The 72089-nt window shown below is 42.2% G+C and overlaps 2 protein-coding genes across 3 annotated transcripts; one reads left to right on the plus strand and one right to left on the minus strand.

Moving 5' to 3' along the window:
* Positions 1-5886: 5886 nt before the first annotated feature.
* On the minus strand, positions 5887-38708 carry PAXIP1 (PAX interacting protein 1). Of its 2 annotated transcripts, none has more exons than XM_032099018.1 (21): positions 38258-38708; positions 33235-33369; positions 31330-31373; positions 28713-28776; positions 28262-28375; positions 25724-26368; positions 22242-22827; positions 21334-21428; positions 20282-20377; positions 19773-19910; positions 18304-18425; positions 17569-17753; positions 17390-17433; positions 14898-14965; positions 14417-14519; positions 11456-11624; positions 9808-9908; positions 8518-8652; positions 8359-8434; positions 7143-7203; positions 5887-6672 (listed from the first exon to the last, which is right to left on the minus strand). In XM_032099018.1, exons 1-21 carry the CDS (start codon positions 38345-38347, stop codon positions 6657-6659), a joined length of 3087 nt encoding a protein of 1028 aa, XP_031954909.1. In that variant the 5' UTR covers positions 38348-38708; the 3' UTR covers positions 5887-6656. The 2 variants fall into 2 exon arrangements, with proteins under 2 accessions (XP_031954909.1, XP_031954900.1); XM_032099009.1 differs by having other exon boundaries at positions 22242-22953.
* Positions 38709-57856: 19148 nt separating this feature from the next.
* On the plus strand, positions 57857-61981 carry HTR5A (5-hydroxytryptamine receptor 5A). Its single transcript, XM_032099032.1, has 2 exons — positions 57857-58625; positions 59576-61981. The coding sequence occupies exons 1-2, from the start codon at positions 57888-57890 to the stop codon at positions 59906-59908; spliced, it is 1071 nt and encodes a 356-aa protein (XP_031954923.1). The 5' UTR covers positions 57857-57887; the 3' UTR covers positions 59909-61981.
* The last annotated feature ends 10108 nt before the right edge of the window (positions 61982-72089 follow it).

The following is a 72089-nucleotide window of genomic DNA, read 5'->3' on the forward strand; positions in this document are numbered from 1 at the left end:
GAGGTGGTAAGTTAGCACTTATGCCTAGTGTGGTGTTTGAGGAAAAAATAAACTTCAAAAGGTTCTCTCCTTGTTTTTTCAGAGTTTGGATAAACTGCAAGACTTCTGCAGTGTTTCAGCAGTTACAAAGTGTTGCTGCTGCAAAACTGGAAATGAGAATTCCCATTTCAGTTTCCCCACAGTGAGCACGTTTGATTATAGTGGTTTTGTTTCTGTTTTGTTTTCTCAATTAGTTTTATATCAGTTACTTTATTATTTGATACTTTAATAATTCATTTTGCCTTCCTAGTCAAAAAGCCCCAAGCTAGTTTCATTAAAATCGAGTTTCTTGCAATATACTTCAATTTAAATGGAACAATTTACTAATTTGTCAGCTCCCAGAGGCTCCTAGACTTACAAAATCCCCCCGACACACCCCATTTTTTGGGCAGAGTACATTTTCTTTCATTGTCCAGAGGCACTAACATGAAGTTTCCACTCTTGCTTGCTATTATCCCTGCATCTCTTTCAAAGCAAGCAAGGCCATGCCTCCCTGGGACTCTCAGCTGTTCCAAGTGCAGGCTGAGGACCAGAGACTGAGTTCTTGGGAGCCATCTCAGCCCACCCCCTCACATCTCCTGTATTCCCTGCCCTTGCTATTGAGCTCAACATTTCATTTAGCTCTTAGAACTTTCTTGGTTCTCAGAAAGCCCCTGTGTCTCACATCCATGTGAGAATGGGGTTTATAATGGCTCTGTAAATAGTTCATCACTCAACATGATCTGCAGAGAGAGGCACAGCAGCTCCAGCCCCCGAGCAGGGTTTGTTCTCTTGCTGTATTGCTGACGAGTGACTGATGTTTCCAGGGCTTCACACAGCCCCCAGCTCGCCCTGTGCTGCAAGGGATGATGTCAGCTAATCAGATGATGTCACCAGATAAAATAGAGGAGTTTCCAATCACAAAACCTTTCCTCCAGGTGCACACATAACTCAGAGCTTGGCCACTTTGATCATCTCTTCTAGGAAGATATTCTCTCTTCTTGTAAAGCAGTTTACAAACATTCTTTTCTTCTACCTACCAGGATGAAGAGAGATATTTCTTTAATAACTGGACTTTACTATATCATCTGTCCCATGGAAGTAGAAATGAAATTCACAATACAAAACTTCTTGGGATGGTAAGAGAGGAAATGAAGCTGTATCAGTCACTGTGGATCAAGAGGAAAAGGCTCCATAAAACCAACATGTTGAGATATTCATTGCAAAGAAACTCTGGAGAATCTGCTTTTGAGCAAACTGCTCCATTTCCACTCCAGAACTGTGCCATGACCCCATGTTCACGTGAGAAACAGCCAAGTTGAAGAGCACAGACGGAAATGAGAACTGCTGCTCAAGCTGCAGATAGCAGCCTGGAGGAGTTAGAGGCCAAGGACACAAAATATATTGCTTTTAATGCCCTAAGCAGCACTTTTGATATGCTGGATAGCTTTTATACCGTGCTGGCTGCTCTGTCAGAAAGATGGTGGCTTTGGGGAGGCCAGGTAAAAAAGTCTACAGCCCAACAGCAGCTAGAGAGTCTGGAGAGTTAAATTAATGGCTAGTGCAGCCTTCTCTAGGCACAGAGGAAAAAGGAGCCAGGGGTAAAAGCAGAGTAGGAAGCACTGGACTGACAACATGCTCACTGCGTGAGAAGCAAGGTGCTGCTTTTGGCAGGGAGGTGTCTCACTCCATCCAGGTAGAGTTACGTGGGTTTGTTGTGTTTGAAACTCTCCTGGAAAGGCGACTTAAATACAACTTGGACCACAGCTCCTCTGAGTTCTGCCCTTAGGTGATGTGAGCTGTAACTGTCCAGCCCCTCAGCTAAAGGATGCTGGAAGAGGAAGGACATGCCTGTGTTTTGATCCCTCCCTTTTTCTTCCAGTGCGTTTCAGTCCCATCTGCAGAGTCTCTCCACAAACCTGCACCTGTCTGCAGGACCTGTGTGGCTCCAGCCACACCCAGGTTTGAACGCGGCCGAGTCACCACTGAAGGGCTCTGTGGATGCACTTTCCCAGGTGAGCAGCAGAACGCCACTGCAGACAGAACCAAGCTGGTTTATGTCACATCTGTCACGGCCTCGGAGCTCCCAGCCCAGACAGAGCTCGGTAACTTTTTAACCCCTCCTGACTCATCTGCAATTCAGATTTCTCCGGGCTGGCCTGTTGGCTCCAGTCTGCCTCTCTCCATGCTGGGCTGCAAGCCGCAATTGTCACATGAAAAATCACACTCTTCTCTCCCTCTCTCCTTTGAAAATATTTCATTGCTTTAACTGAACATAAGAAAACTCTGAGCTGCTTTAAAGTACATACTTTTTTTCAGAGGGCTCCTCTGGGGAAGGCTGCCTGACTGCCTGCTCTTATCACTGAGCTCCTCTTCCTTCCCTCTGCTCCAGCCTGGCCTCTGGAAGGCTGGTGGGCTCCAGTTCTTTTGGGCCCCAAGGGTTAATCCAGCCTTCACAAATACAGTTCAAATACTTACTTTTTCAGACAAAGACATTTCTCTATCTTCTCTCACAAAGTCCCTTTGTACTGCAGGAAGGGACTGTATTACATAGTAATTGTCAATAAAAAGCTGTGAATTTATCGAGTTTAAGTATCAAATCCTAAAAGGCGTGCAAATGGTGAGGATGTGTATTTGCTTATTGAAGTTATTTGCAGTATCTGTAAGGAGACAATTCCTGTCACCAGAAAGGACTGTGCAATTGCCCACAACACTACAAGTTAAATGGAATTAAGTGAGGAGGATTTGTCCTATAAAGACACAAAAAGCAGGGAAGGAAACTTGTTTCATCTCTGATATAACTGCTTCACTTAAAGTCCTTTGGTTGACATACTAATAAAATATGGCCTCTTGAGCTTAAAATACTTTTTTTTCCCCCCTTGTTGGTGTTGCTTGCTACAAGGACAAACCCACTCAAAGCTGTCTGATCTGGGGTGCTCCCTGTTATTGATGCTTCCTCCCTGGCAAACACGGCCTGGTCTCTGACAAAACACTGCTCAAGGATCAGAGAAACTTACCCTCTTGGTAAGGGTGGGACTATTTTCCCCAGCATCCCTCACTTTTCACACGTGTTTGCATTCATACTACGCAGGTTAAAATTCCCACTGAAGAGCTCATCTCCTGAGGGCTCAGTCCTCCAGGGAAAGCTCCCATATCCCGCTGAGGAAGCTTCTCAAGCATGCCTGTCCCTTGGGAGGAGTCTCTTGTGCTTCAAGAAAAGCAGGTAAGAGCCAGACTCTGCTGGGTGGCATGTGAGGATGAAACGAGCATCACCAGCCACTCGTGGAACAATCAATTTTCTGAATAAGTACAAAGATGATTTATTTATTTTCTTGAGGGTACCAAAATACAGAAACAAAATGCCCAGAGGTTGTGGCATCTCCATCCTTTGAGATACTGAACATTTAACCTCCAGAGGTCTACTCCAGATGTATTTCTGCAAATCCGCTCCACAATTCTACTTGATGACTCACAGCAAAGAAGGCTGCACAGTAACAAGTGGAGACCATGTCTGTTTGACTTCCAACATATCCCTAACCGATGGAATGTCTTTGCTATTACACGTTCTTCATTTACCTTTAAATAACTACTTTATCAGAATGGGTTTTCTACAAAACACAAGTTTGTATTATGGACCTTTTGCTTCTGCAAGCAACTAAGTGACAACATGCAAAGGTACTTTTTTTTTTTTCCCCCTGAATACAGAGGACAGGATCAAATGAACACTTGAGTATTACAACTTTCCACTAAGGAAAAAGCATGTTCATAACAGCAGTGCTGTATCAGAATACTCCATCAAACCCTTTCTCTATCACTGATCACATGCACAGTAACATCTGTGCAAGCCAGTTGGCTCTGGACAGCTCCTGTGGTTCTTGAAAGACTACTTCTTGGCAGGTTGTGTTTTTCACTCTAATTGAAAGGTTAATCAAATAAGTCATACTTGTATGTTCGCTAAATAAACACACAGTCTTCACTGATGATGAAACAGATGCATTACCACTCATGTTTCCCATGGGGTTCATTTGTTCCATGATCACATTTGGTTTTCTTCAAGCTTCTCTATGCAGTATCTGACAGCATTTTGGATAGTTTTCGTAAGGAAATTTACCTTGCAGATGCTATTGCATTCGTATCTTAACTCTTAACAGTTTCTGGTAAAGGTATTACATATCCTCAACATTGCTTCATCGTGGAAAATGTGGAGGAAGCCAATACTACAAAAAGGCTGAGAACTCTCAGTGAGCACAAATGCATTACGGAGCAGAGCAGTCTATGCTGCTGAGGCTGAGACTGCCAACACATCCAAACCCGGTTTCCCTCTGCCTCTCCCTCAGCGAGGCTCTCATCTTGCACCAAGCTGTTGTAGCAGCTCTCTCTAGCTTCTAGGACCCAGTCCTGCAAGGTCATGTGCCTTGAGTCTGATTCTGTGCACAACTGAGCTGACCCCTGACACATGCGTGTCTCTCTGAAAGCAGCATTTACATTTGATAGGACAACACATCATTGATAAGGCAGGCAGAACTCTTGGCGAATGCACAACAGGTACAAAATATGCATTCAAGTAAAGTTTTGTGTACCACAACATTGCCACGCATCCAAAAGCTGCAACAGCTGATATTTGTTTTAAAGGAAAAGGCACTCAAGAATCTTCCTGCAACTTGGTAATGAGAACAATGAAAAAAATCTCAAACCATACAAAGATTAACACAGATTTAGATCATTTCAATATTACATTCTTAAGTGGGGAAAAAAGGTGCATTTATTTCTCCATTAAAAACTGTATTCACACAGTATATTATGACATTCTTTACGCTGGGATTACCTTTATTTATCTTCTGTGTTCTAAAAGGTTTAGATAACTAAACTACTTTGTTGAACTGTTAGAGATGTGTCTCTGCAGGGCTCTTTAAGCCAGGTTTCAGAGATGTTCTGTCCCTCCACTGACAGTAAAGGGAGACCAGACTTGTCAGGTCTCCGTGTCTGAACAATTTAAGTCATTTGCACAACAACTCATCAACCAACAATTAACTTCCACTCCAGTCCCTCCTTCGTTTTTACTATTTTTAAAAGTTAAAGCATAAAATCATGTCATCAATTTCCAGCCTTAGGTCTCCACATTACAGACCTCCTTAATGTGTCTTGTAAAAGGAAACTGCACTTTGGAGAGCTGAACATCACACCAAGAATAAACACAGACCTCTGACATAAGTAAATGGCATTTGTGAAGAAGTATCATTTCCTCCCATTCTGTACCACACCTCTTTAACCTTTCACTCACTACAAACCATGGTGACCAAAGTGCAACATTCTCATTTATCCCATTTTGCCACCTTACCAGAAGTCCCGCTGGTAGAAATTTTACCATTCCTGTGATCCTCACATAGCCTCCTACTGCTCCCAAAAGAAAAGCCAAACACAGGAGCAGGTCAGGACATGGATACAGCTGAGGAACCAGAGCCAGCAATAAAAGGCAACAGGCGCACGCTGACCTCTGAGGGACCTCACTCATCTTGACATTTCCTACCAGTGGCTTCTTACAGCAGCAATTTGTCATTCACTTAAGCACTTTGTTCAACTGAGGCATTGGGAGAAAGGCAACAGAATCAGTAAACCCAAGCACCAGCAGGATTTACACTTTAAGCCACAGCACAAAAGAGATTTGGAATCAGACATTTCCCTGATAGGGGAGTACTGATACTCACTTGTCTGTATAGCATCAGAGCTGAATTGTCTTGCTGATCAGAAAAAAAAATGCTTTTAGGATCAGTTTTTTTATCTACTGAAATCTAAACTGATAAAAATGGTCAAATCAGATTATTAGAACTGTGTGTGTTGCAGGAAATACAACTGAATATAGATTCGGGAGACTCTTTTTATAGTATTTATTTAGTAAAACTCACTATACAAACAAAAAGTTATCACAACAGTGTAATATGCAGGGTTATAGTTTCTCCTTCCTTCAAGCTGCTTCTCAGCTTCAGTAAAAACACATATATACATTTACAATGATTTCCCTTTGAAGCACTGGGATTCATATATTAAAACATACCTGGTAAAATAAGCTTAAAATAATTTCACATTGCTTGAAAAAGATTTGAGTAATTTACTCTTACCAGAGTGCCATTGTTGCACAGTATTCAAAAAAATGAACGACCACTAAAATATAGAGTAAAACATTTAAAAGTACATTTATTTCAAATGTGGGCAAAATATCAATATAAAAGAAAATAGAGTATAAGAAATAAAAATAAAGTACAAAACATTTTCATCTTCAACATCCATAATTTAATAGATAGCAAGCCCTTTTATTTTTACATCCAAATTACACTTTTGGCTGAAGTACCATAATTTATTTTAAAACGCTTAAAAATGGGCTCATCATGATACCTAAAGTGGGCTCTTTTAAAATGGTAGTATAATACAAAACATAGTAAATTATGTTTCAGCATAATAAAATTACACATCCTAAAAAAGATGCAGTTTATTTTTGCTTTCCTGCTTTAAACTGCTCATCATCCCTAGGAAAACAGCTGGAAAACAGCGTCCACAGGAAGTTCTAGTTGCTTTGTACAATGGCTGAAGAGCTAGATATAGTGCTCCAAGGATTCCGGAGCAGTAAGGCATTTTACTATCCATCAAGTAAATTTATATGTAAGCTTGTTAAGAAAGAACAACTGTAAGAAATGACAGCTTCTATAAAAAACATGCATAAAGACATAGAGGCCTTGCTGGTCCCTCCACTGCATTTATCCAACAGGCTCTATAATCTTCAGTAAAAAGCTATTTTCCTCATCTGAAAGTAACTTGTGCCAAATATTTTCCTTAGTGACAAGGTTTTTTTTCCATTATCTAATAGGCTACTATTTATTAATTTATTTAATATTCACTAATATTTACTATTCCTTTGTGACCACCCTGCCTCCCTCCTCCCCTGAAGTATTTCCCATCAAAAAGTAATTCCATGTTGAATTTAAGCTAGGTTTTTGGGTGTTCAACTACCCTCCTATCAAGTAAACATTACATAACCTAAAAAACTACAATTAATTAGTTCCTAACTAAGAAAAACTTTTAGTAAACCATACTCCCCCTAAGCAGCAGAATGTCTTTACACAAAAGGATATGATTCATAATCCAGTGTTTGAGTAAGTACTCCAGTCAGGACAAACTCAGCATTGTGGACATCTGGAAATATCAAAATTCATACAGTTCACACCCTACACAGAAATTCTGCCTCATTCTGCAGGTGTCAGGAGGGGCTGTTCTGGACCTTTGTGGCCTTCATGCAAGGATGTGCAGGGGTGTCACCCCACCACTACCAGGGCCCTACAATCAGCCCTTACACCTGACACTGCACAGACCACACTTGTCCATTCCTACTCCTGTTAATAATTAGCACCTATTGGGGCGTTACACTAAAGTAAAAATACCTAAAGTGAAAAACCCCAACTCACTTGATGAATACTGAGATGGTGCCCTGGTTTCAATATGGATACAGTTCATTTCTTAGTAGCTGGTACAGGGCTGTGTTTTGCATTTAGGATGAGGATAATGTTGATAGCACACTGATGCTTTAGTTGTTGTTAAGCAGTGCTTACCCTAAGTCAAGGACTTCTCAGCTTCCCGTGCTCTGCCATCAAACAAGTGCACAAGGAGCCAGGAAGGGGCATGGCCAGGACAGCTGACCCCAACTGGCCAGAGCGATATTCCACACCACAGAACACCATGCCCAGTATATCAACAGAGAGCAACTGGCTGGGAGCCACTGCTCACTGCTCAGGGATGGGCTGGGCACTGGCCAGGGGGTAGTGAGCAATTGTGTTATACATCATTTGTATCTCTTGGGTTTTACTCCTCTCTCTTTCATTACTATTATTACAATTTTCATTATTAAGCATGTTGTTGCTACTGTCATTAGTATTAACAGTATATTATCTTATTTCAGTTATTAAAGTCTTCTATCTCAACCCATGAGGTTTACTTTTTTTCTAATTCTCTTCCCCTCCAGTGTTGTGGTGGCAGGAGCCAGGGTGTGGTATTGAGCTGCCTTTTGGGCTTAAATCACAGAACACAGGAACTTTGCCTAAACAGGACTAAAACCCCAAGGTCCAGCCTAACCTTCCAAAAATTTATGATGACCTGCCTATAAAATAACTATTAAAAATGTCCAGCAAGCAGCTGTTTCAAATTTCTCCGTGGTTTGCAGGATAGTCCATGTGTCCCTCTATTATCTGAAAGCTTCAAATGATCTCTGTATTTGTATAATAATAATTGTAAAATAAGAAAAAAAAATCAAAATAACAGCTATACTGTTGAAATGACAATAAAGGTTACACGTACCTATGCCTCGTGCGAAATATTCTCGACATAAATGAAGGTCATTTTCACAGGAAATCAAGATTATCTCTGGCAAACTCTAAAGGAAAGAAACTAATGGTAAGCTCAGAAGAACATGGTAAGGTATTATCAATAAATTTTAGAAAGCAACACTCAACACACTTTATTCTGCTTATGCTCCATGAGTTTTCGAAAAGAAGGTTGTTTAGATAATACTTTTCCTCCTGCGCACTCCACAATAGCTTTCATGGTGGAAAGACTGGGACAAATTCCAGGTGTAATGTAAAAATATTTTCCCTAAAAAGAGAAAAGGAAGAAGAAGAAAAAACATTATTTTGTTAACTGATTTCTGCAACACATGAAGTTTTAATGTCATGTGACACTTCTTTTATACAACAGGGCAGGCTTTGTAAGCTGGGGTTGGGTTTATGGACACAGATTCATCAGTTGATGAGTTGTCCTTAATTACTGCTGATGTTTCCCCCGGAGGGGGCAAATCCACAATTCTGATAAATTTGAACAGTTCAGGTGTGCCTATTTCCACAGCTGTAAAATAACAACTGCAGCTTGGTAAAACACGTAAGCTCCTTGCTTCTTTGAGCACAGCGACATCTCAAGTGTTACAAAAGAACTTTCATCTTTTAATTAACAGCCAATTTATTACTTCCTGACAAAAATTATTCTACTACTTGACTGAGATAGGTGATCGGATCACAAAGTAGATTATCTCTGTTAATCAGCTAGGAATAGAAAACCAGAAAACACCTTGCTATTTGGTCTGCAAAATGGAGAGCAAAATGTAGCATTTAGACATAACAGAAGACATAGATTCTTATTCATTACGGGTTGAAAAAATACCTGTTTTAGGTGGTTTACCTCAATAAACAGTCTGTAATTCAGTTAGGCTGAAGAATCTTTAGCAACTCACATCTCCAGATACCTCTCTGCACTGTAATGTAATTTTAACCAGAGGCACGAAAACATCTTGCACCATCCTAGCAAACAGCCTGGTGGAAAGTGCAGTCTCCAAGGAGAATCATACTACAACTCCCTGAGGCTGAAGCAAACTCACTCTCAGACTCCCATTTTTATGGGCAAGTGCTCTGACTATGAGGCTGGTGCAAAAAAGAAAAGAGAAAAGAAAGAAAAGAAAGTCCCCTCTGTAAGTGGCTTTTTACAAGTAACAAAGGTGTTCTAAATTTTGGCAGGGAATAAATATATTAAATGTGTTTTGTTAACATCTACAGGATCCAGTCATTCAGAGGGCTTACATCCACCCCCAGTGATGCTTAAGCAGGAAATAGCCATAAAGTCAGAAAGAAAATTTATAACAAATGTTTCGTGTTATATACCAGTCTCCTCTACTGCTTTCAGCTATAACCTGTGGTCCCAATGCTGAAAAAATCAGGTTGAAAAACTCCAAGTGTTTAAATGCTCTGTTAAACTGCATACCTTGAACAGTGGAGCTACTTGTGCTCTCTTTAGAGACTCCTCTAAACTAAAGCAGAAAAGCACCTCAGCTTCAGCATCTCTGAGCACAAAGTTCTGCTCATCTGAAAAAGAAAGACTGATGATGTGGCACACAAAACACAAACATCCACAGGACCCAGGGTGGAATCTGAGCAGAACATCTTGGTGGTAGAGTGGCTCTGAATTGCAAACATCTACTATAATTTAACAAGATTACAATACCCCCTTCCATTAGGCTTCTTACAGTGATGACCCCAAATTACTTGCAGAATTAAACTGTGTTTTACAACTTGCATACCTAGCAACATCACTGTTCTATCAAGTCCCTTTTTCTAACTTATTGGAGAAACTTGCAAATTTTTATTTGATTCTCTGCAAACAAAGGAGCAGAATGATCAAGAAGGAGGATTAAGTTTAAAGTAAAATTATTATGACCACTTAAGGGAGCCCAGAAAATGTCTTCAAGTCCTCACACCATCTTAACAGAAAGAACTTTCCATCTGTTTCACTTGTCCTGTTACTCAGCCAATTTTTCATTTTTTATTAGGGATGGAATTTCAGTCTTTACCTTTCCACAAAAGCTATGTCAAACACATTTCTAAATCCAATACCCCTAAGTCTAAAGACCAAAACAAAAAAATTATACAGAGAAAAAGCTGGTCTTTCCAAGGACAATTCTGACAACTTGCAAGAGAAAAGAGTAAATACTCTTCCAAAAGGCAAAAGAAACAATTGAGACAATTTTTGTAAACAATTGCCATATTTTCCAACATTGTAGCAGGTACAAAACTGGAGCCAGCCCATTAGCTACAAATCAACCTAATTTCAGTAAGTGAACACTTCCAGTACTAGATCACAACAGTCATCCTTAGTGCCCCAACTTTCTTCATCTTCTAAGAGTTTTCAAATGAATCAATTTCTCAGTTCACTGATGCTGAAGTAAACAAATTGCCTTCTTAGGATTTATAAAAATGTTTGCTGGTTTATTAGTTAATTATCCATAGATTCAAGTTTTTATGGTGGTTAGCCAGCGATGTTATACATTTTCTTCTTACAAATAAATTCTATAAAAAGCACAAAATAATAATAAACCAAATAATCACCCTTTCAGAAAGGGTGAATTAAAAAATAATGCAGCCACAGGTAAAAATCTACAAAATGGCTACAGAAGAAAAAAATACAATACTTAACAACATCCAGTCATTTAATCACCCTAAAGCAAACTTTTAAAGCATGCTTTTCTTTCATTTAAGGGGAAGAAACTGTATTAAAACAAATGAAAACTAAATGAAACAAAATGTTCTGCTGAAAGAGAACTTGATTTTAAAAAAAAAACCCCACATAATTCTTGTGACAGCTTTGCTTAACCATACTAACACAACCTTCTAACTCAAGTGGAATACAAACTAGCTGCTAATATCATTATTTAAAAACTTAGCAAATTATTCTTTACGAGGTGTGAACAACGATAGACTTGCTGTAGAACTAAAATTTCTGCTTTCAAAAGCTGAACTCTTTAGAAAATTGGTAAGAAACACTGAAAACAGAAGACAAAACAACAAAGTATATTTAAATATGCTTGTCAATGAACATTTATTTTACCATAGGAATTGATACTAATTTAACTTACCAACAAATTTCTGGCATTTGAAACACTCTTCTAACCACTCTGGAGTTACTATGTGCTTGACTACAGAAATTGCTGTCAGGAACTTGACAGTTCGGGTCACTTTACTGGCAATTAGATGGGTACATTTCTGGGCAGAGTCTGCTACTTCACCTCCAAGGATATACAGTTTCTGGAAGTTGGACAAAACACAAATCACAATGGAATAGTTGTTAAAAAAAGGAGGAAAAAAAGAAACTAACTATCATAACATCACCATCAAATAAAACTAAGCTACTAATGAAATAATAAATATAGATTTCTGTATTACAGTCATTCCTTTACTAAGGATTAATTCTGACAGAATTTACAACCAGTGAAAATCCAAGTATTTCCAGACATAAATATCACCTGGCAAGATTGAAAAGTATTCCCTGCTTCTGCAGTTTTTTGATTTTGGGTTGTGCTTTTTTTAAGCAAGGAACTAACTGTAAGATACAAATTACATTTTTTTTTCAGTGAAATGGGATATTAAATTTTAATTAAGCAATAATAAGAGTATATAATAATTTTGGTCTTTTCTAGGGAAGGTGCAGTACACACTGTAGCTACAGCAAACTTGATTTTGCTAGGCTTTTCTTTAAAGAGAAAAGTATCTCATGAAAAACACATACTCCACATGCATTTTTGATGATACTGAGCAACTATTCCCTTCTCCTTGGTTTAAACTAGCTCCTCACAGTTGCTATCTTATCAATTAAACCACTCATTATCTGAAGGAATGAATAACACAATGAATTAGCTGGTGAGGCAGATCAGATTACCACAGGTGCTAAAGAGTGCTCCCCTCAAAAAAATTTCTAGAATGAAAAAATACTTGGACAGCTTTAGTAACTATGCACCCTGGACTTCTGATTAAGACAAACATTTTGCACAAATAAATAAAACCCACACCAATATCTATAAGCGTGAATATTTAACAGACTAGGGTGATTTTATGACATGAATCCTTGGGAGTCTCTAAGCAAGAAAGCCTAAGGGGTGGGTTAGAAGGCCTAAGAGGAATCGGCAGCCCTGTGCACTCTACTGCTCTGATAATGATGAACACGTAGGACACACATGGACAGTGTTTATAGCTCTTCTTTACCATGCTCTGATGGTTTGCATCAAGATGACCCATGAAAGTATTATTCAATGACACTGAACCTCTCCACTATTTACTTCCTTCCTGGTATGTGTAAACACCCTGTGAACAGTACATTGTACCCCTCTGCAAGGCAAAGGCTGCTGTTTCTATGTTCACCTCAAACACTTCCACCTGTGAGGGCAGATCACGCAAGATTTCCACTCTGATGTGGAAGAAACGCTTTCGGCATAGAGGTACAAAGATCACCCCTCCATCTCAAGAAGACGAGAAGTATCCAGCCCCAGTTAGGTATCCAAACTCTGCAGTTTTGACAGCATCAGTGCTGACAGGTTTCCATTCAACTTCACAAGCTTTGAGGCTGAAGTTGAATGTTTTTTTACTTGTGAGCCACAGCTGTTACCAAGACAGATTCTCTATATAATTAACCAGGTACCAACGTGACAGAAGATGAGAAGTTCACACTGGACCTTTATGGGATACACTGAAAAACATTTTATGTACCAAAATATTTAATATCAAGCTTCAAATGCATACACGGCAAGGGAAAAAAAAACCTCTGAAGTTGAACCATTTTAAAAACAAGTATAGGTGTAATAAAGAAAATATTATGTATTTTTGAGCACACCGAAGTGCGTATTTGTAAGAAATGTAGTGAACTCAAATTAGACCTTATTTACTTCTCATTATCCGAATGTCATAAATTATTTATAGTTAAGTTTTAGTACAGCTTTATCAGGGAACAGAACAAAACCTCCATAGGAACTTATCTCACACCTGCCATAAGCTTTGTCATCAGCTTTCTTTGAAGCATTTGGCACTACAGATAGCAACTCCAATAGAAGAATCTTGGGTCTTATCCAGTACAACCATCACTATTTTTCTCACCTAAACTTGGTCATGAAATTTGCTGATTTAAAAACAAATGGGGAAAGGGCTTTCTTGCTTTTTAAAGCAGTCCTACAGAAAGAAAAAGCAAGGAGCACAGTATTATGAAGTAGTTAACTAAAGGAGAACAGCTACCAAATAAAACTCATTTCACATAAACCTACTCTAATGTCATGGCCAGTATGCATGTGTAGGAACCCAGAGTGCTGAGAATATCCCTCTGCCTGTTTTGAAGGGATTTTACCCCCCTGAACAACACTGTTTTGACCTCCAACCTTGGAAAAAACTACCAGCTATCAGACAAGAATTAGAAAATACAATGGTGTGAATCAGGTGATAGACTACTATGTAAGATTGTCACAGGGTGAAAAATTTAGAGGTTTTGGGCTTCTCTTCGTAGTACATAGATAAGAGCAAAAAACATCAAAATGGAGGATTGTTGTTGTTCTCCAAACCTTCTTCTTCTTCTTCTACTACTCCATATTCTGCAGTAAAAGTAATTTGGGATGACTGGACAAAAAATTCCGCAGTTCCTGGCCGTGTTATTGAATAATTGGTAGGAAAGTGAAAACAATGTACGTTTTTAGTAACCATTGGTTAAATTATCTTTAAAAGGCTGTGTAAATCTTGATAATAGGACTTTTCTCCTGCATCCTCTGCTCTGTGTTACGCCCGGGTCACGCTGGTGACTCTGTTTCTCTGGTAAGACTTAATAAACAACTATCTGGCAGCAGTGAAACTCCAGGGAAGTCTCAGTTTGTCTCTTGAACTCCTGGCAAGTACTTCAAAACACTCTCCCATCAGGAGAGATTTGATTTACAGCACGGTTCAGTGTCAATATGGGTTTTTATATCTTGGATATATGCTAATCAAGTCTTAGCAAAAATTCAGTATCAATAAAAAAGTTGTCAGATGTTTGAATGCAGTTCACAAGAGATAAGCCTGAAAGTCACCTTAATGTACTGTTGCACTTGCATAGGTTCAAATCCTGTGAAGAGCACCATTGGTGTCAGCTCAGGGGTGAGTTTTTTAGTAGGTGGTGGCAGGTCTTCAATCCTACAAAATACAGGAAATACAGCAGAATGTGATGTTTGGGCTCAAGGCTGTGTAATTTAATTTAGACATACACACTTTTGCAAGTTTTACCAATGGAATGACCCAGATGAACAAGAATTAGGCAGAACTCTGAAGAAAAAAATCACCATGCTGAGAACATGACATATTCTCTTCTTTCTGCACTCTCCCAACTCTCTTACTACTTCACTCTTGTAGTTACTGTTTTATTCCTGCCAGCTGTGTAACTGGCAACACCCAAAACCCACTGACAGCTATTGCAGTGAGCAGGGCACAGGATGGTGCAGGCTGACGGGCAGCTGACACTTCTGAGGAACAGTCAGTTAAGGACTATGGGCACTGACTGCTCGCTGCTCTTACCTTGCTCTTTTGGAAGACGGCTGAAGACTGGATTCATTTTGCTTTGGTTTCAAAGGCAACCTCACACCCTGAAATCAGACCAGTTACATGTTTAGATCTGAATCAAGCAGGGAAACCAACTTCTAACCTGAATTAAACACAAATGAAAATGACATGCTGCTGAAGACATGGGGCACCTACTGCTTACACAACAAACCCAAGGGCAAAGCTGAGCATCAGCCAAAGCTTCTCCACAAACTTATATTAAGTGTTCACCAAATAAAATACTGTGGGACATTTTTTCCTTTATCCACTGATAATTATCAATGGAAAAGTCAATGAATTAAATGAGAAAGAAACTGAAAAGTCTGTTCATTTGTTAAGTACATGAAGACTACAATATTCTTCCTGGTGCTAAGCATCATGGAATGGTAATGTCCCAGAAAATACTGTTTTAAACTCAAGTTCCTTAACTACATAAACAGAAGCTGGATAGATAGTGCCACCTCCCCAGTACCAGATCAGCCTCTAGAGCATGTGCCCAGGGGTGGTTAAATGTAGCTTTTAGGCTCTCCTTGGTCTGAGTAACCTGAAACCACAGCTCTCAGGTTCAGGAGTGTGTAACATCTATTCCTTTTTAACCTTCAAATCGACACCTGAAATTCAATGAAGAATGCCAGAGGCACATGAAAGACAGGCAGCATTGTTCCAGCCTTGCTGTGAGAATGTTCCTTTGGGAGGAATAAGCCACAGGGGTCTGTTCCCTGCTCTCAGGAACAGGCATTTTTATGCTAGACAGCCCATAGTATGAGCAGCTGGAAAGAAAAGTGCACGCATTCACATTTTGATGGACATTTCAACTATGAAAAGGCAAGGAGTAGATGGCATCAAGAGCATCTGACAAGACAGCTGTCCTCAGAAGAGGACCCCGAATCCCAAGACATACTTGTGAAGGCAGTGAAGCACCTTGTCTTCCCTGACACTTCCACGTGCCCAGCATTTTCTATTACCAAACCACATTCCTGTGTAGGCACCCAGAGGGCAGCTGGACCAGATTGTCTCCAGAAGCCCCTTTCAGTGTAAGTTACAAAATTCCCACTTCACATGTGCAAGAAGGGTCCCCATAAAAATACAGAAGGGAAGGTACTAAATTATCCATCTGACCACTGGGGTCTCCATTTGCTACACAAGACAAAACATGGACAAAAACCCGGTGTGACTGACCCACACAAAGAAGGCATGTGTCCATTTTTATGATCAGCTCAACTGCAGTGTGGATGCAAACGGCAGTGGTAACAGACCCAAAACTGAGTTAGTTAAAAGCTATTTTAAATACTAATATTGCATATACTGAATCTTCTCAAAGAGTTTTTTATTTTTCAACAGCAGATATTTTCCTTCTTCAGGAAAATATGAAGACCACACATTTTTCAAAGCATTTAGTTTTCTAAATGTTTCTAAAATGTTTCTAAAAGTTTCCTACAGGCCCACAAAACAATACCACAGGGATCTGTAAGAAGAATGTTTCAAACTTATGGTTAGGAATAAAGTAGTGCTTATTTCTAAAGCTGAGGAGTATTCAAGCAACAGTGCCCTGAATCCCCATCTAAAACATTAGTACAAATTAAGTTTTGTGAGTTACTAAGCACCTCTTTTCTGAACAGTTTACAAAGTGACTGAGATGCAACTGATCCAGAACACAAGAGGTGTGGCAAGAAGTTTTTCTATAATATAAAATGTTATCTGAGAGTCACCTGTAGTACAAATGAACTGGAAGTTCATCAACCTAAACTGGGATTTACCTACATCAAGATATACTGTGAAAAATTATCAAGTATAAATCTGAAATGGGAAGAAAATTTACAATACAAAAAACATGAGATAGGTGTAAGAGCTGACATGGAAACTGCAGCTTATTCTGAACATGTGGAAAACTATGTCATGCTTTGCATGGTTCACAGAAACTCTGCATGACAAAAATTTACTTCTCTTGTATTTTTTCAAGGTACAATTTTTCATTGTTCATTTCTGCTGATATTTCAGGGTTATCAACTACACTTTTTAATGCATGGTATATTTTTAAATCCTAAAATACATGGCACATATGCCTATGGTTTGAGTTCTTAGTATATATCAGAGAAACAATATAAAGAAATTCCACCCTTAATTTACACTATGTATCCTACTTAAAATTCAGTCAATATTATTACTGATTTTGCGTGTTCTGTCTTAAAAACCCTTATGTGGTCTCATCTACAGAGTATGAGGTACTGACTTAAAAAGTACTAAGCCCTTTGTAAAGGTCTGATGTTGAAATTGAAGAGTGAAACACCTAACCCAAGGTGTGTCAACAGCAACTTCATTCCACTAAAATTCCTTAATTCTGCAAAAGATTCTTTCTCAGATTCCTCAAAATAAAATAGAACATTAGCAGAAAGTACAACCAGGAGCTTCAGCAAAGGCAAGGAGTGATCTTACCAAAATAGCTGTATCTATACAGTAATTCAACATACCATTAGAAGTTCTGGTGACACCTTTAACGGGACTCTCCAAGCATCTAGGGAATGGAGGAGAACAGAACAAAAATGACACCATTGCCAAGTTGTTTATACCTGAGGAGACACGCTCCTACTGATTAAACAGGCACACAAAAATGCTGCAGAACAGAAGACTTTGTGAGCGAAACTCTTACCCAGCAGGTTTAGCACGAGGTGCTGGCTGGGGGAGAGCGGGTCCTGGAGGTTGAACACCGTGTAGCGGCTGTGCTGGATCTGCCGCAGCGCCTCGAAGTTGCCCAGCAGGATGTCACAGAGCCACTGCGCGTTCACACACGGGATCCGCCACTCCTTGGCTTTCTCGTACTTCAACCCGCTGGCCCTTGGTGGGCAGAGAAGAATAAAAATAATATGTATTGCAAAGAAATCAGTAAACTAGCGATTTCTGATAATAAACCTAGAATACCACTATTTCTTTACTGGTGTATTACTTGTTTAAACTCTGACAGAGGAGATACTCTGAAAAATGCTTTTGTTCTACGTGTCAGAATCAGTCAGTCAGAGAAGAATTTCTGCTGCAAACAGAATCTTTAGACCTGGATTTAAATTCTCCCTTCTCCAACATTTTAGAACAACTACTTAAAAAAAGGTATTTTATTTATGGATGATCTAAGAGTCACCATCACTTAAGACAAAATAGCAACATTGGAAATTACTTTTCTTTTGCCTGTCTTCAGAAGGCCAAATTTACCATGTAATATGCACTGTAATTTAGTTCAATAAAAAGTATCATTAAGTTTATTGCTACGGAAGTGCAGAATTTAATTAAAATTAAAACTTTTATAATGAACCATACGTAGCACCTCACATTCAGAGGCACTACCTGCCAAGAGGCTGCTGAGAAAGCAAGGACTATGGAGTAAAGCACTTACTCTTTACAGATGAGAACTGTATTGCTGCGACACAGATAGCCCGTGTATTTGGCACCTGCTAGGTAGGCCATGAGCTTGAGGTCATCTCTGTCACTATCAACAAATCCTGTCACAGAGATTATCTGCAGACAGAAAGACACAGTTATAAAAAACTGAACATTGACAGCACTTACAAAACACCCCCATGGAAAATATTTTTCCATGACTAACTTTTTACATTACAATGAAATGCACAGCATGGTGTATAAGCATTTAATTAAAGCATGGCTTGTAGGATACAAACAGTACAATTTAAAAGTGATTTGTTTATACATAAAAATTTCAGGTTTCTAGCAGTAGCTCTGACTCAGGAAGAATCATTTTCATTCTTCTGGTAATATTTCATTCTTCTTTTTCTTATTTACAGAGACCACAGTTTTATTATGAAAGCTCAGAGCTAATTTGCTTCTCTCAGATCTCCCCTCTTCCTTCTGCTGCTATTTATATAGAAGCACAAAAAAAAATGCTTACACTTACTTGCTCTACTCTAAGTATCTGAAAACTGTGTTCTACTCTGCCATGAAGCCAAATAAACTGCGCCAGCTGATCACAGGTGGTGAACTGTAATTCTACATCTCCCATTATTATCTTTAATCTTGACAGGTTTTCATTTTTGCCATTCTCTCCTTTTCTTTAGGAAAAGGCAACAGTAATTTTGTTTGAAAGTGTTTATTACATTACATATTACATTTACTACTAACCACTGAGTTCACATGCATGCTGTTACACTCTGATTTTCCCAAATCTGTACTTCTTTTTCTGTCAGTCAGGATAGGCTATTAGCAAGGCCGTCATCCCATATGTCTGAATCCAGCACAAAGAAATCCAATGCCAAGACATACTTTGGCATCTCGGTTTATACAGCATAGTGCATTCCAAGATGCCTTTGAAAAAACTAAGATTTTTCAACCCAATAAAATTCCACTTCCACACAGCTCCTCATTGCACAGGCAACGGAACTGTGACCTCCTATCCTCTGATTAGTAGCACAGGCTTCTTTTTGAGGTATTTGCTAAGCACTGACTTAGAAAAACCCTCAAAAATCCTCTCAGAATATTGGGTTATGGTAAAGGAAGCACATACTGTTAGATGCGCTGTTGCTCTGCAACATAAAACTGTGCAGCCTGGATTGCTGATCCCTTGCTACGTGTAAGTCGTGCAATCTTTGCCCCCTCAGTGTCTGAGAGAGTAACTCACAAAGGCAGGTGTTACTCCTCACTACTCTGAACTCAGGAACACTTGCAAAGCACTGAGAAACACCTAGCAGCAGCACCAGATCAACACAGCACCTTAACAGAAGCTTTTCTTCCAAGGCAAAAGAAACGTGTTTTGCTCTGAGTAAGCATTTTCTAGCTCTGTTTTAATACTGCTCATGTAAAGAAGCAAGCAGTGAAGCAAGCATTCTTTCAAAGTAAGCTTTTTCTTCTTACATGCTGAGAGCATGGCTTTCCTCCTGGTGGAAATGCCACTGGAAAATGAAGGGCTCGATGAGGTGGGACCATTTTCTTCTTCTTCAAGATTGCATTCAGCCAATGTGCTGTAATACATCTCTTCCTTTCTCTTAAAGCCTAGGAATACAGGCACAAACAGCTTTTAAAACCCAAAATACATGTTCATGTTATTTTATTTATATATTAATTCTATTATTTTAATTTTTTCTTTTTTTTTTACTTTTTCTACAAATCAAAGCTTAGATTTTAATTGTTTTTCTCTACTTTTTAGACTCTTCCTTCTCATAGCATCTTCCTTAGTGCTTTCTGGAACAAGTCTACTACACACACTACGAAAGTTCACACCCCAAAAAAACCACAAATCATAAAAAATCACATAATAAGAAACTTTGTATTTTCTATCTAAGCATGAAGTGCACAATGCAAAGCCCTGCCTTTCCACTGATAAAATGAAAGCATGTACCAGTACAGGTTCCCAGCTGGCTTACCTGAGCATACATGTTACTGACTTGGCTTTCACAGAGAAGGTGAGTACATCTGCTTGTGAGGGTAGGGTCCACTGTCCCACCATGTGCTTGGATGACCTGGCAAGAGAGCAAACCCAGAACTTCTAGTATGTAACAATTTTTACACTACATTAAGAAACAAAAAAATCTGAAATGAAAGTCCACCCTTTAGGACACTGCCACCATTAGCATCGCTTCACTGAAGAGTTACCCCCCAAAACCAGGTTTGTTATCTAGCTTAAGAACAATTTTGAAAACAAAAACCGAAATTAAATATGGAGCTTTTCATTGAACAAAAAGTCTATTCTTTAGAATAAATGGGAAAAAACCAAAATAAAGATATAGAAATAAAAATAACCCTTCTCATGTTTTTTATTTCTTGTAGTATAACTATTAAACAATTTTTCATGAACTATTCAATTCTATCTCAGCAATAAACACAAGTGCTGTTAAAAATGTCAACAGCTTACTTGATTATGCAAAATTGTAGGGAAAATTCAACTATAAAATCCATCAGAAGTTTCTGAAGAACATCAAAGTCCTCTTATTTAGGAAAGGATACAATCAGATTTCTCTGAAAAATAGAAGTTGGCAAAAAAATAGAAACACTCTATTCTTCAATCTTATTCACTCAGGTGGATACCTCACAGGCTACTAAATGCCAAAATTATATGCAAAAAAGAATGCTTTTATACAATCAAGTTAAAGATAGACAGCGATGCTTTATTACATTTGCTGTACTACAGCTGCCTGATTAAAAGCATAAATAACTGGGAAATAGTTAAGGCTGCAACTTATTTAGCTCATGTTCTGACTGAACATTTAATTCAACCAGGCTGCACAACTTAAGTATTTTTATTACTTTTTCTGGTCAGCAGCAGTTGAATAATTTTTTTTAGGTTGTAACAGTAGAATCACACAAAAGGATGCCCATAGAAAAGTGAACAGTGCTGAAGTACTTCCAATGTTTTCTTTTAGAATGTAGGGACTATGAAATTATGTTACAGTTTTTTAGAAATACAGCAGAATCTTACCCGTTTCCAGGTCGCTAAGAGCTGCTTGTCAGACATCTGTTCTGGGTAATCAGCAATTGCAAAGACACAGCCCAGTAGGAAATACTCTTCTGGAACTGAAATAGTTTGGCACATAAAGAACAAACAAATACTTAAATGTCTGAAGAGTTCATCTCAGAACACACTTGCTACACTGACTTCTTCCTATTACCAGGTTATAAACTTCCTAAATGTACTTCCTTGGAAAAAGTAGGATCCAAAATTTCAAAGCTGAAAGCCTTTAAGGCACAGCTCAGCCCAGAGTTTGATTTTGTTATGGGCAGTTTTTTTTCCTGGATGAAGAGGGGCTAAAGGGACAAAAAGAAGGGTCACCAAAAGGAACACATAATACAACTTCCTCTTCTACAAAGATCAGCTATGAATAGCCAAAACTAGTACAGACACAATTCAAAGCAAGGTGTGACAACTTTCTGATATCTTCATTAATTTACTAGTATTTCCAAAGTTGTAGCTGTCCTTCCTGTTCTTACACTCTTTGAAAGCTTCCTCCTCCCCCTCTTCCAAAGAAAAAAAATTTAAAACAATTATGCTATGTATTTACTGTATTTATGTATTAGGTTAAATATTTACTATTTAAAACAACTATGCTATGTATTTACACTGTCCTGAATGTATAGGTTGTGTACTTGTGGTATCAAGTGTGTATTTGAAAAGAGAATGTTCTCAGCACTCTCATGTTTTTCAGATTGCTGGATCATCCTTAGTTATTATTTAAGCATTTGCCTTAAAAATCAGTAAAACCAGTTCTGAGCCAGGAGTGGTATTTCTTACAATCCCATCCTGTAAACATACCATTACTTTTTGATATTCTACCCCATGTCATGCCATTAGCTACTTTTCTCCCGGATCAGAAGGGAATAATTACTAACTCTCCACTGCTGGATCATGCCCAAAAAGCGGCTGCTGCTGCAGTTGCTGCTGTTGCTGCTGGTGGTGTTGTGGCTGCTGGGCTGCAACTGGAAGCTGTAGTGCTTGAGGTGTCTGAGTTAAGTGCTGCGCTGCCTGATTCTGCATTTGCTGTTGCTGATGCTGTTGGTGCAGTCGCTGTAAGTGCTGCTGCTGATGTTGCAGCTGCTGCTGTTGCAGCTGTTGCTGTTGCAGCTGTTGCTGTTGCAGGTTCTGCTGCTGCAGCTGTTGCAGCTGCTGCTGTTGCTGCTGCAGCTGTTGCAGCTGCTGTTGCAATACATGCTGCTGCTGGAACTGGAGCGGCTGCGGAGGGCGGTGCAGCTGCTGCTGCGCATGGAGTGGCTGCTGCGGGAACTGGAGCTGCTGCTGGGAGAACTGGTGCTGCTGATGGACTTGCTGCTGCTGCTGCTGCTGGGGAAACTGGTGAGGCTGCTGCTGTTGGAAAGACTGCTGGGAGATCTGGGGTTGTTGCTGCTGGAGCTGCATAAGTTGCTGAGGTTGAAGGTGTAAAAGAGGATGGTGCTGTTGCTGCTGTGCTTGATGTGACTGCTGCAATAAATGTGTCTCTGGTGTTAGTTTCACTTGACTAAACAGCACCACATTTGGATGTCCCTGTTGGCTATGATTTACTTGTTGTTCTAAACTTTTTGTAGGTGCTGAAAGTGATTGTAATATCTAGAAAACAAAGATTATTTTTGTGACCTTTTGGTTGTAATTTAGTTTTAAAAAAATTTAAAGAACTACTGGGAAAATACAATTCCTAGAAGTAAAGAACCCTATGCCTAAATACCTTGTGAGCTAAACAAAAATCTTTAACTGCTTAATAGCAAAATGAAAAGACAGGACTTACACAAAGATGTGTGGAGCTGCATGTGGCTCCTAATAAACGGCAATGCACATTGTAGTAGAATTTAAGATTAAAGCCCATCCCTGTATTATTAATAATTTCTCCAACAGCATTATGACTATTAACACTATATTAATAATTACATCGATCAACTGCAATATTAATTTTAAAATCCCATTGGCCCACTAAATTCAGAGCTTAGTTCTATAGACTTATTTTCACTTAAAAATTGCTAATGATGCCTTCATTAATTAGTGCTGTTTGAAACACGGGAATCTTGTTCTCTTTTGAATCAATTCAGGAATATATAGCTTGTTTTTTAATCTCAATTCCAAAAAACAAAGAAAAACATTGATCTGCTGAGCACTAAGGGTTTTTTGGGAAAAAAAACCAAAACAACCTAACCTCCCTACTTAAGAATACTAGATTTTAGGTTTATATAGAGTGCTGAAGTAATCCGGAATTTAATTTCATTTTTAGAAGTGTAACTCACTGTTAGAAAAATCATTTTACACTAAGCAGACACAAGTTAGGAAGTGAATTTTTAAGCATCAGAAAAGGGAAAATTAGGCAAAGTTCTAATAGATTAGGACGAGTTCTACATATTTATGAAAATATTTTAATATAAACTACGTATTAGAAATGAGGAGCAATAGGAAATTCTAGACTTGCCATTCATAAAGCCTTTTAAACATGAAATCAGCTTTGATGAATCCTGAAAAGCTTGTTTCCTTCAAAAGCGTCACCTTCAACGATGTGCATGTGTGAGAGAGGAACCAAAGCCCACCACTAGAGCACAAAGCCAATTAACTGTATCCTCTCAACCAGACATCCATCAACTCTCCATCAGAGGTGGCTCAAGTGTTTTCACAATGCACATCAAAACATCTCAGGTGTCATCTAAATAATTCTGATGTGGTTGGTATCGCACACGTGCAACCACGATTATCAATGCACCACGATTATCCATCACTCATGTCTCAGCAGCACCACAGTAGAAACACTCAACAACTAAAAATAACACACACAAAAATGTTTCTGGGGTTCGGTATGAGGAGCTACTCTCCACAACAAGTACCAAAAGCCAAAACTACAGAAGCTTCAGGACACGTATTTCAAAATAAAGGGATAAAACTTTTTAAAGTATTCTACGGCTATATTCAGAAAGTAACAATGTATCTGCAAACACCTGATGATGACAGATCTTGCCACTCAGCAGAAATCTGAGGTTCAAACTAGACACTAACTTGCCAACAACGCTCACCAAGACTTGCACTCATCATTCCGGGCACAAAGTAAAAGAGAAGTTATAGAGAGAAAAGTAGTACTGGTATTCCTCCCTCTAGGAAGCAGATTCACAATTCTAAGATGCAAAGCCTTTCTGCCCATGCTGGAGCTGGCACAGCAGCCTGAGACAGTACCTGGTACAGCCCTCGGACACCACAGCCCAGCCCCTACTCCAGCAGACTTTGGGTGAACAGAGACAAGCCAAAGCACACGACCACCAAGTGCCCTGTAGCTCTGCAAATACTACTGACAGAGAAATACTTCCACAGGGACACCACTGATGTGTATTTGACAGCACAGTGACTGGGCTAGAGACCATGTGGTGGCCAACTTACCCATGCTGGCCAACCGAGCAAAAGGTTGGCAGTTCTGCTCAGGCCTTGCCCAGAAGTCTCAGCCCTCAAACACTGAGAAGGCACTGAGAAGAGGAATCTAAGACTCAGATTTAAAATAAAGCCTGTATTTCCATTCCATATTTAGATGTCACATGAATAGCACAGAACCAACATTTTTGAGTGGCACCACATTCTGTGTTTAAGTACTGGCTGGAAGTCTCTATACTATTCAGGTACCTTCCAAAGTTTTACCACCAGATGAACATCCAAAGAAAGGCACCAGTGCAATTATTCACATAAAAGATATGTCTAACATTTACCAGTTAGGTTCTCATGCTCCCTTGCCACAAACATCTAAGAATTTCAATGCTGCAGATGCAGCATGCTCACTTGCTTTTTATCTTCTTGTAGAAAAACACTCAACACAAGAGCTGCAATTATTTCAACTACACAAGTGGCATAAGAAAGTGTAAGTTTGGACTTCTCCATAATAATGTGTATACTATATAACAGCCTAGTGATGCCCAGCAGAACAATGCAGTATAGAACTGAACCTACTGTGGGAACAATCAATTTCACAGTTTTATGTGTTTATAGCATAAATAATTCCTTGCACTGTCTGAGAAGCTTGAAGGATAGGAAATCAGGTTCCCTGAACTAGCAAAATAATTCTAAATTAATGCTTTTTTTCCCTCTCTTACCAAGAAGTCCTTACTGAAAATCTAAACCATGCTATAGTTATACATAGCTTTACTCTTCTAAACATTTTTTCTAAATGCATTCTTACTTCTGTGAACCTGCTAGAAATTAAGTTACTTATTACGGGGAAAATATGAATTTGGCCACAATTCTAAGTAACAAGGGGACATTTTAACTTTGGGTATTTTAAGAACAGTAAAAGGAAACTGAAGTTCTTGGACACAATAGTTCTTAAGAAAAAGTCCAATAGCTTATAAATTAAAAATCCAACACTTACATGTGCTACATTTGATGGTCTATTAATCTGCTGAATATCAGCACTATTAGTAATATTCCTTAACGTCCGCACGGTTGGACTCCACGTGGCCATCACTTCCTGGCGGTCAGAACTTTGGGCACCTTGTACTGAAGCCATGAGGTTGCCTCTCATATCAGGAGGCAAAATGTTACCTGGCACTGGTGGGACATTGGCACACAAATTAATCAACCCGGAGTCTTTCCCTTGAGGCAACCTACGCTTTGCTGCAGATGCCTGTGGGACTTCAGCTGGTGTCCAATTCAAATTCCTTTCTTGCTTTTCTGGAGAGGAATCGGAAGAATCATCGAACATCAGTTCCCCTTTTGCCTTATCAGCAGTAGTAGATTTTGGTGAAAAAGCTTGATCACCCAAAGGAGATCCTTCTCGAGAAGATGCTGGGCTTGATAATTTTTCATCAGTACTAGCCTCATTTTGTGAATCTTGTTCTTCATTTTCTGCTTCTTCCTCCTCTTCCTCTTCCTCCTCTTCTTCCTCCTCGTATATAATTAAACGAGGATGATAAGGAGTCTCTTCTTTTTTACTCTTATCAGCTATAGAATCCAGTACCCAGTCTGGGGTCACAATTTTAATGCTGTCCCGTTTATAAGCACATTCATATTTTTCCTGGGGGGGGAAAAAAATTATTTAAAGACAAAAAAATTGCAAATAAGCTCTTTGAGATCAAGACTAGAGCATGGAGAAGAAGATCAAAAGAGGCTGTCCAATACCGGAGTGATCTTGCCCAGATCCAACAGGACACACTCCACACTACTGTGCAGAACCACAAGTTCCAAGATTAAAACAAAAAACCCCAGATTCTCCACATTTACAATATTAAGGACTCAGAGACACAACTGCAGAAGACAAATGTCTTCACTTGCAAAATTCTTCTCTAACCCAATCACCAAGATTGCAATCCAGCAGCGAGGAACATCACAGTCAGTACTAAAATTCAGGTGATTTTAGGTGGACATTAAGGCAAGTCTAAATACAGTTTATGTTTTGTCCCCTATTAAAAAAAAAAAGTAAAAAAACCCAGCCCCACTATGGAAAAGCATTTGGGGAAAAAGTCAGAATTTCATAATAAAGCAGAGACAAATTTTTAAAAGGTGATCACTGAAAAAAAAGCATTTCAGCAGGAATACAGCTTAAATCTGAAAGCTTCACCATTTCCTTTACTAATAAATAGATTAGACACAGAATCTATTAGAATCTAAATAGTGTTCTATTTGTTGGAATATCCTCTTTGATGGAAACCCCTCACATACATCAAAACAGTACAGAAAAAAAACTTTCTTTCAAAAATTTGAAACTTATTTCAGTATCTAATATTTAAAAGTGATTGAGCTGGTATTTTCTTTTATGTCAAACAACATAAATTAACAACAAGCACATTCAGAGTGATTCTCTGGAGTTATTTCCTACAATGAAACTGTCATTCATACATAATAAAAGATTGGAGATGAAACCAAGTTTATTTGCCAACACGAGCTTTTATTCTTTCTTTCTGGTGAGAATTATTAACAATCTTGTTTTATCATCCTGTGTCTAGTCAGAGCAATCAAGTAAGGTTTCCTAGTGACAGAATTGTTCTCGTTACAAACTGCTGCAGGTTCCCCTGTAGTGTATCAGAGCAGCAGGACTGGAAGCAAAAAGTAATCATCCCATAAAATTGTTCCCATTCAATGACTACGTGCATTAAAAAATTTGTACCCTACAGACAGGAAATGCTAATACCTTGTTAAGTTTCTTGACTGGCAAGCTAAAGACAATATCCTTTGTTCTAAAAAGCTTATTATTTAAGCTTTTAAGTAAGTTATTAAAGTTATGATTCTTAATGTATTTCATTGCCTCTTACAAACAAAATTTTAGGTAATAAAGCTTTATCCAAGCATTATATTTTATTGCGATGAAAGGGACAACTAGAATGGTGCTTGACACCCTTCTAAATAGCCCACAGAAGAAAGATCAAGCACTTAATAAAAAGAAAAAGTCAAAATCAACACGCACACATATTCACCAAAAAGAACCCAGCCCTACAAAGTTTCCTATATTTTAAAGAAGGAAAAGCATTCATCTCCCATAGTCACACCTTCTCTTCTCCCAATGCCAGCCCATGTTTTATTCTTCCATTTTTCAATTTGGTCCTTCATTTTTCTTCATTGATTCTGTGTCTGTGGATTTATAAATCACAATCACTAATGACTGTGACATATAAAAATTGGGCTAAGACAAACAAGAAAAATAATAGAATTCTTTATTCAAACAGGAATTCAAATACCAGCGTGAAACTGGACATCTTTTGAATTAATCAGGCTTAAAGCCATGCAGAAAATAACTACAAACTTGTCAAAGTCACCCCAAGACAAAACTGAATAGCTGCAATGCGTAATTTTGCTGAATTTAGTTGTTAATGAACAGTCTTAAGAATTCTAACTTCAGGGAGATGGAAAATTTTTGACTGTTTGAAGCCAAATGAGAACTACAAGAAGAATTGTATATGTAAAAAACTCTTACCCCCTTTGGCTCAGGCACAATCAAATGAGTACACTTCTTATTGAGGCTCAGCTGGCAATTCCCTCCATAAAAAGTAATCAAAGCCCACAGCGTACTTCGGTCTTCAGATGAAACCTAAAAGGAAGGTAGAAAAGCCTTTTAGTTCTGGGCACCCAGCTGTCTACAGCTGGAAGAATGTTAGTAATCCACAACATACCATTTACAAGGCTGGCTAATGTATTACCTATCACTTTTAAATACCAAATTAGCATGAAAGAGAGAAAAAAGGATGACAAAGACACACAACAAGAAAAACCACTGAAGAGTAATTTTTAACCTGCACAGAGACAGAGAAAACAAAGAGAAAAAAAAGTCATAGTACAACAGAAAAACTGGTATCTCTCCTTAAAAAAGCAAAGCATCACACATGTAATGCACATTGGAGTAGACTGAAATATGGTTCACTTCTTACCTGAGAGAGACAAGCAGTGACTCCAAAGAAGATCTGACATGATTCTGGAGAAAAGCCATTTACACTGGAAAGTAGGTGTCAAGGATGCAAAATAATTAGATGAAAGTTTCCTGAGTGACATTAGAAGGAAATTAAACAGTCTGTGTAGTACTTCTCAGATAATACCAAGTATTTGACCATTCAAACACTTTAATCTTTGAAAGCACATTTGCTGTTTGCAATTGAAGTTGTATGCGGCAAGAAAAAACCTGATGTTCAACTGAATCAGGACACCTGTAACATTATGATCAATTTTGGTAACACTCTAAACCAGAACTGACCTGAGAAAGACAGACAGACCATTGGACTTCAGCAACTTCCCTCCCTTTTCCACACTTTCATATGCTCTTATGCTTAAGATCCCTGCCCATTTGTCAGAAAAAAAACGACTACAGAGACAGGTGTACATTGTGTCACAAGTAGACAGAGATTTTTTAAATGAAACAAAATTATTTTCCCCGTGATGTTGACAGATACATCAGCAACACTCAAGTTCTGAGGCCCAGAAGAGACAGCACACAGCAAGCTGATGACGAAGCCCAGAGCAATTTAAAACTTAAGAATAAATAACTGCCATTACCCAGAATACCTCAAGGAGTTCAAGCCTGATGAACATCCTAAATTGTTCTCCATTTCATCCAAGGCAGAAATTCAGTACTGGATCTTTCGTAAGGGTACATGTGTCTACTCCCTGCCTGAGTACCTACTGCGAGCACATAAAGCACAAACAGTCGGTATTTAACTTTTAAGAGGTTGATCAGTTTACCTGGAGCTTGCACTCTCTAAAGAACAGGAGTGAAACAGACTCTCTTAAAACAGTTACAAGTAGCATAACAATAAAACAAAAGAGGGAATACAGCAAAACTCACTTTTTTTCCTGCCAGCAACAAAACTCCAGAAGTGCTCTTTTATCTGTACAAGACCATGGAAAAATACACCCTCCTCATTCTTGCTTTTGCTATGAAAGAAATTGCCAGCCCCCTTTGCGGCATTATAGCCAAGGTTTTCACACATGAAATTCTTTTTCCTTCTTCACTAAGTCTGCTTGCAGCTTCATTTTTCTGCTACTTCCCTTCCACTGCAGGTTAGTCAGACTTTGCAAACATCAGTGGCAAGGCACAGGAGAACACTCTGCCTTCCTAAGTTCTTCCCTGGTGAAAACAACTTCCACTAAGAAACAGACAAAATTACTGTGCTTTTACATTGTATTAAATCTTTCTATATTAAACTTTACCTTTAGCAACTGAGAGGCAAATGCCCATCAAATAAGCACCAGAATTGGTAAGGCAACATAAAATCCTTAAGGCTCTTATTAGATCCATATGTCTAACTGACACAAGATGTTTCTAGGACTTGGTTCTTCAGAAATTCAATGACCACTTCGAGTATTACCAAATTAAAACATAAACAAAAGACAAAAATGCACAGTCTCAAACTTCTGCCTAAACTGTGTCCAAAAGCTATCAACTGGAAAAACTAAGCTATTCCTATTAACAACTGTATTTTTTTCATTATGGCAGTACCTAAATCCCTAACGAAAGGCCAGATGTCACTGCACTAGAAGTCATAAAGAGACTGAAACAAGATAAAACAAAGTTAAGACTTAACAACCCATTTTAGTGAGCACAATAAGACTCAGAGTAAAACCTAAACCCACCATGCTCTAAGGACATGAAGTGCTAGAAACTCAAAAGTCCAAGGACATATTTATTGCTGACAGGTGTACAAAACTTCCTTCTTCCATGCAACTGAAGAACAAGACCCTACTGAGACCTGGTCTTTTCATTTGCCCATTCCAATGTTCCCACAATAAAGACTTCCTGAGCAATAGCCATTGAGGGCTACATTCCCACATTTATTGCTACAATTTAGTTATGGACTGCATCATTCTGCTGTTTCATGTTTATTTCTCTTCTGGGTATCCAATAACGTCAGCTCTTAAGAGCACCCTTTTAAAAAACCCTGGTTGCAGATGGAAGACAAATTTTTTAATAGTGCAACTTCTTCATGTGAAAGAACGTCAATAATGAAATGCTAGGTTACTTAAACCTGAAAATGTAGATAATTCCAAGGGTTTTTCTTGTGAACACTCCTCATGGACACAAAAAAGTTTAGAGACGTGTGACATAAGCAACTAAACACTCTCATCCTGATGATGAAAGGACAATAAACACATTTATTATGTCCAGACAAAAATGACCAAGATCACTAGCCTAGACCACACCACAGAAACACAGTGCGATGCACAGGCACGCACCTTAAACTACTGGGTATAAAACAGGAATTCTGAATCCCTGAAGCACATTAAGGCCTGAATTCCTAATATGAACACCTGGATTCTTGCACCTACCACCTCTTGTTTTCCATTTCATAACAGTTGTCCTCTAAGTGCCTGTGAAACACAAAATAGGCAAAGGGACAGGAAAACTGAAGACAAAGAAGCTCCAAGCACACTGCAATCTTGGCAGGCAGAACACCTGCAATCATTTTAGAAATTTAAGCAGTACCTATTTGAAACAGTCTTGAATCCTTCAATGGTATCCATGTTTTCTACAGATTTTTGAACTTAAAAGGATACGGCAGAAGAGCTCCACAGCGAACAGACAAGATCACCCAGGAAGGCTGAAGAAAACAAAACCCACAAGACATTAAAAACCTTGGTCTAAATGAATTACCTTCAAGTTCATGCTATAGCTAGTTTTAATACATGTTTTCCAGATTTGGAAGTCTAAGTGTTTCACAGACACTGCACCTAGTCTACAAAAAAGACTTCATTTATTTGCAAGAGTTCGCATAAAGACAGCTCAAAGGTTGTGTAGCAACCCTCTTCTCCCATGCCATTTACAGCATTTATTCATCCTCTCCCTTTTTGCAGTTCTCCTTGCCTGTAAGAAAAAATAATTCAGATAATCCCACCCTACACGCATCACCAAGGAGTGAAGAACCCTAACTTTACACAGAATGAGTTTTCTAAAGACAGAACAGTGCTGGCTGCTGAGCAGTGATGGCCTCTACCTGACAGTATTCTGGGACAGAACGGCTCAAAGGGACACAGGGAGGTGGCAGCAAATGAAGGAGATGTAGGACACTGGTCCCAATTCAACAGAGTAAGGAAGAATGGGCAAAGAGTAACATCACATTCAGTATAAAATTACTTTCCCTCAAAGACAAGCAAAAGAATATATTGTGGCAACAGTGTTTTATGGCATCCCAGTTCTTGTTATTCTCTTTCCCTTGTAAGGAATAATACAAAAAATAGCTAAAAACATTTAACTTCTAACTCCCCAATCCTCAGGGAAAAAAAAAAAGGGTATTTTCCTTCCTTAAGTTTTTATCTTCCTTTTTCCCTATAACCAGCTACTTTTGCCTCTGACTTCCAGTCCCTTAATACTTAGTCTGATCTTCCTGATTACAAATCATGCTGTGATGTTTTCAGGTCAAACTAAGTGACATTAGTGAAAGATCTGCTCTCATCTGGCAAATGAGATAGCAGTTATGAAGCAAATTAAATTATCTGAGTGGCATTAGAAAGCAGGAACTGCTCTCTATGACATTGATGTCCCTCCTTCTCATGAAAATGGCAGCAGTTTCCTTGTTTATGAAGTTAAAATTACACCAAAAAGCGTTTCAGAAAAAGGAACTAAAAATTAACCAGCACACCCATTAAAACCGTAAGGGTCCCTAGCCAAAGCACCTTTCATTTTTTAGAATTAATTCACAGTTCTACACCATCAGGTGAACTCTTATGACAAAACCTATCAAAATTCTCTACTGCCACCTGTACCCATATGGAAAAAATAAACCAAAATCATGTACCCAAAGGTACCAGCACTGAAATTCTAGTGTTATTTCTTCCAATCTCTCTCATGACTTCCAGAGTGACAAGTTCACATTTGCAAAGACGAAGCCTATAATTTTTCACTGAAAAAATATCCCACTATTGCAAGGTAGTAACAAAATACTGCTTTTTCAGTGTAAGAAAGTGTAATTCCAGTGTAAGAAAGAAAAAAAAAAGACTAAAAAACCCCTTAAAAAACTAAAATAAAGAGGAAAAACCCCCTAATTTTCTACAAGTTCCTGTAGTCTGTAATTAGCATAGTATACATATGCAGAATCAACAAAATAATTTTGCACCTTGCCAATTATATATGTGTTTAAAAACACCCCTCAGTAATCTACTACTTACTCTAAATTAAAGTTTTCTGTTGCCAGAAGCTTGTAAGAACCTTCCCATCACAAATATTTCTAAAGTAGAGCTAGCAGGACATCATCTCACAGATGATAGATACAATAGAGCAACAACAGAAAGGTGAGAACAGAACCGTAATAGAAGTCAAGTGAGGATAAAAGTTTGTGTAACAAGAAGGTAACATTTTTAAAGACCCGTTTTATTTGGTCATCATCCAAAGATGAATATTTTGTTACAACAATAAAATATCTATGTCAGTACTTTGACAATATCATGGATGGATGAGTCACTCACTTTTACCACAGGGAGATCAAAAACTTCTCGAGATTCTCCAACTTCTGGATTGTCCCCATCTTCTGAAATAATATGTGAGGCCAGTGCATTGTAAGAAACTTCCTTTGCTTTCCCAGCTTTCAGAAGTTGGATAACCTAAAGCCAAAGGAGAACAGGGAAAAGCCAACAATTTTTAGCAACTTTTATAGGAGAAAAACATTACTGCAAGAAGAAACTAACACTGGATGGATGCATTAATATGACCTTCTCTCTTGGCTGTCCTCTTGTAGGTGGCCGGCACTTTCCTGAAGTTGCCAAACATATTACATTTAAAAACCTGACTGCCAAAGGTTTACATCTCTTCTATATTTTCATCATTCCATCTGAACATCTACTTTTCAAAATAACTGAGAATGAGGTAGGAGTTGGGGAAATGTTAAGGTTTTTCCAAAATACGTATTCTTAAAAAAACTTATGAAAACAAATTTCCCTCAAGCAGGGAAAGAAAGCTCTTCTAAGTGTTTGGTTTTGCATAGGATAGCTCTGGAAGTGTTTCAATATACCTTAAAGTAGGAGGTTGAATTCTAAGGACTAAGTGATTTAGCAAAATATAGAAAAAAAAAACATAAGTAGGACTCACGCTCCCTAAATTTACCTTTAGGAGCTGGAACTGAAGTGCCTCACTCCACTGCTCTGTGCTGAGAGAACGCAAAACACCTCCCAACCACCAAAGCACATCTCACTCCCAGTTTTGCAAGGCCCAAATAGCAGATGCTGCTTTAAGAGTTCACTGATCTCTCAGCTCTGCTGTAGAGATCTGTGTGATAAATCCAGCCCTGTGCCCCAAAAAACAAGACTTTCATTCGAACAGAGAACGAAGGTAGTGAGGCGTAGAGGGGAAGAAGAGAGAAATGTTTTAAAACATTACAGTCTAGAGTTCAAAAGTTCAAAATGCCAATTAAGATCATTGTTTCATTTCCCTTTTATTATTCCGAAATAATGATTTAGAACAAAACTGGTGTGATGTTCATCTTCCAAAACCTGCCAGGGACAGATGCCTATCTCTGCAAACCTGCTGGGGACATTCCCTTCAAAACAGGATGCTCTGCCCACAACAGTGAACAGCAGAGTGCAAGGCAATGCATTCATCAAACAAAATACTAATTAATTGGTCCTTAAGCAATTACTTACTACCCTGTACACTCACTAGGACAAAGAAGCGCTGAAAAAGAGACTCTCCCAAAACACAGCATCAGGCTATTTTATAAAGCATTTCTGCTAAGCACAGAAACAAAGATAGAAAAATCATCACTCACTGAGGAGGCAATATTGGCATTTCCTGGCTGAAGTACCTGACTTTAAAACTCCATTTGAAAAAACAAAAATCAACTTTTTTTCTGCAATGGATGAATATTACCAAAAGAATTACCCTAAAATAACCAAGAAAATTGATCATGAGTTTGCTGTTCTTGTCACCACAGCCAGAAACAGGAGTGAATGCTTCCATTTTGCACACCAATCCCCTAAATACACCTTCCTGCGTGAAATCCAGTTAACCATAAAGAAACACAGGATACTATCATTCCAGTGGGGGAAGCTAAATCCAAATAAAGCACTTTTGAAAACAGAAGGTATTTAAGAACAGTCTCAGCACACAAACTCCTTGTCTCACACAGTTACAATCCCATTCAACTGCTCATTTAGGGGAAGGCTAAAAAAAGAAGTGAACGTCATGAAAACTGAGAACCCAAATCTGACAGCATCAGAAAGAAGCTATAAATAATGTGCTAAAATTATGATTTTTTTTATATCAAAACAATGTTGCACTACAGAACTTGTGCAAAACGTCTGCTTATACAAAAGGTTACACTGCTTTCATGTAGTAGTTTAAACACTAAAAATACGATACATAATTATTCATTTGATTATTTTATGTGTCATGAAAAAGATTCTTCCTAATTTAGCTTATGTCAACTTCAAAACTCCTCTCAGAATACACAACTTCTTCAGATTAAGTTGTGCCTGGACTGAAAAGTTGTATTGGCACAATTAAAGAACTCACTTATACTGGTATCAGCCATATATCTGTACCTAGAAGATAAAATGCTGAAAAGCCTTAACATGAACACTGTAAAAATCCTGCATTTCAGGTATTGGTTTATACCCATTAAATGAAATTTCTTTTTGGGGGGGGAGGAATAAAAACTTTATCTTGTTCTCTCCCACTAAAATCTGTGCTGGAAGAAACAAGAGGAATAGTTCAAAACTAAGAAGCTGGACAATGGGCATAAAAAAATAAATTAAACAAGATAACCAAAACCCAAATATCCTGTTCAAAGACCTTGTGCTGCATTGCATTACTTTTTATCTCTTTCTGATGGAAATATTGATTTTAACTGGTGTTTCCAAAGCACGATGGTCTGGGTTTATATGTTTGAGGAAAGCAGGAAGAGCATTTATCAAAAGAAAAGGAGTAGCTGACATCTACTCATCAGCCTCAGTAAGGTGTGAGCAGCAAAGTGCACCCAATGGAATGGAACAGATTTAAAGTTGAGAGCCAGCCTAATTCTCCATCATTTGCCAAAGAACACCTAGGCACAATTCCAGACTTTTGTTTCCCTTCCAATTTATGCTGCATATGCTTTAATAGGCAGTGGTTTGCAGTTATTCACCTGAATAAATTACTTTTTTTTCCCTTACTCTTGGATTTGTTTTGATTAGCGTGCTCACTTGTGCTAGGGCTGTTTTAATATTTACTACAGTAACTGGTTTTCTGTGAAACCATTTGGAAATTTAAGCTGATCAAAGTGTGCTCCTCCCCAGAAAATGAAGGAGGAAAGTTCTTTGCAAAAAATCAAGCTGGCATCCACTTGCATACGAAGCAGTAAAAAGCGCCAAATATAGTTGTAATTTTTGTATCAGTAATGGGACAAATTTCACTCTAAGAATGGTTTGGGTTTGATTTATAACTCCTGCATTCTGTCTTGGCTCAAAACACACCTGATAAATGCTCCTTGTACTCCGGTGCCCCAGGGTACCACAGAGGATGCCCACAAGAGTGGGTGTCCTGGTCTCAGCAAGGATAAGAGCTAATTTATTCTCAGTAGCTGCTACAGTTCTGTGTTTTGGATTCAGAATGGGATAATGTTGATAACACGTTGATATTTTGGTTTTTGCTAAGTCCTGTTAACACTAAATCAAGGACTCTTTTTTTGTGTCTCATGCTCTGCCAGTGAGGAGGTACAAAAAAGGCTGGGAAAGAGCACAGCCTGGGCAGGTGACCCAAACTGGCCAAAGGGATATTCCACACCAAAGCATGTCATGCCCAAGATATAAATCAGGGGAGTTACCCAAAAAAAAGACTGATCTGGGCTCAGGAACGAAGTCTGGCATCAGTCAGCAGACGGTGAGCAATTCTATCGTGCATCCCTTGCTTCGGGTTTTCTTTCTTTCCCTTTTTCTTATAATTATTATTTACTATTACATCTTACCTGGTTTTCAGGTAAGATATTTATATCTCAACCTACAAGCTTAATTTTTGATTCTCCTCCCCATTCCACTGGGTAGGGGGTGAGAGAGCAGCTGTGCTGTGCTTAGTTGCCAGCTGGGCTTAAGCCAGTACACAGGGTTCTCCCAAGAGCTGGCCCTGAGCTGAGCCCAGCCCGGCTCCTCGCTCTGACCCAGCTCTGCCACCCAACCCAGGCAGAGGAAAATTCAATGCACTGAGTGTGGAGCAAATCAAAGCCCTATGACAATGACTCTGACTGCAAAGAAGAATAAAATTTAACATGAGAAAGAAAACCAGTTTAAGAGAATGCTTGTCTACTTGCTCTATGGGAAAGCTGCTCACTGTCCTCCTATGCCAACACACAGCTAAGTACAGGCCTTTCAGGACACTACTTCTACGACAAATTATTTACAAGAGTCCTACAGGATTTTTGCACTCGTCCTCATACACATAATAATAATACTGCTGCTGTAGGGTTTTTTTTGTCAAAAATTTTATGTCTAAAGACCTAAATTTTATATCTAAAGACCTGTCTAAAAAAGTTTTCATCTTGATCTTTAACTGTATTCATCCTAGACTGTATTTCTTTTAACACAATAGGCATGAAAACCATCTGAACAGGCCAGTGCCTGCGTCTCCAAGTCACTTATAAGGCATACGAGGCTCAGTGAGTGCCAGGACAGGAAGCTAAAGGAATCCAACGCTGAACTAAGACCTTACTGCAGCAAATACCAGAGAGGCAAAGACTTTAACTTCACTGTGAAGCATACAGTAACCTGCTTGCAGGAAGCTGCTGTCCTAAAGCTCCATGCGGTGTACTTCAAGCACCTGTCTAATTGGACACACCACAGAAACTTTGTTTCAACCACCTTCGCCCACCTCGGGTGTTATTCACTGCAAGGCCACCTGCATTACCCAGAGCGCTGCCCCAGGGCACGGCGGGAGGGCTGGGCGGCCCTTGGCCTAAACCACACCAGCACCACACCGGGCGGTCCCGGGGCGGTACCAGGGCCGTGCCAAGGCGGGAAGGTCTTGTGTGGGAGGGAAGAGCCAGTCCGGCCCCCCGTGACGAACCTTCCCCATGGCCTGTCCCTGTATCTCCGTACGGAACCGGGCACAAGGGAGGGGCCGGGCCTGCGGAGCGCTCGGGTCGGAGGAGCGGCGGCCGCTGCCCCCGCTGCCCGCCCGGCCCGGCCCGGCACAGGAAGTCCCTCCGCCCGCTCCTCCTCCGCTCAGGCGGCTCCGGCGGGGCCTGCGCGGCGGGGCCGCGGCTCCCATGGCGGCGGCGGCGGCGCTTCCCGCGGGCACGGCCGGGATCGGGACCGGGATCTGGACCGGCCGGCTCCCCTCCCCCCCCGCCATCCCTCACGGTCCCTCAGGCGCGCGCGGTCCCCCCCCACTCCCGCCCTTTCCCCGTGAGACGGCGCGAGCCTCGAGCCCGCGCGTGGTAGCCGGGCGATTCCACAGTGCCCCCCCCACCGGGAGGGGGGGAGACGAAGGGGAAGGCGGGAATGATCTGAAGGGATGACCCGGTACCTTGGGGTCGATGTCTCCCACCACGAAGAACTTGACGTCTTTGAACATCTCCTCCGGGACTTTCAGCTCCTCCTCGTCGTCGGCCAACATGGTCCCGGCCGGCAGCAGCGGGCGCTCCCCCCCTGCTCGCTATTCCCCCGCGCTCACTGTGGAAAAGCCTCCGGGGCCCGGGTCTCTCCCGTCCCCCTCCCCCCGCAGAGCCGCCGAACCGCGCGAGCAAGGCGCGCGCTGCGGGACACACCATCCCCCGCCGGGACGTAGGGGGGGTGGAAGGGGGAGGGGAGAGCCGCACCGACAAAGCGGCTCCCCCCGCCCGATCAGCCACCACCGCTGCCGCAGGGCCGCGCCTGGTTCTGATCCACAGGCGCTATCCCTGGTCCTTCCTCTCTCTCCGAACCGGACCGGCAGACAGCATCCGGGTCCGGAGCTCCCCCCGCGCGGGATGCAATGGACTCGCCCCGAACGACAGAGGCGGGCAGCGGGGCTACCCGGCCCCGCCCATTGGCGAGGGGGGAGGGAAGGCAGCCGCCTCCGGCCCCGCCCCCCGGGCGCCCAAGCCCCGCCCCGGCCCCGCCCCTCGGTGCCGCTGTCGGGGGACGCGGCCCATGGCCCCCTCAGCCGCCGCCGGCAGCCAACAGTTTTGGGGTGTATTCCAAGATCCAGCTCATCAGTGACTGACTACTGACGTACTGACTACTCCCGAAATCAGCGCGTACCTCCACTAAGGTTGGAAAAGCTCTGTAAGGTCGAATCCCACCGAAATAAGGCATTTTTCCCTCAGAAACTGCAAAGCATCCTTCTACATTGACAATGAACCATTCCCACCTAGAGGGGGATGTATCTTACCTAACTATTTTAGATAACAGAAAACAGAAATCATCACTTTATATAAGTTATGGTCAACAGGAAGAAACAAGCACTTTCAGAGCCTGATTCATGTCGTCTATTTTAAACATCGCTGCATTGACAGGGGTGTTTAAAATATAAATACTACATAATATAATTGTATCTATATAATGAACACTGCTTTTCAAAGGAGTTCTGGACCCCCTCATAATACTTTGATGCGGACAATGTTTCCCTCCCATACTCAGAACATTTTTAAGAGATGGCATCATAAGACTTAGTGAAATAAAAATACAGGGCAGCTACTGTTTCTGTCCTGCCTGCAAGGCCTGTCTCATTTTCCCAGGAGAAAACTGTATTTTTTTTACCTATGTTATTCTTGAAACAGTGGTAGAAACTATAAATAGGTTTACAAGTCATTTATTTACTTTTACTGGATAAAGGCTTCACCTGTCTTTCTCCAGGTCTCCTGGATCTCCACATGACATCTTCCCCTTTTTACTCCAGCTATATAAGAAACACCCAACCTATCACCTGTTCTTTTTCCACTCCAGAAAGAAATCTTACCCTTTAGTTGAATGTTTTATTGTTTTGCCCACCCTGCCAATGAAATTTACTTTTTAAAGTGAAAATCAAACTAAAAAGTCCTTAAGCTTTTATATGGTACACTTTTTTATTGTAGGGCAGGAAAAAGGTAGAAATAACCATCTGCTTTTAAATCCATTTATACCTTTCTTTCAACAATTCATATTCTCATCTCACTTTCTATCTTTTCTAATAGCCCTTGTTCAGAGTCATTTTCTTCTGTCCCATGTATTTCCTGGACTGACTTTGAAAAGACTTCTCTGAGCTCTGCTTTCCTTTATAACTACTCTCCAGACAGCTGTGCCCAGCCTTTGTTTTCTTAGTTCCATAATTTTCACTCTTTCCAACTCCATCTTTGATCCATTTTGACTTCTTCACACTGAATTAGAACTATTTTGACCAAAATCTTCCTTCACCTGCAGAGAAATATTTTTCTTATTCTTCTTGATCTACCATATTTCATTAACACCACTGCTTCCTGAGCCTCCTTTCCTGCTGGATTTCATTGCCTCTGTAATCATCTGCATCTCCCAGCACTGGTAATTTTCACTTCTTTTCTTCGATAAATATCACTATCTCTCAGCTTTCTGTTCCACATTTTTCTCTGAGTCCTTTTCTCTTCCTGATGTCATTCATTATTTAAATTCATCTTTCTCAGTGTGATCACTAAATTGCCCTTTCTCACAGGAATACCTTCCTTATATCTAAGCCCATACACCATCACATATTCCCACTCCACACAAAGAAAACCAAAGTTTTGTCCTCCAAGGGTTTGTTCTCTTGATTTCCCTTTTCTGCCTATTTTTTTTGTTACTCTAATGAGTTCCCTCCCCTGGCCTTCCAATATTTTGGATTTTCCATAGTCACATAATTTTTAGTTCGTCATACACCTCCAAGATGACAAGTATTTCAAAACAGGCATTATGCTAATAGTGGCAAAGAATATAATGCAAACAACCTGCACACATTTTTCATAATACTGCCCCTTCCCAAACTTTCACCAGGAGTTGCAGCTATTGCAGCATTGGGTGGGACCACCTTGGATCTTCCATTTGTTCAGCTTGCCAAACCAGAAGAATATGAGATGAATTTGCTACTCTAAATCACAGCAATTTTAAAATTCTCTAGCAATAGGTCTGATTACTGCATCAAATCATTGAAATTCATTGCAAAAGCAGTTTTCCACAAATAAAAAGTACCCATTTATACGGGTAATTGTAATTATCCTTAGGGCTAAATACTTCTTTTTAACTAATTATGATAAAAATCCAAGAATAAAGTGTAATTCCATCCACAGTATGGAAGTGTAATGAAATGTGAAAAAAAGAGAAAGGTTAAGAATTAACTATAATAGGTTTACCAGAAGAAAATTGTTTTATAAATTCGGTCCTGCATAGCAAAGATAAAATTGTGGCCCTGACCTGGGATGTGGAACATGGACTTTTGGGTCTGTCTTCCTCTTCCCAATTGGAGTAAAAGTAACTTTGCTGAAGCACAAGTTAGGGATGGCCACTGGATGCCTAAATCCTTTGGATGTTCTTTAACAACAGAACTTTTGATAGAAATGGGAAGAACGAGGCCATCCCATCCTCTCTCTCCCAAATGAATAAGCACTGAAAGCAGCTCCTGGACAGAGCCCTGGAGCTGTGCTTGGTGAGAGCAGGAGGACTCGGAAAATCCTGCCCAAGCTCAAGCAGATGTCAGGCAGGTGACCAGCTGTGCAGCACCACCAAAACAAGGGTTTGTCTGTGATGTGCCATGAAACAATGCACAGCAACAACTCTACAGAAAACTTGCCTGGTAGCAGTTTAGACACCTGTCAGTTCTAGTGGCCCCCAATAAGAAATTTTGTAGATGTCAGTACGGCATTGCACAGACAGGCTGTTGTATTATTGGCAGTGCTACTAATCTCACACAGAAATAGTTTTCTTTATTCACAATTTTTTGTCTTCAAAATGACCACTCCCAGAAGAAAAGACTACTCCCATGAGTCACAAATTTTTCCCCTCAAGTGCCTTCAAAATAAGTGGTGGAATTAAATTAATGAACATATTTTTTACTTCTATATGTATTTCATGAGTCACCTGTCAAGAAAATATTTAAATTCTAGTAATTAGACTATTTCTAACAAAAATGAATAGTTCCAGTTTCGCATCATGTGTATGATCTCATTTACAGACCATAAGAGCAGAAAACTAGATTGGAAAAGTACATTTTTGAACAAGAAAAATATCCTATGTATTTGCCAGAAATAAATTCTGCCTTCTGCTCACGTCAGTACACAGAACTAAGTCAAATCAGCGGGCTGGTCTCACTACTCAGGTGTGCAGCAAAGTGCTCACCTGTATTTAGCCTCAATATGTTTTTGTCAGGTTATGAGGTAAAGCTCATCTGCACAAGCTGAGTGACAATGGAAGGAGGGGGAGCCCAAATAATACTCTGCAAGCTGCTGCCAGGCCCATCCCTGGGACCGTCAGCCCATCAAAGGTCCATCTCCACAAGCCAGAGGAGCACAGGGGCACACTGGCAGGTGAGAGCCCAAACCAAGGTACCACACAGGGCCTCCAAAGTGCCCAGGCAGAAGGAGAGCAGGATAAGGCCATTGGTGCTGTGCCTGTTAAAGAGAGTGCTCTGAGCTGATGTGACGTTGGCCACGTACACATGTATGTCCACAAGAGTCCACAATAATGTGAACAGTACGTTACCTGTGCTAGAAACACACCCCTGATCTCTTAACTACCAGAACTCTGTACAGAGAACTTCATGAGCATGTTTCCAGAAAAACTCTAATGTGATCTAAATTTTGTAATGGGTGCTGCTTGCATGAGGTGAAAGCCCACTGAGCCGACAAGATTTGTGCAGACAATTAGTCTTTGCTTGCATAAATGCCTTATTTGTGTGCACAAATGATTATATGAAAAATTCATACACACCTACGATATCATATTTGGGCGTAATTGCTTGTGAAAAAACAACAGCTCGATTTTTTTATCTTGTGGTTAATTAAATTCGGAGCTTAGATTAAATTGTATATTTGTTTTACTCCAGTGAGCAGAAGGCTTTCTGAGTCCTTTGTTAATAATACATACTTGTTTGGTAGCAGCTGCCTCTCTAGATGTTACTTTTCCAACAAAATATGTCTTCACAAAGTACCTAGTGTTTGACAGAAAGCTGATGTTAGTTTCCATGTGCCTGGAAAATTGTTGAAAATCCCAGAAGGCATGCTGCCTGCATTATCTCCATTCCCATTTCTTAATGTGAGTAAGATCGGCTTTTTAATCTGAATCAAAACAGGTACACAGAGGGCTCTGTTTTGGCTTGAGCTGTCTATGCATTTTTCCTCTTTCCTTTAGTGGGACTGCTTGCAATGGCAAATATGATTTATAATTAAAAACTTTCTTATTATCTGTACAGCAACACTGAATCCTAAAAGGCTCCCTCGGAACTGGTAGTTTTATTTTCAATTCCCTTCTAATTCCAGAACTGCACTGAGAATCCCCTGTCATTTGCTTGACAGTTTTCTTTTTTAATATAATAGTTACAAGTTTGTTTGTTTGGGTTTTTTTTGCAAGTGCCAAGTAACAAGTTATATCTTTACTATAACTGTGCATAAATGAGCAGGGGGGAGAATGCTCTCATTAGCACGTCTTAATATGAGGGTGATTTTGTCAGAGGTGAGACATAGTGTTAAAAGAGGGGATGTAGTCCTTTGTGTTACCTGCTTAGGAATGCAAAAGGTTCATTCACCTTTACAAATAAATTCTTTCTTTCTATCTTTCCCTCAGACTGGCAATAACCACCTCTATATAAATTACACACACATATATATATATATACATACATACTTTTATATATATATATACATATATAAATATATACATAAAACATTATAACACTTTCTTAATGAGTTTTGGACCTGACTGTATTACACCAGGAAAGAAGAATGCAAGTCTTCCCAGTGTTCTGGGAAAAAACAAATAATTTGCCACAAATAAAACGTGAGACTATAATTTATAGACTCCATTCTTTGCACCTGAAGAGAAGTCTTTGCTTCTGCTCAAACTAAGATACCTACCAAATTCTGTGTATTTTCTGAGTCTGAGAAAAAATGTTTGTGAAGTGTGGTGGGTAATTATCCCTGTAGCCCTTCTTTGTAGCTTGTCAAGATTTACATCATTTATAGGCTTTCCATTGGGGTAAATTAGTATCAGTGAAACAATGGAGAATGAAAATTTTCATTTGAGCCTGGGCTTTCATTCCTGCAGGCTTGAAAAAAAGCCAATGAAAGATGGAGTTACTAAAATGAATTTTTCTAGAAATGAACAAACTTGGCATTACTTGTGCCAAATCTTTTTTATGTTATTCAAAGAACACTAACACTTGTATTTATTTTTACATTATTAATGCATAAATGCAGAAGAATGCAACTAAAGTTGGTGGTATTGCAGAGCATATTACAGAACAGTGTGAAGAGTGAGCCTGGGTACTGCTCCGAGAGGATCTCCAGTATTCATTTATGGTTTTGTGCTTGCGAGTAGAGTGAAAACCCTAAATTTGTGCTGATAAAACATTGACACACACATTGACATTACATTACTCTCTTTCTGTATGTTGTCCAGATAGTTAAATATTTCCTTTACTCATCCAGAAAGAGGAATGGACAGAAGACACTCGCCTGAGGATGTGTCACTATGCTCACACAGAAGCTCCAGTGTCTCGGGGGTGACCTGTGCTGATCTTTCTGGGAACAATCTATTAAAAGTGGCTGGTTTTCCACAGGTTCTCCTGACTCAGTTAACCCAGTGCTGGCTTGGTGCAGGCAGTGATTCAGGGCTCCTGTTCTGGAGCAGAGACAGAGGGCAGCAGCTACACGAGCCCACCTGTGCCACCAGGGAAATTCATATGTAGCCATGGGGTCTTAGTGCTAAAACCTTTTGAAAAATATTTCATTGCTGACATATTTTCACAGCAACTGCATCGTCTTCAGAGAAGTTCCTCCAACTTATCAAGTGTAAGGCCAGAAGGCCACTTAGATTAACCTCCCACATGGAGCACTGGGAGCAGAACTGATCATTGTCCCTCAAAGCAGCCCCAGCCTGGGAGCACATTTCTGCTTTATGGCCTTCCCAAATGCTGAAGCTTAGAGAAGCATTTTCAGGCTGGCTGAAAGACAGGTGTCTGCACATCCTTAAATGCAGACACAGGTAGACAAAGTTATCTGCCTGTGATATGGTACAAACAGAGAAGCTGAATGTATTTGTCACATGTTTGTGGCTGCAGCTTTGGGAAGCTCCCAGTGCTTAGACATGGATGTGACTGCACTATGCAGACAAGTAGTTGCTGTTGCTGGATTGAACTCCCATTTTCTTCTTCTGTGGAAGGAGCCTGATTTCTATTTCCCACATAGTTTCAAATGAAATGAGGAACTTACCCTGACATTCTTTTAAAATGTGTTCTGACAGCATTCTTATAACAGCCTCGAGGCCAGAAGAAACCAGTAGGTCTTCCAGTCAGCTTTTCTTATAATTTTCCCTCAAATTTAACCCCAAATACTCCTTTTCTGAGCTAAGGTAATAATTGAGTCTTGATCTGAAGACATCGAGAGACAAATCCACCGCTGCTCTTAACTGATCAACCTTAACGGGACCTTGGAGCCATCTTAATTAATTAGAGATTGATATCTAGAACTCTGCCTCTTTAGTATGTCAGGCAGGAAATATTATGAAATGAGACATTTGTTACTTAAGTCCCTAATTGTCTGCCACTCTTGAATGCAAAAAAAAAAAAAAAAGTTATTGATTTGATACCTAGAGTATGTCTGTTTTATTGATCTCAATTATTGAGTACTAACCAGAAGTTGGGATTCAGACTAACAGATGTCACTGTCAGGACTTTCTCATTAGAGCCCAAGCTGAGGACAAATGCAGGTAAACTGCTTATTCTCTCAAGCCAGTTCTGGCTCTGATTCTCTTTTTTGGCTTACGGGAAGCTTTCAGGAAAATAAAGGTTCTGTAAGCCCCCAAATGTTTTGGTTAGTTGAAGGATATGCTCTGTGATATGCTGGAGCTGCCTCGATAGGAGCAGATAGATCTCTGAATCAGGAAAGCCTACACTCCGTTAATGTCTCCAGGTCTAACTCCTCTGTGAACTGGCTGAGGCCAAGGAAAGTTTAAGTTCAAAGTGTGGCTCCTTCAGTGTTTAGTAAGGTCTTTCATCTCTACCATATCCCTGATACCTCTGTAGACAGTCAAATATGGTTAAAAATGCCCAGGAATTGGGAAAACAGGACAAGTGCCATACCACACACAAGATCACAATGAACCCCTTCAAGACACCAGGCTACAAAGAAGTGATTTCTTTTTATTTTGGCCTAGTACAGCCAAATTTGTTACTTCTCCTGTGTGCTTAAAGGACCATCCTCCTCAAAGGACCGTCCTCCTCCTTCATCACTGAGGCTTCTGCCATATTCATGTCAATGCTGGTCATTTTTAATCTTTGACAATGTGGCAGATACTCACAGATACCAGTTTAATCTTTGAAGAAGCCACCGAAAAGGTCTCTAGGTTTATTTAGAGCTGGCTCTATTCCCTACATAAATTAGAGCAGCCTCAGGATCCCAGGACTTCCCACATCTGACTTCTCAGTGTTGCAAATGGAAGAAGAAATTGTGGCATGAGGCAGCAAGCACCAAAGCTGTAATGATCTTCCTTCAGGGAGTCAATTACATTTGCTGTTTGCCTTATGGCACACGTAGGTGATTACTGTGTGAGGGCCAGGGTGCATTTGTTTAATGTATGCTTGAACTCTTATTACATTTTCCACTCATCTTGCTAGAGCTTTATCTTCAATTACACTCCTTTCCATATGCCCCAAGCTGTTTTTTGTTATAAGGCCAACCTGACCCTCTTATATCCAAAATGTCACTGAATTAAATCAAATTTTTATACTTTTCAACTTGAACAGTTATCTCTCGATGCACATAACAAACAGATAATGAGATCTGCATTTTATTAGACACAGAGGAGCTCGCTGATGTTTAACTATTAGGCAGAACCATTTTGCTGCTCAGTTACAATTACATTATTTTTCTCTATGGCTGGATAGCTGTCAATTGATTTAATTCATTCCAAATGTGTAGTATAATATTTTCCTCAGTGTTGTCTGCATTCAGAGAACTGAATACATTTCTACACTTTTTTCCTAAAAGGGAAGGGACTTCCCTGTAGTTATATTTCTCTACAGTCTAATCTTTTTGCCTCAAAATTTTGTGACAATTTTCCCAAGCTTTGTCTCTGAATCAGGGATGCTTCAAGATCCCATTCTTAGCTTTAAGCATATCCTCAAACCCTGCTCATTTCGATAGGATGAAAGCACATACTTGAAATTAAACAGTCGTGAATGAAGATGAGTTCCTGAAATAAGTAGAGCTTAAAAATGCCCCACTGGCCATGTTCCAAAGGCTGACATGGCCACCATCGAGCTGTAGTGCCCTGACATCCTGTGCTTTATAGTACATGTTCATAATTTATGATTCACACAGTGCTCATAATGATGAAATGATATCAGCATCAAAGTGGGATCCAATCAGTGCAAATATTTCGGTCCATCACAGGCCATGGGAGGATCTGCTCTCTCCCCAGAAGGGCCCAGCTACCATGTGGTTCTCCTGCATGCTGGAGCCGACTCAAACAGTCATAAATAACCCAGTTGGCAAATACCAGAAGGTTACATACCCTCTCTGGTATTGTGTGCTCTGGCTCAGTGCAAGGGGAGGAAGAGAGACATGCACGGAGGCGGGTCTAACCCCCTTTACATTTTAAGCCAACAAGAACAGAAGGATATATGTCATCATTTGCTGCATCTAAATTTGTGGAGGGTAATTTCTCATAATAGGCTGCCTTGATTACTTACAGAACATACCTTGGAGACTGGTCTTGCTTTTGTACAGCAAAAACATGTCTCTTTTCACTCAAAAGGATAAAGGATATAAAAGATAGTAAAGGAGTATTATTATTCAGATAAAGAAAAGAAAGCTTGTTTCAGATAGGGATGCCTTTTTGAGATTTACTAAGCAGTCCACAGGATTTAGATATCTACATTTTAGACATCTCAGTTTAATATAGAAAAAAATCTTATTACATTTCAAAATAATAACTCTCCTTGAAATGAATGGAAAAGACTCATCCAGAGCCATAGATTGCTTCAGAGAATCTATTTCCTCACCTATTTCACTGACATTCACAGAAAGCAGCTGCCATAAATTTTTATAATAAATGCCAGGCATATGGATGGCTAACTCTGTTTGCACAGCCTCAGCCTGTACAGTAAACCTCACCTCTGCAGAACAGTCCAGCTGGTTGTTTATCAGAAATTGTTTGCAAGATGCACCCTGAGGAACCTGCTATGGTTCTCCATGGCCCATGGTGCTCTTTTGTAACACTTGTCATTAATCTGAGGCTGTAATGTGGTATTTAATGGGGCAGACCTCTCACCAGGCAGGAGGGATTACCTGGGACAAGGACATCAGGATTTATGGTTCCTTACAGTCACAGCTGTCATAAAACCAGAAAACCTCCTCAAAAGGAAGAACAGGCACTGTGGAGGCCATTTGTCTTTGTGCAACTTCCTCACAACATGTCAAGCCCAGGATTCCACTTGCAGCTCCCCATCAAGATATGGCCATACTGCAGAAGGGATGATGGCAGGAGAAGGACTGAGCACCAGCAGCCAGACTGGTTAGAGTGATACCAAAACTGGAGGGATGGGAAGCACCCATGTGTGGGCAGCTTTGCAAGACTGAGACTATTGCTAGGAGTCAAAGCCAAGGGACAGGAGATGTCATATGTGTGAATGTTGGATGGAAGGCTTTAAAACATGAAAATCTTAGTGGGGTTTGCATTTTTTTTTCTATTGAATTCTTGGTTGTGGTTGCAGTTGCATTTATAACCCTACTGCCAAGTCAGTTGCTAGTGGTGATGTAGTAAAAGCTGCCTATGTTAACTATTCTAGTGCTCAGGAAAACACAGAAGAAAGGAGAGACAGGAGCATACAATGAAGATGCTGAAATGTGGAGAGGAAGAAGGACACTGACAGTCTGCCCAGAAAGTTCTGAAGTTGTATCAGGTCAGATGAGGAGTCCTTTTAAAAACCAATGATTTCTTTTGTTTCAAAAATGAAATTCAGATTTTAAATACATAAGCCACCTTCTGTGCATTGATGACTTTAATGAAGACACCCCATTAAGTATGCTCGTATGAAACCCTGAATAATTCACTAGTGCCAAAATGGAAGATTTTTACTAAATTTACGCTGAAATCTGGATAAAATCAGAAAAAAAAAAGCTTCAGTCAAAATCTGAAAGCAGAAGGTAACTACAGAAGAAGTAGAAAAAGTATAAACTACAAAAGGAGCCACCAGCTGAGCATGTCCAACCAGGTCCCTTGCCTTTCAGGTCAGTCTCTGTAGGGGCAAGAATTACATGATTCATTGCTTCTAAAGTGAGGAGAGGGCTCTGAAAGGAGAAACTCACTAGTGGCAGATGCCAGCAGCTCCCTCCAAGCCTGGTGGCTTCACCATGTGACAAGGCATGGGTGGGCACACAGCTGTACCCCAGGGCTACTCAGAGATGCTGGCATCAGCCCCTCTTGCTGGATAGGCTTTCCCACCACCAGCTCCTGCAGGAGCATGTTGCTAGTGTCACACATCATGTCCCCAAAGTGGGAGCTAAGCATGAAGCACTAGGGATCTGCTGCAGTTCACATACCACTGGGCCACCACCTCTGAGCTACAGTCTTCCAACTTTGACTCACAGATCAGCAGCCAGAAAAAAAATCTGTTGTTTTTAATAAAATGCAGTGCTAGACAATTAAGAAAGGTCTGGCAACATTTTGCTGTTACCGCAATGAATACTGGTTGTTAAAAATAATGATGCTACTAATAAAAATGCTTGTGAAAAACAGAGAGACACTTAGACATATTTATACAACCACTTCCATCCCATGGGTTCAGGAAATTTTATAGCAGTAGCAAGAAGACTGCTTGATCAGGTGCTTGCTGTGGTAGAAGGGACTAAAACAAAATATTTCTAACATGATACTGTCAAATTATATGAGAGAAATTATGTTTGGAGACCATTAAAAATGGTTTGTTCAAATAACTGGAGAAGTTTGCTATCATGCCTGTGATCCAGGGGCAAGCTCTTTATCAGCCTACAGGAGACATCTGTAAGTTCTTTTCTTGCAAAGACATGGGAGCAGACTCATTTTAGCTGCAGACAGGAAGCGTGTGGTCACATACTACCATTTGACTTTTTCTAACTTGTAAGTAGCTCTTCTTATTTGTATGAACCTCTCCCTCACTTAAATAGCAACACAGATATGAAATATAAATAAACAAAATTCCACAGCTTTCGTATCTTCTCTAATGACCCGCCATGTTGCATGGCTTGAAAATACTGGGAATTCACCTTACTTAAATTAAGAGCATGACCTGGGCAGGCTGCAGCAGGGAAACATCCAGCTAGGCCAAATAATCAGGGGGAAGAAAATATTCCACAGCTGGAAGGAAGCAGCATGTGAATATGAATCTGAGACACTCAACAGTGATACCCAAGCTGAGAAAGCTGTACAGCTATTCCAGTGCTTCCTTTGGCAGGTAGGGATGTGGCTGTGGCTGTTCAGAGATCTCCAGGGAAGGAGGCAGCAACCAAAGGCCTATAAGGAAATCAGGCTGAGTGGAAGAGAAAACACATCCCTTGATGATGACATCAGTTTAATTTTTGCACCTATTACCAACCAGTTACAATAACAAAACTAGTCTTGAATGCTAAAGTGAGAAGAGGTTTGGGAATAAGGAACTCCAACCAGTGGAAGTGGGTTGCCCAGTGAGCATGGAAACACACTGACAAGGAGTCGAAGGGAGTATAATGGGGGTGAAAGTAGGTATATGAAAAAAAGAATTTCTGGCTCAGAAAACAGTTTAGAGTGATTTCTGTTCTTAATGTGGTAAATGGATCCTAAAACATTTTGCCTCTTAGCTCGAAAGAACATTTCCAGACTATGGATGGATGGATGTAAATAAAGATTCAGAAACCTGCCACCTGCAAGGCAGCAGAAAGGTAACCTGGAAACCACCATACAACAGAAAAACTCATGTTCAGCCTCACACTATAACAGCCTTCCCTATAGCTTCACACCTATGCAAATTATCTGTCACAATGCATAAAGCTCAAGATAAACAAACCTCTTCCACAACTTGGCATACGGAAGAAGGGTCTGAACTGAAATGGTAATTGAGTTTTAGAGACCCATCCATTTGCTGTCATCGTGCCATCTGTCTCCCCGGCAGAGTCCTGACAGCTTGCATTGGCAGCTTTGATTGCCAAAGCTCATGTATTAAGTTAGATTTACCTAGGCTTCCCATGCACAGTTTCTTATTTTTCTATGGCCCTGCTATTCTAGATGATTCACAGAACTGCAGGATACCCTGTACTCCCAGAAGCATAATATATTTTGGTATTTTTAAACTTTTTTTTTTTTTAGCCAGAAATATGGATAATATTCTATTGTGGCTTTTAAGCCACCTGTAGATACCAAGTCTGCCAGAGTCCAGAGGAAGACTTGCTTCTAAGGGACTGACCATGGGTAACAGAGATCACAGGTGCTGGTGTATGCATGTGTGAAGTATTTGCTACCATCAGAGTAATAAATGAAAACTGCAGATGCCTTATGAGGGCAGAACCCCCCAAGGCAGGCTCCAAGTTATTGCATTACTGTCATAACTGCTCACTGCAAAGCACCTTTGACTAAAAACCAATATGATGCCTAGCATAACTCTGCTGACTTCCCTGAAATTACACAGATGATTAATGTTGTCCCTTAAGGTATGAAAGAAGAGATAAAATTATTTACATTTCATGTCTTTACCCAGAATGGAACTTTAACTGTGGCAGTGAATGATGTGGGAGTTGCCCTCAGACTTTATTAAGTTACGTTCCAGCTGGTCCTCTGACCACGAACACGTTTTTCACTATGCAAGAACAAAGGGTTTAATTCCAGCAGGAGTTAATTCATGTTGGGCAGAAGACAGATAAACACTCCTGGCAGTCCATTTACTGAGACCTACGCAGCAGTGCAAGGTACCAGAGTCCATCCTGCCTTTAGGCCAAAGGGATTGTGGCCACATCCAAAAGACGCAAGCACTGAGACATCACTGGCTTTACAAAAGAGAGGACTATGCTCTGGGCAAGGCAAGAGGCTGCTCTGTTGAACAGCTTTTGTTCTCGTTCTGCTTTGTTCCTGTTTCAGAATTAAACAACCTTTTAGTTATGTCACTGAAGTTATTTTCCTGATTTTGACTCGATAGAGTAATTTTCTTTTTAGTAGCTGGTACAGGGCTGTGTTTTGCATTTAGGATGAGGATAATGTTGATAGCACACTGATGCTTTAGTTGTTGTTAAGCAGTGCTTACCCTAAGTCAAGGACTTCTCAGCTTCCCGTGCTCTGCCATCAAACAAGTGCACAAGGAGCCAGGAAGGGGCATGGCCAGGACAGCTGACCCCAACTGGCCAGAGCGATATTCCACACCACAGAACACCATGCCCAGTATATCAACAGAGAGCAACTGGCTTGGAGCCACTGCTCACTGCTCAGGGATGGGCTGGGCATCCATCAGCAGGTGTTGAGCAATTCTGTTGTGCATCTCTTGTGTCTCTTGGACAGCATTCCTCTTTCTCCCTCTTTTTTTTTCATTAGTACTGGCAGTAGTATCATTATTATTATTGTTTCAATTATTAAACTGATCCTATTTCAATCCATGAGGTCCACTTTTTTTTCCCTGTTCTGCTCCCCACTTGGGAGGGGGCAAGTGGCTGCATGGGATGACAGTCATTCAGTTGGTGGCTTCCTAAAGAAAGCTTGCATGCCCTAAACTGGATTAGACCTGCCTGAGGGATAGTTTTTTACAAATAAAAAGCCAAGAGGATTTCAACTCATTGTTTTACTTTCTGTCCCTAGACAGAAAGACTTTTCAAAGTTCTTCATAAGCATCCAAACCAACAGAACATGATCTGGCAAAGAGGTCACTCAATGGGACACTGTGAGGATGTGGGGCATTCAGGTCCTCCTTGTTCTTGCTCCAAGGTACTCCTACAATCCTACAGAGTCTCCTACTAATACACAACAGGATTAATCTCTGCTTCTCAGTCAGGGACTTGCTCTGCTTTGAAGTAAGTAATTACATGTTACTGGGAGAGAAAGACTGACTCCAACTGTGTCCCTTGGCTGGCATGTTAGAAAACGCCAAGTAAGTCCATGCTCCAGTAAATATGTGATTATTAACCAGCTGCAACCCCAGAAACCTGAGAGAGAGCTACCCAGAGCAGCCAGCTGCTTGGCAGTGGAAATACTTACAGGAGCTACAAAGCATCACGATCCAAGCTTGTAGCCTGAGCTTCGATGCTTTGAAGCTTGGTCACCTTGGTTGGAACTAGATGATCTTTAAGGCCCCTTCTAACCCAAACCATTCTATGATTCTGTGATCTTGGTTTCAGGACACTAGAGTGACATTAGAACTGAGGATGGGCTCTGAGAGTATGAGAACAACCTCACAGTCTGTGCATTTTTACTGTGGTCTTGTTTGACCATTCTGCAATAGAAGAGTGGGTGGTCTGCAATTGTGTTCAAAAAGCACGGCTGGATGTGGTGTGAGGCTGGACTGAGGCTGGTTGCAAATTGAATGAAATTCAAGTGACAAATACCTGAGGTTTAGAAATTGCTGTACAGGATGCACACTTACTGAGCAGTCTGGCTGGCAACTGAGCACAGCTTTCAGTAGTGGTGTATATACACAGTGAGAATATGTGTTCCTTTAATCCTTGTATAACCTAGCAGCTCCACCTACCCTGTAGACCGAAATTCTCATTCATTCATTGAGCATGCCCAGCAAAAACTCCTCCTGAGCCTTACTCCTTCCTCTCCCTTTTCTGCCAGTTACAAGGGCAGAGGTTCTAAAGATCTGCACAGAGATTAACAATATAAATCCATTCACCCTTTTCCCAGGAGTAGATAATACTTGGATGTGCATTTAGGCAGTGGCACTGATTGCATTGTGAATTCCCTCCTAACCTCCAACCATCAGATACGTATTTTGAAGTGGAAGGTACCTCCAGTAAATGGCATTTAGTAGCAAGCATTATTTAATGTCTTTACTGGAGGGGATGCTGCTAAACCCAGGAAAGTCCTGTCACTTCTAATTCCTCTGGCTCCATCAGCAAAGATGTGAGATAATCCTGACTTTGTAATATAGATCCTTTTCTCAGAGACTTTCACAGATGTGATCATTCCACAAGCATTATCCTCTAGCTAAAGATCCCAGCCTTCTGCTCACTTAATAAATATCAACAGTTCTGAGAAAATGAATGGTCTTACTAATCTGTGTAAAGTAAACAGCATTTTGTCCTTAAAAATAACAATATTTAGTCACCTCCAGAATCTGGTGCATTCAGCCAAGGCACATAAAGAATGCAGAATCAAAATTGTGAAATGATCTAGGTTGGAAGGGACCTCTAGAGATCACCTGGTCCAGCCCCATTGAAGAGGGGCTAACTTCAAAGTCAGATCAGGTCACTCGCAGTGCTGTCCAGCTGAATATTGGACATCACTAAGGATGGAGATTTCACAACCTCTTTGAACTGATTTTAGAGTTTGACCACTCTCCAAGGGAATATTTATTTCTTAATTTCTAATTGGAATATAGAATCATAGAAGGGTTTAGGCAGAAAGGAACCTGAGACATCATCTAGTTCCAACCACTCTGCCATGGGCAGGGACACTTTCTGCTAGAACAGAGTCCCATCCAACCTGTCCTTGAACACTTTCAGGGATGGGGCATCCACAACTTCTCTGAGCTACCTGTTCCAGTGTCTCACCACTCTCACAGGAAAGAATTTCTTCCAATTTAATGCTAGCTTAATCCAATCTAAACCTACCCTCCCTCATCCTAAAGCTGTTACCTCTTGTTCTATCATTCCATACCCTTTTAAAAGGTCCCTTTCCATGTCTCTTGTAGCCTCTTTAGGTACTGGAAAGCGCTATAAGGTGTCCCCAGAGCCTTCCCTTCTCCAGGCTGAACAACCCCAACTCTCTCAGCCTGTCTTCACAGCAGAGGTGCTCCAGCCCTCTGGGCATCTCCATGGCCTCCTCTGGACTCACTCCAACAGGTCCATGTCTTTCCTATATTGGGGGACCCAGAACTTAATGCAGCACTGCAGGTGGGGTCCCACACGACTGGAGCAGAGGGGCAGAATCCCCTCCCTCCAGCTGCTGGTCACCCTGCTTGTAGTGCGGCCCCAGGACATGGGTGGCTTTCTGGGCTGCCAGTGCACGTTGCCAGATCACATTGAGCTCCTCATCAACCAACACCCCCAAGTCAGCACCTGATGTTGTGATCCTCACTTGTTGCATCCCATCCAACCCCTGCACCTCTAAGGAGAGTTTGCTTTCACCCTCTCTATACCCACCCCTGAGGTAGCTGGAGACAGCAGTAAGATTTTCCTCTTAACCATCTCTTTTTAGGAGTGATAAACTCAGTTCTTCCTGTCTTTACATATCATATGCAGGTCTGCTCATCACCTTGATTACCTTTGACTGGACTTCCCCTGGTGAGGAACCCCAAATCAGACATAAAATTCCAAGGTTTGTTGGATAGAGGGAAACAGTTATAACCCTAAACCTGACGGACACAATCTTGCTCATATATAGGCCAGGATGCTCCTGCTCCAGGATGTGTCCAAGAGACCCATGAGGTCCTCCTCTCAATAAGAAGGTTGTCTGACCAGTCAGTCCCCAACCTGCACTCTTGTATAGGACTCTTCCATCCCAAGTGCAGACCTATGCATTTCCATATACATACACACACACATATATATTTGTCTACATTCTCTATTTCCCTTTACTTCTCAACTGACCCATTCAACTCCAGCATCTGCCAACATATATTTTTTAAAGTCGAGTAAGTAAGATAATGAAAATATTAATGATTTTTCATGAGAACATAATCTAGTTTTACTTCTTTAGATTTAATACATTTTATTTTCATTTCCCTTTTAATGTACTTTTTGTCTATTTGTTCCTGAAACAAAAAATAATAATTTATTTTCAGGAGAACATATTTTGTAATTTGTGGTTGATTCTATTAATTCTGGGTCATAGGTTTTTCTGGGGAGAGTCCACGCAACAAAAAGCTCTCAGCCCTGGCAGTTGCTAAGTGTTTTGATCAATATAATGACAGTCAAGGGTGTTTTGCACCTTACAAACCAGGAATTTTAAATCAAGAGGCTTTATGAAAGCCTGCAAACCCTATTTGTCTTTTGAGTTGTAAGTAAAAAACCTACTCATTCCAAAATGGTCAGTATTGTTGTATATAAAAGATAAAATAATAATTTCTCCCCCCAAAAGATGGCAGTTTATTTCCAAAAATATGACATAGTCTCTAAGGCTACATCTGTTCCAGTACTACAATAGGATCCCTGGTTCTGACAATGAGTAGCACGGCACTGAATGAATCCATAGGGGAAGATCCCGTTCCACTAGAACAAGGTTCTGGACCTGTTTTGGATATGCTGCTTTGCCTTTCCTGTGGTAGCACGGAGGAACAAGTAGCAGCAATAGAAAACATCTTGTTCATTACCCGTTGTTATTGTAACTTGCTGTTTTAATTTAAAATTTCAGAGAGATTCAGGAGAGGCAGGAGGAAGCCCCAGTTTGGTTTTACCCTCCATATACCACGAGCATGGAATACATCGGGTGCTCCCTGAACATCTCCTCTGTTTGTGTCTTCTCCCCAACTCTCTCAAACTGCAGTTCACCAGCAAATGCCATTGTCACCTGATCTTAACACAAATGCCTTTCCTTCCTTCTCCCCCAAGAGATGCAAACTGTGAGCCCCACGTTAGTGTCTGCTGGCTTCTCACCTCACGTGTCTGACCCAAAAGCCCTTTGGACCTGTTATCCCAGGGCTGTCTGGAGAAGCAGAGTGCCAGCACCAGCGCAGCCCTGCCTGGATGCCATCCAAGGCTTGTGGGCTGGAGCTGGCTGGCATCCCTACATGGAGCTGGGGCACAGGGAATCCTGCTCGGTGGGGTTAAATTCTGACTTCTGCAATGAAGCCCAGAATCCCTCTGCTCATCGCAATTAGTGTGCTAAAAACCAGGGGAAATTCTCAAGCATTTCAACAATGGCTAATGTTATTAAATGAACAATTAATAAGAGCAGTCAAGTGAATGATTATTTCTAATAAAAGGCTCGACAATTGCTAACAAGTTAGGAAATGCCAGCGCAGAAGTTCTCAAAGAAATAATCCCCTGCCACATTGCCCCTACACAGCATAACCGGGGTTACTAACAGGTTTGCTGGGAGCAGACTGTAGCTTATCTGGGAGCAAGGAAATTCCCGTGGCGCCTCACTAACACATTTTTAGAGGAGCCCAGGGACAATTTCACAGGGATGCTAACTTTCTGCGGCTGGTACGGAATACGCCCCGAGGGGGAGAAGCCACCCCGAGACAAAGCCGGGGCTGATTCCCGCACAATGCGGGCAGCGGGCTGGCAGGGGATGGGCAGCGGGCAGGGCAAGGACAGCGGGAAGCGGGCTGGGGTAGGGGCAGGGGACGGGCAGGGGCAGCTGGCTGGGGCTGGGGCCGCCGGCTCTGCCCTCCCGCTCGGCCCGGCGCCGGTTCCGACCCGCACGGACATGACTAAGCAGCACCTCTCCCTCCGCGGCCGCTCCCGCCGGGCTGCCCGCCCCGCACCCGCGCACGGCGGGACTCACCTGCCCGCCCCGGCCCCGCCCCCCCGCGGCGCGGCTCCTCCGCAGGGGCCGCCGCTCCTCCGCCCCGCTCCGGCCGCTCCGAGCCGCCCCGCTCCAGCCGCGCACCCCCCGCGCCCGCGGAGCCGCCGCCTCTCGCCGCCGGGGCGGGCCGGGGGCTGCCGTCAGCCGCGGCTGACGCAGGGCTCTTCCTGCCGGGGATGAAGCCCCCCGCGGCCGCCAGCCGGCAGCCCCCGCGCCCGGAGGCACTCGGGGCGGCCGGAGACCCCCCGCGCCCGCGGTAGGGCGGCGCTTTCCCCGCTCCCGGCGCGGGCAGCGCAGCGCCTCCCGCCGCCGCCGCGCCCGCAGCAGCCCCGGAGCAGCCCCGCAGCCCCGGCATGGAGAGCCCGCTCAACCTCAGCTGCTCCGCCGATACGACGCCGGACACCGGCAACAGGAGCGGGTCCTCCGCCGGCCCCGAAGGCGGCCAGGCCCATCTCTCCGTCTTCAGCGTGTTGGTCCTCACCCTGTTGGCCATGCTGGTGGTGGCCACGTTCCTCTGGAACGGGCTGGTCCTGGCCACCATCCTCCGCGTGCGCAGTTTCCACCGGGTACCCCACAACCTGATGGCCTCCATGGCCATCTCCGACGTGATGGTAGCAGCCCTCGTCATGCCCCTCAGCTTGGTGCACGAGTTGTCCGGGCGGCGGTGGCGGCTGGGCCGGTCGCTCTGCCAGGTGTGGATCTCCTTCGATGTGCTCTGCTGCACTGCTAGCATCTGGAATGTCACGGCCATTGCCCTCGACCGCTACTGGTCCATCACCCGCCACCTGGAGTACACACTCCGCACCCGGCGCCGCATCTCCAACATCATGATTGCCCTCACCTGGGCACTCTCTGCCTTTATCTCTCTGGCTCCACTGCTCTTTGGCTGGGGAGAAACTTACTCAGAGGACAGTGAAGAGTGCCAAGTCAGCCACGAGCCTTCCTACACCATCTTCTCCACCTTTGGGGCCTTCTACCTACCCCTCTGCGTGGTGCTCTTTGTGTACTGGAAGATCTACAAGGCTGCCAAGTTTCGAATCGGATCTCGCAAGAGCAACTCCATCACCCCCATTACACCAGAAGCACTGGAGGTAGGTCAGCTTGGTTGTGTTTGGCTGGGGTCAAGCGCTGGCAGCAGGCAAGCCTTTGCCAGAAGTGGGGGAAACCTAGACCAAAAATGTGCAAGTGAACAGTGATCCACCAAAGCCCTGTGGACCCTGGAGACTTCCAAGGGAAAGCAGACAGCAAAGCTTGCAAACCCAGGCTGTTGGCTCCTTCTGAGCCCCCAGCTGTGAGCACTCAAGGTGTAGCTAAAGTAACTTTGGGCAGATTGTGAGCCTGAGCTCCACGTGGGCGAGCGGTGACTCACAGATGTCCCCCCGTGGAATGCTGAATCAGTGCTCACCGGCATGAGTAAGGGGTCACCATCCCTCCCATGGGGAGGCAAGGGGAGGGTGGATGGATGGGGTGCTGTGTCTGCTGGGGATAATACCCTGGCAACCAGAGCTGTGGCTTTGGGAACACTGTGAATTTACCCAGACAGAAAACACGTGCAGAATGTCCTTGGAAATCTTTCCTAATCGTGACTGCATTGTGTCAGTTCATCCCAGGCACGGTGACTCTGCACTGTAAAGATTTCTTGCCGGGAGGAAGCAAATGTGTGCTAATTTTCTTTCCTCTCCTGCCAAGAACTCTTAAACTCAATGGGTTTAGAGAAAGTAAGCAGACTTCTGTGCACGGCATGTGGGTGTGTGCCTGTTCTGCTGATCAGATTGTAAGTGGGGAAATAATCTTATTGTGCTGCTGTGTGAGCAACCCCATGTACCCTCAGTACTCTCTCTAGTTTCTAATCTCACTTTAATTAGTCTCCATCACCCAGAGGAGGTCGTACAGCCACCTTCCTTTCAGTTAGAGCGTGACGTGGATAGCCTGTGTTTCCCCTGGAGCCTTGGCCCTCGCTGGCATTGTTTGGCTCTGTACCTGCTGTGTGGGATCACCTGACTGGAGTACATATGGTGCAACTTGTGTTTGTGTTTGGCAGGTAAAAGAAGCTGCCCAGCAGCCACAGATGGTCTTCACTGTCCGTCACGCCACTGTTACGTTCCAGACGGACGGAGACACGTGGAGAGAGCAGAAGGAAAAGAAAGCTGCCCTGATGGTGGGCATCCTTATTGGGGTCTTCGTGCTCTGCTGGATCCCCTTCTTCATCACAGAGCTCATCAGCCCACTCTGCTCGTACAACATCCCACCCGTTTGGAAGAGCATTTTTCTATGGCTGGGCTATTCAAATTCCTTTTTTAATCCACTCATCTACACTGCTTTCAACAAAAACTACAACAATGCCTTCAGGAACCTATTCTTTAGGCAGCAGTGAACAGAAAAAGCTTTCCTGCTGCCCCAGGAAGCTGATTTCAAGTGTCAGTGTTTTCTACCAAATTCCTGAGGAAGTTCAAAGCCACAGATACCGAGATGATGCTAAAAACGCATCGCCATGGGTCGTATGTCCCAGCAACAGTCCCAGTCCCTCAGCAGGCTCTACATCCCAGCCTCTCAGCTGCTATTTTTCCTGCGAGTAGCATGTAAGGGCTTCTCCTGCCAGCAGCCTGGCATCCTCGCTCCAGTGCCCCGCTGTGTTCCTCCTGCCTCCCCAGTGACACTCTGTTTGGTAGCACCAAAGGTGCGGAGGAGTCCACTGGCAAAGAAACATTGGTTTGGCCACTGCTGGTGTCTCATAGCAGTAATCAGCTTTGTCCCATGTGCAAAGCTGGGACCCTATAACATCAGGAGGTTTTGTGATTACATATGAGAGTAGGTATTTTATGGCTTGGCTGAAAATGTGATTTGTCTTGTCTTTCACTGGTAAAGTCTGCAAAGTCTTTATTTTTGGGAAATAAAACCCTTGGTAAGGGTTAAGTGCAGGCTACAAGTACCAAGCCTTTTCTCACATACTTTATGAACAGCAAATTGTGTCTATTTGCTTTTGGATTCTATGTAGCACGTTTGTTTTAAAGAAAAATACTTATTGTGAAAGCTGAATGCATGGTGTACCCTGGAATGAGAGAGAATGCATGGGAAACTCGCCTCTCGTTCCCTGACTGCTACATGTGAGCATCTGCCTCAGACCTTTATGTTTAGAAATACCAGCTGTAAATGCTAATCTTTGTGCCTGTTGTTTCCCATTTTAGAACATAAATGTATTTTGAGCAGCTGTGGGCAGGTTTCCTCTAGTTTCAGGGGATGCAAGGGGTGTATTTCAAGTTGCTTGTCAATGAGGAACTGTGTTTTACTGTTTCTGAGTGCAATCCAGAAAACTTGAAACCAAAGCAAAGACCCCCCTTTGTTTCCATGAGCACTGGGTTGCAGGCAGAGGGCAGTTAATGACAGATGATGTTTCTTTCTGGAAGCGTAATCAAACCATGGAGCTTCTCTTCTGCAAGGACCAGACTTGAATATTTCTTTTTCTGCCCACCTGTCCTTCTCTTCCTGCCCCTCTAAGGCTCCATCCCCCATGGTTGTTACTGCTCTTTTGCCTCCCTGCCTTTCCACATTGCCAACTTAATTATAGTGTTGGTATTTCACTCCTAGAATTAGAGTTACACACTTTATACTGCGCTGCTGAAAGACTGGCAGGTCTGCAGATAAAGGAAAGCATTCGTTTTAACTTAGTTAGGGGCAGCCACTGAAATCAGACCAGAACTGAAATGGTGGAAAAAAAGACAAGATGGAAATCAGAACGACCTGATTTCATGTCAGATATCTCAAGAAGAGATAAAATGGAAAGATGTCAATTAATCATGGTAAAGCTCCCTGAGGGTGGGTAGTATTGATTTCTATCTTTAGTAGACTGTGAGACATCAGATGTTAAAATTGTCACTGGTCCTTTAAACCAGTCAAAAATCCTGGCAGAGTTGGCAATAAAAGCCCTTTTTTCTTTTGCTGTCCCTGGACAGGTGAAAATGGAAGCAGAGGTCAGGGTGCTCTCTAGTGTTGCAGCACTTTCAGGACCAGTTAGACAAACATCCATCAGCACTGATAGGGACATGGTCGATCCTGCCTTGTGGCAGGAGGAGAAATAGGATGGCCCTTGAGATCTTCCTTAACACTATCTTATGAAAGTCTGTTAGAAATACTAGGTAAAAACCTGCCCTCACTGAAAGCAATGGACAATTTTTTAGTGATTTCAAATGAATCAGATTTTTATGTGGCATGTCTTGTCTCGTGAAAGCATAGTTTTCATGTTAATTAATTCAAGGAGAAGATGGGTGGGATGTGAGTAATCTTCTAACTCCCGTGAAAGAGGCTCTGACCTGCCCTAACCATGTGCCAATCTTTACAACTAGTAAAGAGCATTTTCTCTCTTTGTTACATATTTTAAAATACTACTAGTGAGATCTCTGATGTATCAAAAATTGTAATAAACTCTTGAGCTGCTTTTTTTTGCTGAGTATATAAAGACTGTGCTGCTTTCTCTGGACAGTCCATAACTGATGCTGAGTTGTTCCATTTGGGAACTGCTGCTTTTGTTGTGCCAAGGGTTGTTTAGCCAAAAATGACTTGGAAAAAATGCTTCCTTTTTCACGCCAGAACTTCAGCTAAACTTGATGGTGCCTGAAAATAGGTGACTATTTCTTAGGCCCCCAGAGTGACACTTTAAACACTTTAAAGCATGGATTACCTGGGAAGTTGGACCTTAGTTCCCCATTTTCACACCTAACACCATGTCTACACAACCCTCTGTCAGTCCCAGCTGTGTGCATGCCATTTTTATTTGCTTTTTGATGGGTGTTGCAGATTCTCTGTCTCTGTTGTGTGGGGTCCTTGTGCAGGCTGTGGAATCAGCTGCAAGCTCAAATTAATGTCCACTGTAAGCAGACAAAAGTTAAACCAAGATCAGTGGGAAATTTCCCTACTTTTGCTGCCGTTTGGTGCTGGGGTGAAGCTGCCTTTCGTTACACCCTGTGTGTGCTCATGCTGTGCCTTAAACAGTGACAGGGAGATAGGAGATAATTTTAAAGTGACACTAGATAGTTCTAATTTGCCTGTAGTCAGGAGTAGTCCACCGTCCTGGTGTAAATTACATTCACATTTAGTTGACAGGCCACATCTAATACAATCATTTTCTGCAAAAAAACCAGCTTCCAGTTGGTCATAAGATTTGTTCTTTTAAATCTTGACAAAAGTAGCAGCTTTTTTGTTGGACAATTCCCACAGCTCATACTTGAGACCTAACACCATGGTTAGGTAACACTTCTTTTCTGAAGATCATTCCTACAATGCAATATGACCAGGCGGGGAAAATATCATTACTCTGGAGGTTGCACTACAGAATCATATTGAAACATGCCACAAAGACCTCAGCACAGGGAGGTGGCACAAAGAAACCTGGACATCTGATCTGGGCTTTGAGGCTTTTTACAAACCTCTCATTATTCAAACACAGATGCTGAGTGGGCTCCCAGAGATGCAAATCATGTTTGAAGACATAGGCAACCACAGCTTCAAAGGAAGCATCTTGTACCTTCTTGTTCCCATTTATACACAGAATCAGTGGTGTGAAGAGATCTGCCTCACCGAGGCTTTGTGAGGATTAATTACTAAATGTTTATCATGTACCAGGAAGGTGGAACGCTCTGGTTTGAATGCCGAGCAGCATTATAAATTGAGCTTCTATTTAATTCCTCGGAAGAAAGTTATTACCCATTATTATTGAGTTTTGTATGCAATTTAGTGGCTATATAATACTTCCAGAAAAGATTTCACTAACCTGCTCACACCTGCAATTAATTTAGTTCCCTCTCAATGCCCTGACAATGCAATGAACATCTGTATGGGAGCTCGGTAGTGAGGGCAGCATGTGCTGAATTCTGGCTGCTGAGCCTCGCCTCGCGATGCTGAGCGTATGCTGTCAAGGTTCAAGGAGCAGCAGCTCTCTAGGCAGTCTGCTCCGAGTTTCTTTCATTTTTTAGGGAGGACAAGAAAAGATCACTGAAGAATGCCCGTGGATTACCTGACAGGTTGGCTAACCACCTTCCTCCTCCACCCTCAGCCTGTTGGCATTTCTTCTCAGTGCGGGCAGGCCAGGAAGGTGACTCCAGGACATGCACCGGTCCTGCGCGGCCAGAGGTGAGCCACGCATGACTTCATCCCCTGGCAATAAGGGCTTTTCATAACAATTACTGCTAGGAGACATGTCCTTTAGACTGTCAGCAGCAGCTGAAAGTGGGAGTTTCCTGGAAGTAAAGTTGCAGGTAATGAAAGAAATTTTGCCTGACAAAGGTAATTAATGACTATTCCTTCCAGCAATCCCCGTGGTGAGGTGCGACTTGACAAAGTGTCAAAGAGATTTTTGCAAAGTAGTGGTTTGAGCTGCTTTGTTCATTGTGTTTTACTCTTGGACCCCTTATTTTACCATCACTGGTAGAACATCCCCATGGGACTCCAGTGAAGTCATGGTGAACATGATACAGGCACCATGAATTCTCCGTGTAAGAACACATCCGTGGCAAAATTAGCATCCCCACTGTGATACACCCTGGCTGAAAATGATGACACTGCCACCATTTCATCAAATGTAAGACATGGCAAAGAGCTCTTTAAATCCTCATTATTTTTAGTTACACTGAGGTGCTGAGGAAGTTGCAAAAGACTGGAAGAGAGCTGGAGCTGTGCCAGTATTTTAAAAAGGCGAATTTAGAGAGCCAAGTATTTCTAAGACAAATGCTGTTACTGATTTACAGCTTGAAATTGATCCTTGGCAAAAAAAGTGGAGGAGCTGATAAAGGACTTGGTGAATAAAAAATTACAGAAAATAAATATAATTAAAATAAATCACATTGATGTCTTTGATTGCAGTGCATGGTTCACTGCTGATGGTGATATAAGGTATTCACTCAATAATGAATCTGGCTTGACAACATTTAATGCCTCCATCAAAAATTGAAGAAGAAACCAATATGAGGTTCAAACTGTCCAATAATTGCTAATGACTTATGGACTGGGAAAGGTGTAAATACAGAAAATAAGGTCACTTCTAAAGAGAAACAAGGATGAAAACTGGTTGGGAGCATTTCAGCCTGGTGTGAGGGAAAGGCATGTGTCCAGGAGCAGCGGGATGGGGCCCTGGTTGAAGGAGGAGAGACAAGGCTGTGATGGGGTGTATCAGGAGCTAAACATATGGGACTTTTCAGCATTTCAGGAACAAGCAGGCTTATTTCTTGCCTGTGCATGGGCTATGTCCAGCTGTGGGTTTTATTCTGGTCACTGGAAGAGAGGCTGCGATTTCAGTTCATTGCCTTTTTGCTCTTCCCTCCTCCTCACCACTGCCAGGCAGTGAGGCTCAGCATTGCCATTCTGTGTCATTTCCCATGCTGGCCAAATCAAATACTGTTCGTAATCATCCTCAAAGGCAAGACAGATGGGCCCTTTGCCTGGATCCTGCAGTGCATTGTTGTTGTTCTTCTGTCTGTTTCAGCAGTGGGATCAACAGCTTCTGTGATGCTGAAGCCCCACTGCTGCTGGTGGATGGGACCAAACAGAGCTGGGTGCAGCTCCAGGGGTTATCCATGGAGCAGGCACTGCGCCACCACTGCTCTCTGACAGGAACTAGGATGGGGAAAGATAAAACTGGAGCTATACCCTCTCCCTGGTTTTCTGCTGGAGCCACTCCCAACAAAACAGTTTCTAATCCCGTTTCTAGTCCCCTCCCTGCTTCTGGTGAGACCAAACCTGGCCAGGCAGCCCCTGCCACAGATCTGTTCATCTCTGCAGGAAGGAGAAAGAGATGGGTAAAACCTTTCTCCACTCTAATTGCAGGAAAAAAGTTCCCCAGCCCTGCCTTCCTGGGAGAGGACACAAAGTCTGCATCGCTGAGGCACCCCCTCTGCCCACTTCATTCCCTTCCCACTGGTTGCTGCAGAGGGTGAACACCACTGTATCATTCCAAACTGCCTGCTGCTCACCAGGTTCTGAGTCTGTGCCAGTGTTGGGCTGAAACTTTGCATTTTTCATCTGTTCAGGGCTGCAGCCTGAGATCAGCGCTTCTTCCTTGTGCTTTTCCATCCCCAAGTCCTGGTTAAGCACAGGTCCCACCAGCCTCAGCTGGAGGGCAGCCTTTCAAAATTAGCATCTTTGTTGGGGAATAAGATCTCCTTGTCTCTGGGCTCAAGATGCCAAACCAGTAACTGAGGTGCCACAAAACCCCAAGATCTGCTTCTTCTTGTCCGAGCTACTGTGAATCAATGTTTGGCTCATCTGGGTCTTCACACGACACCTGGTTGGGCAGTCCCAAAGCTTAAACCATGTCCAGTCAGGTTCACCTTGCTAAGGTCCATCACATGTCCCAGCTTTTTACTGCTCTCCTGTGGTGCTGTTCTGGAGCTACGGATATGGGGAAAATGTTCACACATTGGTCAGGGTGCTGCCTCCACAGCGCCTACCTGGCATGGCACAGCTGGACCAAACAGGGCTGTTTCCAACCCAAAAGAGCCTGTGTCACATAGACCATGGTGAAAATTGATGCGACCACCTCGCAACCCTCTAAATATGCTCACAGCCTGATATCCTGCCCCACAAGCTACCTGTGCTGCTGTCAGGCAGAGTTTAGAGGGCAAAAGCAGAACCTGTGGTCACGTATTTTCACAGTTTGAGTGGAGACCTGCCTTTGAGGAGGGGGGAGGGATAATTTTGGTGCGTTGCCAAATGGCTCTTTCGGTGGGCACCGGAGCATATGGAGCCTCTCGCACAATTGCCTGGGAGCTGCAGGTCTGTGATGTTTTTTCTCTCCTCAGCTGCTCACCTGACGCCAAAGTTTCCAGGTGCATTAAGGCAGGATGCTCCCACCGTGCACCTTGAACCTTCCACCTGCCCATCACGGCGCTGGGGTGAATATTAAACTGACAGCAGATGTGAAGTGCAAGTACACTTGCTGGCACAAGGGGTTACTCAATATCTGGAATTTGAACGGAAAAAGAAACTGCGAGCCCATGGTATTAAGCAATTAAGCTTTTCTGAGACTTTTAAACAGGAGGCAGGTAGATGCCGAGGAGAGGTGATGCAGCACACAGCCACGCTCCTCTGCTTCCCACAGCTTTGCAGCACAAACCTGAGCCTGACAGGGGATTTCAGAGCACGTTACCCTGACTAAAGCCCTCGGGCTACTTTATAAGCTGTTGATATTTGCCAACCAAAATGAGTGTCAGGGCTGTTTCTTATTAAAATGAGCATTTAGGGCACCTGGAGAACACTGTAAGTAGCATAAACCCTATAAATTCTTTCTGAAACCATCAAATTGGCCAATGCTTGCATGCAGAACATGCCAAATAACTTTTAAATGAAATTTATTTGACAGGAAATCTGCTGCTGGTTATCAGATCAGCTTCTCCACCACTGTTACTCACACATCTCCAAGACACCATGTACCCACTACAGCACCTTCCCCTGGTGATCCTGCACATGACTGTCCTGGGGTTGTGTCCTGGATTCCCCAGCGCGAGGTGCAAGGCAGCACCTCCTGTTCCTGGTCACCTGGCCTTCAGGATACACTGGATGTGGACATGGTATGGCTGGCTGTGGAGCAGCTGGGCTGTTTTTCAGACCCCTGTTCCTCATCCTTCTGTCTGCCAGCCCCAGCTGAGGCAGCTCCCACTCCACACCACTTCTCCTGGCTTCCTTCTTGCTCTTGGAGGTGCCCCAAGGAGATCTTCAATGGCTTGGTGGAGCCTATGGTGGAGCACTGTAGAGCTGTGGTGGTGCTCCCAGAGTCAGGGCTGCTCCTCCTGGGCTCATGGAGAAGGTAATCACCTCATAAACTGAATGAGTCATGAAGCCCCAGATCAAACGGGGTGATAAAACACTGGTGTGTTGCTCTGGTGTCCCTCTGAAATGCCGCTTTGCAGTGGGTTTAGGCACTTCAAAACCGTAAAGTAGGCATGACCCTCATGGAGGGGGATGCTGAGGAAAAAAGGGAGTTGTCTCAGCCCCAGTCTCTCCATCGCTGTTAATGGGAGAGGCATTTATTTCTTTTAGGAGCCCCATTCTTTCGGAGGGGCTCCCACACCCCCTGTGCAGCGCAGCAGGACCCGCGTCCATCGCAGCCACGCGGCCTCGGGGACACCGAAGCGAAGGACAGCGCTCGGACCTGGCCATGTGCACCTGCACAAGCCCAGAGCCTGCCGGAGAGACAAGAGGCGGCTCTGGAGGCACAGCAGGAGGGTGAGGAGAGAGCGCCTGGTTCTGTCCCGCAGGACGGGAGCCGGGGGCCGCCGGCGCTGCGGGCGACAGACAGAGCGCTCTGCTCGCCCCACCGCCAGCCCTGGCAGCAGGACAGCGAGGTGACTGCTCCTCGCAGCAGGGAGGCCACCGACAAACACCACCTGGCCCGCTCACCCTCCCGCTCCTCCGTGGCAAGATCAGTCCTTTTGGCGAGCCGTGAGCCCAGCGTGCTCGGATCTGCTCGAGGGTGGCAGTGCAGGGCAGAAGGAGACTGAGTGTTGCTCGCTTCCTTCTGCCAGCTGCCGTGAAGGGGAGAAACTGAGCAATAGCCCTTTTATTGTTCCCAGATGTAGTCCTGAGAGATGACGGGATGCTCAGAGGTTTGGGGTTTTTTTTAATTGTTATCTGAATGGTAATGAAGCACCTAAATAACCTGGGTAACGCAAACTTTAGTGCTGACAGCACAAGGAAAGGAAAGATGTGCTCTGTCGCTGAGCAAGTCCCCTCCAGCTTTGTGAGATGTCTCAATACTGTGCAAAATGAGCAGCGTGTTCATGTTGTTCAGCATTCAGATGTATGCTAACTTCATACAGCCCCTGGTAAATGGAAAACATCTTCCTTGCTCACCATGTACAGCTGCTACAGCAGCCCTCTAAACCAGACCAGTGGTCACAAGCCTGACAGAGTTCTAGAAGTGTTTGGACAATACTGCCAGGTATATGGTGTGACTCCTGGGGTTGGTTCTTTGTGAGGCCAGGAGTTGGCCAGGAAGGGGATCCTTGTGGGTCCCTTCCAACTCACCATATTCTGTAGTTTTGTAAATTCCACTGGCCTCCTTCTTGTACCCCTTCTGATTGCCCTGAATTTTGAGATGCTGCAGAGTAGGATTAGCACTGCACATTCCCAGATTCCTTTCTTTATCCAACTTTACACCCTCTAACACTCCTAACTCCTCGCAAAGGCACAGCTGCCCTGCCTGGCTCTGGCTGCTGGAGTCCCAAGCAAGGAGTGTCTGCAGCAAGTAGACATGAAAACCATAATTACCCACATTGTAGGGTGATGTTGTGTCTGAAGAATGGCTGGTTTATTTTATGGGGTCAGGATTTGTCGGGGTCCCTTCCCCCTGCCATGTGGTCCTGGGAGAGGGGCCCTGGGGGGACAGACACGGCGTTTCCCTGGCCCTGGTCAGCCTCGTTCCCCACTGGTTGTTTTGTGTTCCCCTGCCCGGCAAGGACCCTCGGGTCCCCTGATTGAGCAGTTCCTCGGCAGAGCCCGGCCATGTGGCTGGAGAAATAAACATCTCTGAAACATCTACCAAGAATCCGTCCATAGATATTTCTTTTCCACGGTCTGATACGTGTTACAGTACGCTGTAACAAGGATGCAACTTTTTTATGGACAAATGTCCTTAGGAGACCTTATAGACACAGGTGAGTATGGGAACTGTTTTTGTCCTTTGCCCTGCAAGCAGAACAGCACAGGAGACATGGGCACACACACAACAATTTCCCAGATGAATTGCTTTGAGTTTTCCTGGCAAGCCTAAAGCACTGCATACCGAAACATACCAGGAAAACATGTTCTCTTTGGGCACAATGACCAGCCCACGCACACTGGAAAATATCCACACAAACAAACACTTTTCCTGCAAAGCATACACACACACAGAACCACATGTGCCCTTCTTTTTAGAATCACAGACTCATAGGATGGTTTGGGTTGCAGGACACCTCAAGAATCATCTAGTTCCAATCCCCCTGCCACTGGCAGGGACACCTTCCACTATGCCCCATCCAGTCTGGCTTTCAAAATCTCCAGGGATGGGGAAGTGGCCACTGCATCCACCATTTTACCTGGGTTTTAGTTATTTGGCTCTTGACTGGAAAGTCTGAATGAATGTGTGAAGGACAAAAAAACCTCTCTCAGCAAAATGTTAATTACTAAAGCCTCTCTCTGATCAAGGATAAATGGAAAGGTGAATCAAAGGTAAACTGATTTTGACCACAGAAAATTCTGATAACTTGAATTTTTCTATACCATCAATTATATGTGATTTGAGGAGATAAAACATTTCCTGAGCTCTTCCTGGAGGAGATTAGCAGAATATTTTGGTAATCCCTCTGATCCCTCAGGAGTGAGTGCTATTTTATCAATCATTATGCATGAAGGGTTGATGTTAGAGACTGCTACAAACAGAGTTAAGAAATGTGACCAAGAGTTCACAGAGTGGCTGAGGGTGGCTGGAGGTCACCTGGTTCACCCCTGTGCTCAAGCAGGGCCACCTAGAGCTGGTTGCCCAGGACCATGTCCAGATGGCTTTTGGGTGTCTCCAAGGATGGAGACTCTTCAACCTCCCCTGGGCATCCTGTGCAAGTGCTCAGACACCCTCAACAAAAATGTGTTTCCTGATGTTCAGAGAGAACTACCTGTGTTTGCATTTGCCCCCATTGCCTCTGACCCTGTCACTGGGTGCCACTGAACCTTTTTGAAAGGTCTTTAGCTTTAGACTAAGATGACAGAAATCTTGCAGGGGCTTCGTTCATTTGGACTGCAACGTGACAGATAGTTTGATCTCTTCACATTCATATCCTCTCCTGCAATTAAATGAAGTGTATTGTTCCAGTGTCTGATTGCATGTAGGAGGCAGGGATGTAGTCTGTACTCTGACTTACAGTGTTCTAGAATTAATGAAAAAATTTTCTACTTTTTTTTAAATGGAGAAAAAAAGTTATTGTCTCCTTTTTCTTACTGCCTTCAGGGATCATCAGGAGAATTCTTGTAGCTACATGTCTCACAAGTATTTAAAGTAGTAAAACGTGTAATAGCATCTTTTTCCTTCTTCTTTTTCTTCCTTTAGAAAAAAACCTGTGAGTTGCATGGAAGTTGTTTGGTGCTGTGTGGGTGTTTTATGTGTGTGTCAAACTTGCCGGGGGAAAGCTAATGAAGAACAAAGAGTTTTGCCTACGACTTAAACACCTCTCTTCCAATCACTCATTTGACTGGCATTTCGGGGAAAAGACAGTGGTTTGAGGATTGAAGAGAAGTCAGGAGTGTGGAGGTGACAGACAGTGACGCTCAGATGTGGCTGATGTTGCAGCATCTCTCTGAGTTTCCACCGTAAGGCTCCTCTGTCTGGGGACATGACAAGCTGCCAGTTTGCTGCTCTGTACTCAGACTCCTCTTGCTCCACATGCCTTGTGGGGCTCAAAAATGCCCAACCAACCCCATGCACTGCCAAGGGGGCAGCCCCGTGTGCCTGGCAGCTGTGGGGCACCTTTGCTAACAGTTGTGTGGGTCTCATGCTGGCTCCTGGGAGCGAAGCTGATCTGGTGAGACAGGAAGAGTTTTTGGCAGCCCTTTGCTTTTCTTGTTGCTTGATGCTTCTCCTTGAGACAGTTAAAATGGGCTTTGCAAAGAGGCAGAGCCCAAGTGTATGAACAGGGGTTATCACTTGAGGATAATCCAGCATATCTCCTGCATGAGAAAGCATTCCCTGAACCTGTTAGCAAGAGGGTCTGGGAAATACAAGCATGTCTTCATTTAAGATGAGACTTAGATGATCTAAACCACGGTTCTGAGAAAAGCTCAAGAATTAATCATGTAGGTTTCTTTTTATTTGGTGAAATGGGAGAGAGCACAGTGGGGCTTTCTCCTTTAGCCCAATATCCCGGTAGCCAAATACCTCCTGGGAGTGGTTCATAAAATCCATGGACAATAGCAGATCTACTACAGCTACATCACCAGAAAATGGGGAAATGTATGTTTTTTAATAGGTGACATACTGTTTCTTTGACTACTGGCCATTCTTTGTAAATAAGAACATGAATGTCCAAAGGCAAAAATATTGATGCTGTTTCAAGCGCTGGCCCCTGTGGTCTGCACAGGAAATCACTCCTCTGCAGTTGGGTATTACACACCAAAATCTTTACCATTGGTAACTGCAAGTGTTACATGTATTTTCAATCCTGGAGACAAAACATCAGGCTGAACTTCTAACCCACAGTTTCATGTTGAAAGCACCCACCCTAAAGATGCCAGAGCCACTGCCTTCTAGCCCTACAACAGTCAGTGGAAATGGATGCTGGATTTGCCAGCTGAATTTTTGAGTATCTGCTCAAGAAGTGAAACACGGATGCACCCAGGTCATGGGTGGGAGCAGTGCTTCAAAACATGCCTGTTATTGATGAGTTTCAAACGGGCCACATGTGGTTCTTATTTGGCTTTTCAAAATCCTTCAGGCAAACAGCAAGGAGTCACCACCTAGATAAGTGTTGCTCTATTGGTAACACTTTGCATTTCTTAATTATTGTCAGGTTATTCCCAAGCAATTCTACACTGCAAAACGG

The sequence above is a fragment of the Corvus moneduloides genome, chromosome 1 (assembly GCF_009650955.1).
Source record: "Corvus moneduloides isolate bCorMon1 chromosome 1, bCorMon1.pri, whole genome shotgun sequence".
NCBI lineage: Eukaryota > Metazoa > Chordata > Aves > Passeriformes > Corvidae > Corvus > Corvus moneduloides.

What these genes read in the sequence shown, in the direction of transcription:
- HTR5A (XM_032099032.1), top strand. Translation starts at nt 57,888, where the DNA reads ATGGAGAGCCCGCTCAACCTCAGCTGCTCCGCCGATACGACGCCGGAC. An exon ending in TTACACCAGAAGCACTGGAG is followed by an intron (nt 58,626 to 59,575) that starts GTAGGTCAGCTT and finishes TGTGTTTGGCAG; the next exon opens with GTAAAAGAAGCTGCCCAGCA.
- PAXIP1 (XM_032099009.1), bottom strand. Translation starts at nt 38,347, where the DNA reads ATGTTGGCCGACGACGAGGAGGAGCTGAAAGTCCCGGAGGAGATGTTC. An exon ending in TCACTGCTTGTCTCTCTCAG is followed by an intron (nt 28,376 to 28,712) that starts GTAAGAAGTGAA and finishes CCTTCCTTTTAG; the next exon opens with GTTTCATCTGAAGACCGAAG. An exon ending in CAAATGCCAGAAATTTGTTG is followed by an intron (nt 9,909 to 11,455) that starts GTAAGTTAAATT and finishes TTTCTTTTTCAG; the next exon opens with ATGAGCAGAACTTTGTGCTC.